Genomic DNA, 72,089 nt, shown 5'->3' with positions numbered 1-72,089 from the left:
TTTTGATATAGATCCTTCAATGTTTTTCACATTGAAAATGATGTCTCCTTCCCATGGAGGCTCGAGACAATGTGGTCTCGAACTCCCTCCAGGAGGATTCTCTTCGCTCTAGCCACACATTTCTTCCATTCTGCCAATTCTGTAGCATTAGCTACTGCTGGCTTGGGGACTTCTTGATCAATGAAGTCCTTCAAACTGTTGTCCTCTAATACTGCCTCCATGTGATCCTTCCAGGCTATATACTTCAAGCTGCCATCAAGGGTATACTCGAGTCTTAAACCGTTGAACGCCATTGGTGAAATTTGAGATGTGATAAGAATTCGAATTCTAGAATTAGGAACTTCAACCTTCGAACTTCTCCCTTCTTTGTATATTGTTCTTCGCTTTGATCACATTTGCTCTGATACCATGTAGAATTTCCCATTGTAGATCACCTGATAATGCAATATACTAAAGAAAAATACTAGATCTGCTTCTACAATCAAACTTTGCAGAAGCTTAATCAAATTGAGCTAGATCAATCAGAACACATATAACAAAGAAGAAGAAATCATACTTATGAAACATAGAAGAATACTCTGGGGAAAGCCTCAGCTAAAAACCCCAATCTTTGTATTATCATACAAGTGGAAATATCTCAGGATTACACAAAGCTTTAGCTCTCAAGCTATCTAGCTCTCAGTACAATCCCTCACTGCTGCTCATAGACAAAATAGACAACACCTATGCCTTCCTTCAGTCCTCCAAGCCTCCTATTTCCTTGTGCAATTTCTCTTAGGTCCTCTAGCTGCAACCTGTGTGATTCTCACCTCACACACAACACTAGCCTCTGAATTAACTGCGAAATCCTTAAGGAGATAATTCCTTCTACATGGATGAGTTTCCTATATAGGAAAAACCCTCCAACTGATAGTACATTGTCCCTTCCTCTGATCTCAACTGGGTCTCTGACTGAATTGACATGCATGAGTTATTTATGAGAGAATATTTAGTTATCTGAAGTGTAGTAGTTACATGCATGCATGCATTAACTAACTGAATTCACAATCAGTTCCACAAATTGTTGGAACTAATCTAACTAGACTTAACTCAGTGAACTGAGCTAACTAATTACAACACAAAGTACAACTCATCCTGATCTCCTTAATCAAGGGATAACTTCCTCAATCAAAGGGAAAGTTATTGAATGTCTTCACATAGACTTCATGTTTGATTTTCTCCAACTAATTAACTCAAGATGAATTAATTAATTATTTTACAAACAGCTGCTAAGATCAAATTCAAATTTTAATTCTCAATTTTAGTTCAGGGACTAACTAAAATTGGAATCTATCCCGAAATGCTATTTATAGCAATGCTATTTTTAGAATTTCTATTTTATCATTCCTTGTTTCTATCTCCAACACTGGCACCTGAAATGCTATTTATAACATTTCTTGTTGCTATTTTCAACACCCAACCTCACCACAATCAAAACATATTAATGGAAGTTTACCTTTAAATTTTCTTGTACATGTTCTCATTTTCTGCGTGAAGTACACAAATTTTTTATTTGAGAATTCTTCTTCATCTTCTTCCTTTCCTCATCCTTACAATTGCAATTTTTTGATTTCAGAGTCTGCTTGTCCTTACTATTCTTCTTGGATGTGGAAAATGTTGTTTCTAAGTGAGATGTGCCATCCTCTTCTTCAATCGTCATTTCAGATGCTGTAAGAACTCCATGCAATTCATCTATGCTAAGATTGGTTAGACTCGATCTATCTTCCAAGACAGATAACTTAGGGTTAAATATTGCTGGCAAGGTTCTGAGGATCTTTCAAACAACAATTTTCGTTTCAACAGGTTCTCGCAAACCTTCCAATGTATTCGTTGTTTCATCAACACGCTGAAAATATGCAACAATATCTTCATCTTCCCTAATATTGATTTGCTCAAATTTTGCCCTGAAAAATTGAAGCTTTGCTTCTTTCACCTTTGAGTCACCTGCATATATATTTTCAAGCTTGCCATATATGTCTTTAGCAGTTTTGCAACTCAGTACCTTAAGATAAACAGATTCGATAAGACCACTGACAATAAGATCTTTAGTCTTTGCATCATATACCATATTTTTCTTATCTTGTTCATCCTGGGTCAGTGTGAATCCTTTGTCGACGATTTCCCATACTTCATATCCTTGCGCCAACAAATGAACTTGCATTCTTCCACTCCAAAGTGCATAATTATTTACATTGAACAAAGGAACTCTATTCTTAGTATACTCCATGATCTCCTTCCAGTTGTTAGACTGTTATTGAAGGAACCAAGCTCTGATACCAATTGTTGGAAATATGGGGGGGGGTGAATCAATATTCCTTAGCAATTATCACTTTTAAATCTTTTCAAAGCATTAGTTAATCTTCAATTATTATTAATGTTTATCTAGTAATAATAGTAAATAAAATAATACAGTATGCACAAGAATTTTAGGTGGAGAACTCCCTCTGTTTCAAAAACCACTGGACGCTTTTCTAATAAATTCTTTAATCTTTAGCCCCAACTAAAATGAAAGCAACAATTCTCTAGAATTCTAGAAAAACAATCTTCTCCATCTCCCACTGAAAGGACACCCCAATGCCCTGGTTTCTTCAGTAATCAACTGAATGGATGCCCCAACACCCTAGCGAGCCACAACTCGCCCTAGCACCACCCTACCACCCTGAAGTGCTCACATGCTCCAACCTGTAGGTGACTTCATACACCTGCCCAACACCTCCCTGCCACCCTGTAATGACTTAAATAAGACAAGACTGTGGATTCCCAAACCAGGGACAAAGATCCATGATACATTAAGATGTACAATAATTTTTGTGTACTTGACCAAATACCCACTCACTCTATGACCTGCAACTAAACCATGACATCATCCCAACAGTGACTCCTATACCTCCAAACACTACCTCTTCGACTCTAGGTAGAATGAATATTTCACAAATGACTCTTTTACAATCTTTACAATGATGACTCTTTTACAATCATGACTCTATTACAAGTGACTCTTTTACAACTTTACAATGATGAATCTTGGCCTTGATACTTCTTCACAATATGCAGATGGTTGTCATGTCTCCAAAGGATGTCCCACTGAATCTTGGCCTTGATACTTCTTCACAATATGCAGATGGTTGTCATGTCTTCAAAGAATGTCCCGTTGCAATGCTTCCTTTTATTTGATACTTCAGCTCTTGAATGCTTGTTTGATTCTCTGCTTGAATCTTCTTCTACCTGCATGCAAAATTTTCCTGGCGAAACCAAATCTGAAAACAAAACAAAATACCCTTCAACTTACCTCTGCCTGCAAAACACATGTAAGTGCGTAATAATGAATAAATACAAATACAAATTACAATGTGTACCTGAAGTGTGCTTCTCACTTTTTTTCTTGACTTGTTGCAGCAGTAGACAAAGACTTCCACTTTTGATATAGACCTGGACTCTATGCAAGACTATATCCAAAACTAACCTAAAGATATATATATACAATAAAAATTGATGGCAGAACCTAGACTTGTGATGGACCAAGTTCTAAGTACAGCAACAAAGACCATTCTATCAACTATGACAAGATAAGTAACATGAAATTACAACATCATATAGATTTAGCAGACTTAGTGTAGCATCAAGAATATGTAGCATCAAATGTGTAGTATCAAGAATAGGACATCTGAAAAATTAACTGTGACATATAAAGACATAGATATATAACCGATACCCTGTATATACTTACGTTGTCCTGCGAAAACATATGTCAGAGATGATACTAAAAATTAAAATGTAAAAACTAATCATACATACCTTTTTATAGGAGACTTACCCTTGACTATTGATGTGTGGTCCTTATTGCAGTGATCCTTGAATGCATGCTTTCTTTTGCCTTCTAGGAGCTCGATATCGAATTTATTGTATTTATGTAATTTCGAATCTCCAGGGTTTGAAAGTTCGTCCTGTGGTAGCCCTCTGAGTCCTATTTCCAACCCCATAAGTCTTATCAAGATTGGATTCTTCAAGAAAGAGTTATGCTTAATCTACCACGATGACTTAATTATAGACTAATTTAGTGGAGCAACATTGTACGAAGAGCCATATGTCATTGTTGCGACCTTCGGCCCTGAAAATGATACCCAACAAACAAAATTCCGCCCTATTTCTATCACTATTTATGAAATTTGAATCCAATGCTCATGGAGAAAGCTATGACGATTTTCCAAACGTCACCTATTTGACATGGAATTCGGGAGCCTGCAAAACCCTAACTTCCGTAGATCATATATCCAAAAATATAATGAGCCAAGATTTGTAATTTGGTTAGGAGGTTCATCAAGATTTCGGCTCAAATGGGTTTTAATATCAGATTCTGAAACTTCGTAGAAAGACAGTTATAGTGAAAATTTCACGATGACCTGTTTGAAGCCACAAAATCCCTACTAGAGGAGAATATGAGGGTCACTATTTATATGAATGTCTTGAGTTGAGAGGGTCCTCAACAAGTTTGAGGGGTTTTAGGAGCAATTTTTATTATTATTAATTATTGACTATTCAATGTTGGAAATAATACTGAGGGGGGAGGGGGGGGTGAATCAGTATTAGCAAATCAATAACTTTTTCATTTCCATACTCAGATACATATACGCTACTTCAGTTAAGGGAACCCGCGTGTACACGCAATTGTGTCTAATGCAACTAGCGTATATCCAGTAAACTTATGATTCAGTTAATCCATTAAATGTTCATCTTTAATTAGTGCATCAGAACTTCATTAACCATATGAACAGTAAACAGGTGCAGTAAAACAGAACAGATCATCACACACAAGAAGCACACATGAACACCATGATGTAAGGTGGAAACCCGATGTGGGTGAAAACCACTTGCTGTAATTTGTCACTATCTTCCTTTAATAAGAAACTTCTTTTTACAATATTTTTGTATTGGTGCAGTCTTATACCAGTGCGCAGGCTTCTACCTACAGAAGGCTACAACCTTCTCTCGTTCTCCAGCTTCACCTGGAAGGGAGCTACAACCCCCTTAGCTCTTTTATCAGCTGAAGTAATAGTACGTAGGCACTGACCTACAGAAGGCTTCACTTCTCTTTTCTTCCTCCAAGTACCACGTTTCATAAATTTTCAAACTGGATACTCATGGAACACAACATCATAATATGAAAGCCACATTTCATCCAATTTTCATACTGGACCCATCAATATCATTGAAGCACAAAATCAATCACCACTTGCATCATCAATCTCTGAATCACCCAATGTTGAATCACTGAAACCTTGTCAACAAAATGCAGTCACCAGAACACAGAGCAGAACACAGAACTCTGCAACAATATTCAGAACCAACTGTATCATCAGAAATCATGAATCAGAGTGCATACGCTACTTGGAAGAGCCGAACCAGCATGTATATGCAACTTCATCAAAGTGAACCAGCGTATATGTCATCAATTATTTACTTATAACTTCACTGCACTTCCTAAACTTCAGACATACCCCGATCATTACATATACAAGGATAATACGTATGAACCAGATCTAGTCCATCAGATCACATAAAGATAAGTCATTATGATCCTGATCCATTATAGATCTCATCCATCAATACTGAAGCTAAAACATAATCAATCAATTTGAATATGCAGAATACTGACACCAGTAGATAGTCACCAGAATTCAGAGTTTGCATCAATATCCAGAATCACCTGTAACTTCAAACATCATAGTTTATATGGTATACACTATTCAGATGTATCTAACCTGCATATGTACGCGCTTTTATCAAAGTCAACCAGCATATACATCTGTAAATATTCATTCATGATTTGCAGCTATTCCAAACTTGAGTTATACCCAGATCATAATATTTATAGAACATTACATGCGTCAGTATACGGATCTAGAATAAGCATGATCAAACCGTATAGAGATGATTCATTCCAAGCCATTAGATCCTAATCTATCCTTAGATCTTGTTCTCCATCAACTGCTGAGATTCCTCCTTGGCTCAGATCAAGAAAAGCATCATGAACCCATAACCTGCATACTGGATCTCATCCTTCATTAGATATTCAATACTTTCTGAGTGCCTTTGCCTAATGATCTTCTCCTCCTTTTATAGTCTTAGGCCTTACTTAATACCATGGTCCAAAACCACTTAGAACCAATACCTTGGACCAAATACCTGGGGTCAACACATCGGACAAGATACCTTGGACCAATACCATGGATCACAATACCATGGTCCAAATACCATGGACCAAAACCAATTTTACGCGCCTTTCCTTGCATGAAAGTGCATGTATACGTATATGCACCTTTTGATTGGCTAACCCGCGTGTATATGCGACTTTATCAAGGGGAACCGACGTATATCTATTCTTCTTCATTCTGTGAGACTGAACTGTGATCTGTCATCTTAATAAGTTGCCATCAAGGACAACACCTGTATCATAATGCCAACAATCTCCCCCTTTGGACTTGATGGCAAAGCTAACTTGCCATACTGAGAACTGTCATCTTAATGAGTTGTCATTGTACATTACATTTGAACTGATTCCTTTGAGCTGCCCTGCATCCCATGTATTCTGTCACATCTGATATTTCTTCTGTAGATTCATCTAGTTATATACAAGTGAGATGTTCTGCTACAAGTGGGTTGCCATCAAGTACAACATATGCATCATAATGCCAACATTCAATTACCACAACCAATTATGAGTGCCATGCCACAACTCCATAGGGTTTTAGCCCACTAACTGGGGTTACTAACTTCAAACACGAATATCTCTCAAACTGTGAAGAATTACGTGGTGTGCCATATATAAATGGAAACATATCGACGACTAGAATCCATCTAGAAGATCCTTGACTCAAAATAGTGTAAGTTTTCAAGTGAAAATTCCTATGCAAGATCATAGTAGCCCCTGGTGTTGTTTGGGTTGACATCAATGACAACCACTGATCAACAATTTTCCTTAGGTATATTACATAAGTGACTCATCTAGCTAGTGGTAGTATTTCTTCCAATGTTATCAAATATGGATGAATGATCAAGTATGTGTTGGAAATACTAGGGGGGGTTAAATCATATTTTTTTCATCACTTATATTTATAACACAAAATGAACAATAATAGAATAAATACTTTTATTATTTTATTCTTTACAATAAATCAAGTACAATAATAGTATAGGGCTCCAACCTTAGATGAAGACTCCAATCTTCAATCTCCTAGGCTCCAACCTATATTTTTCCAAGCACCGACTTGGATTTCCAAGGCTCCAGCCTTGTCAAATTTTGAGGCACCAACCTCAAGGGCTCCAACCCTATATCTGGTTCAGGCTCCGACCTGGTTTCTTGAGGACTCTGATCTCCTAGGGCTTCAACCCTATCTTCCAAGGCACCAACCTTGTCTTTTCGAGACTCCAACCCTTGCTTTACTTTGTCAAGATATATTTGGTTATACTTCACTGCTCCCAATTTCTTCTTCAACAAGCCCTTTCAATTCTCATTTTAACTTTAGTCTCCACGTCACATCATCAATGACAACCTTGATCTCTTAGAAGGTTGTCACCACTGCTCTTCATCATACCCAATCAATTTCTCCGAGTCACATCATGAGGGGTTCAATCATGATCAAGGTCTTCAAGTTCTGCCTCTGCAAGTCTTCAAGAATGTCTCTAGTTTGTGTTTCCCTTATCAAATCTTCAATACTTCTTCAAGAGTTTAAGTGTTTCTTTACAATGATCATTTTCAAACAAAATACTATCAAGGTTCCTCCAAGCGATGCTCAATGAACTGTTTCAGCTGATGTCTCAAGAATGATCTAAAATATGCTTCAAGGGTCCTCCAAGAAGATGTCTTCAATGGTCTGCAACACAACTACTTCAAGGTGCTGCAACTAATGTATCACTTATCAAATCCAAAGGCCGCTTCTACAGTTTTGCAGAAATCTCCAGATAGGTAATTGGAAAAGCCGATATGCTTTTCACAACAAGTATTGTAATGTGTAGTTTTCCTGAAGTCTGCAATAAGATTTTGCCTTTGGTCCTTTCAAGAACTGCTTCTACAGGTGCATGTTGCAGAACAAAACTACTAAAAAATTACTACGTTACAGGTCCTTGTAGTCTCAATATTATTGCACACAAACCGCTTCTACAAATTTGATTTAAAAATAAAATAAGGTAATTTCCTTTTCTAGGTTCGAGTTCCAAGCTTCAGGAATTCCAAATCGGACTGCCTTTTAGTTCTTTGCTTAATAGACTTCAAATCAGAGGCAGACTTCAAATCAGACTGCCTCTTATCTCTTCGCTCAGTAGACTTTAAATCATATTGCCTCTTATTTCTTCACTTCACAGGTTAAATTATTTCAAAAAAATGCATAGAGAAATTCTTCAGTTTGGTTTGAAATTTATAGCGGTGACTCGGCTTCACGAGAACTTTATTAGAAGACTTGCTGCAACAAAGATGAACTCCTTGCCTATGAAATTTAACTCGATGTCTAAGAAATTTAATTCGCTTAAGTGGACTTGCTGCCTTGAGAAATGATATTCCTTTTACCGAAACCCTGTCTTACTTTCTCTACCGATTTTTCCTTCATCGAATGCTTTTGATTTTGGTTTTATATCCTTTGTCATGAACCGAATTTTCATGTATAAAGTGGAGTCGACCCGTATTTGGTGGAGCCGACCAATCTAGAGTTAAAAAAAATTAATATGTTCCTCCCTTTTTAATCATGTAGGCCATGGCGAAAAACTCATGATGTGATTAATTTGAAAGAATTTATCAAAATCAATATGGATCACAAAAGTCTAAAATCAAACTTTCATTATGTTTTTTGTTGGTATTCATGCATGGTTTCATATATACACTATCCAACATTATAAAATCTTTTAATATGTTGTTGCATGGTTTCATATATACGTTTGGTCATTAATTATCATGGGATAAGGGTTAAGTTTATATATAGTAATGTATTTATTCATATATAATAAAGGCATCATAAAATCTGGCTTTCCATTATATGCATATATTCCTTGGGTTTGGGTATTCACATATATGGATTTTAAAATTAGGATTTCATGCTAGGGTTTGCTAGCTAACATTTTATTCCTGAAATAATTAGGGTGTCACTTAGAGCTAGGGTTTAGGATTTCATCATGTCAACGTTGGGAATCTAGGGTTCTAAGATAAGGTCTAGGTTTCTAGAATTTATGTTCATAGACTTAGGATATGTTTTGGCATGCTTCATCATGGCTATACATACATTTAGGGAATCATTAGGAACAGGCATTCCTAGGGTTTAATATAGCAAGGGAATATGCATCATCTTCATGCCTAGGTTTTTCTCCTAGGGTTTGCATGAGGTTAGGGCAAAGGGTTATTCATGCATCATAAGAATATTTCCATAAAAAACAATTCCATATTGACATCAATTACAACCTTGACTAATAGTCTCCCCCTTTGTCATTGATGGCAATATTCTTGTCCTTCCAACATTATCTCCCCCTTTGACATCAATGGCAATGGGGTGCCCAAGTACCCACCCTATCAAGCTGCTTCTTGATATGATTCTCCCATCATATTTTAATTATCAACGATATTTCTTGATGATAGATATGTTGCTCCCCCTGTCAAGGTGCTCTTCCTTAAAACAATGTGGTCCATAATAGATGTGTTTGCATTTCTTTACGTGATAAACCAACTTCCCCTACCTACATAAAATCCTCTAGCTCTTCTTTTTTCTCAAGAAAGATTGTTGCTTTGTGATCAAGTGGAAGTCATCTTCAACAATGGTCCATCGAATGAGTAAGGGATTATGTTATTCAATGGAGTTTCTCCTGAGAGATGATTTATCATGTGTGACTCATCAAGGGTTTCGTAGGGCCCTTTCACGGATAACTTGTGTAAGAATTATCACGAATCACAAGCTCCCCCTAACTGTATGGTCTCTTTTTTGCAAAGTCTCATCATTAAAGACTTGGGATATCACATATTCCAAGGATGTCTTCATCAAATCAACATGTGTTGTTGGTTGGAGTGTCCAAGAGACTTTCAGATCCAATTTGCTTCTTTCTCCATATTTGTTTAACTTTCTTATCTGGCTTGGTTGTCATGGTTCTAGCTTGTGTAGGGACCCAAGTCAAGTTACAATCATGTGCCATATGTCCAATGTTATGGCTATTGAAGCACTCCATCTTGTTTATGAATGGGTAATCATTACTTCTTCTTACAAAATTGCTTCTAGGAGATTGACGGGGACCATTATATTTGTCTTTGTGATATGCCCTACAATATTTTGCCATCTGCCCAAAGTTTGTACACGAATAACAATAACCAAGAAATATACTTTGGTACCTGGGAGATGAATATTTCCTTGATGTACTTCTGAAGTCTTTTTTCCTTAGGATTCTGTGATGATCTTCATTTCGTTTTGTATTCTTGACACCATCTGCAAGTCTCCTTGGAGTAGGATTTCTTCGATTGTTTTCTTGACTCTTCTTCTTGCCTTTCCTAAAACTAGGAACATCAAAATTTATTCCAGGCTTCCTCATATCCTTGTTGTTTGAAGCATTAGGGTTTGCATCATTTTTACTCAAGGATTCACCTACATAGCCAAGACCTGATTTATTAAAGGGAGACCTTTGATGACTTAGGATGTCATCTAGGGTTTGAGAACTTTTCAAGTTCTTATTCAAAAAATCAACCTGCTTTTTAAGAAAGAAAACTTCTTCCTTCATTTCCTTGCTTCTTCACCTCCCTTTGATAGGAGTATCTCCATTTATTCCTTCATCTTGGTTGCTTCACATGATTTCTAATTCTAACTTGGTGATGTCATCATCCTTTTCTTCTAGTTGGCATGTCATGGTGTTTCTCTCCTTTTTTGCTTCATCAACTTGTCCTTTTATGAATTCCAAAGCTTCCATCACCTTCTCAGCTCCTTGTTCTTGTTTCCTTGCTTCTTCTAGTTGAGATCTAAGGGAGGATACCTCTTCCTTGTATTAACCAATCTCTGCTTCAAGTTTGTTTAAACTCTTGAGTCTTTGTTCAAGGTGGCTTGTCAAAGTTTCTTCCCTTTTCTTTGCCTTATCCAATTGATTTGTCATGGATATGACTTCTTCATGATGCTTTCTTTTGTTTTGATGAAGTTCCTCCTTAACCTTGGTGAGCTCCTCATCTCTTTCTTATACGTGAAGATCGAAAAGTTTAACTTCCTTCTTTGCCTTGTCTTGGTCACCATCTTGTGCTTTCTTCTTAAGTTCCTCATTTTTTTTTTTTTCAAACTGTTAATTTCTTCCATGGTAGCTATAATTTTAGTCAAGAGATCTTCTTCAAAGTCTTCTTTACTTTCTTCTTCTTCGAGGTCTTCTATGGCCTTTATGTCATCAATCTTATTTTCATCTTCTTGGATTTCCTTCTTTCTTTCCATCATCTTCTTCATTAGAAGTCATGACCAACGCTTCTTTTAAGTGAAGGTCATGAAGTTTGTCCCATATATCTTTTGGTGACAAACATTTCTCCAAATTGGCCTTTATAGAATCTAGTTGCCCATTCAAAATTGCCTTCATTTCTCTTGCATTGTACTCCCTAGATTCTTTGTTCATCATGTTATCAGTAATCACTGATTCCCATACTTCAACACCTTGAGCCATTAAGAAATTTCACATTCTTACCTTCCATACATCAAAGTTTCCATTGAACAATGGATCCTTCCCAATTTGATTGTCTTTAGTTTTCATAATTGAGGAAGAGACATCTGTAGGAGGATTGGAGGGTTTCTTCGTTGGCTTTGCCATTTGTGTTCTAAGGATCTACTTTCAAGCTGTTAGGCTTTGAGAGAAGGTATTGGCTTTGATACCAATTGTTGGAAATACTGAGAAGGGGGGTGAATCAATATTTCTTTTCAATTGTTATTTTTACTAGTTAGATCACTTATATTTAGAACATAAAATGAAAAATAATAGAATAATACTTTTATTAATTTCTTCTTTACAATAAATCAAGTACAATAATACTATAGGGCTCCAACCCTAGACAAAGACTCCAATTTTCAATCTCCTAGGCTCCAACTTGTATTTTGCCAAGAATCGGTTTGGACTTCCAATCTTGTCAAATTTTTGAGCACCAACCTAAAGGGCTCCAACCCTATATTTGGTTCAGGGTCCGACCTGGTTTCTTGAGGACTCTGATCCCCTAGGGCTCCAACCCTATCCTCCAAGGCACCAACCTTGTCTTTTTGAGGCTCCAAACTCTTGGGCTCCACCCTTGCTTTACTTTGTCAAGATATATTTGGTTATACTTCACCGCTTCCAATGTATTCTTCAACGAACCCTTTCAATCTTCACTTAGTTTTCAATTTAGTCTCCATGTCACATCATCAATGACAACCTTGATCTCTTAGAAGGTGTCACCATTTCTCTTCATCAGGCCCAAGTAATTTCTCCAAGTCACATCATGAGGGGTTCAATCATGATCAAGGTATTCAAGTTCTGCTTCTACAAGTCTTCAAGAATGTCTCTAGTTTGTTTTTCCCTGATCAAATCTTCAATACTTCTTCAAGGGTTCAAGGGTTTCTTTACAATGGTACTTTTCAAACAATATACTGTCAAGGTTCCTCCAAGCGATGCTCAATGAACTATTTCAGCTGATGTCTCAAAACTGATCTAAAATATTCTCCAAGGGTCCTCCAAGAAGATGTCTTCAATGGTCTTCAACATAACTACTTCAAGGTGCTGCAACTAATGTATCACTTATCAAATCCAAAGGCTACTTCTACAGGTCTGCAGAAATCTTCAGATAGGTAATTTGAAAAACCTAGATGCTTTTCACAAGAGGTATTGTAATGTGTACTTTTCCTGAAGTCTGCAAGAAGATTTTCCCTTTGGTCCTTTCAAAAACTGCTTCTACAGGTGCATGTTGCAGAACAAAACTACTCAAAAATTACTGTGTTACAGGTCCTTGTAACAAAATTACTACAGAACAAAACTACGTTACAGGTCCTTGTAGTCTCAAGATTACTGCACACAAAACACTTCCACAGATCTGAGTCAAAAATAAAATAAGGTAATTTCCTTTTCCAGGTTCGAATTCTAAGTTTCAGGAATTTCAAATCGGGTTGCCTTTTATTTCTTTGCTCAACAAACTTCAAATAAGAAGGCCTCTTATCTCTTCGCTCAACAAAATTTAAATCAGACTGCCTCTTATATCTTCGCTCCACATGTTAAACGATTTAAAAAAAAAAAAGTGCATAGATAAATTCTTCAATTTGGTCTGAAATTTATAGCAGTGACTTGACTTCACGAGAACTTTATCAAAAGACTTGTTGCAACAAAGATGAACTCGCCTTCTCCGAAATTTAACTCGTTGTCTCAGAAATTTAACTCGCTCAAGTGGACGCGCTGCCTTAAGAAATGATACTCCTCGTACCGAAACCCTGTCTTACTTTCTCTGCTAATTTTTCCTTCATCAAATGCTTTTGATTTTGTTTTTATATCCTTTGTCATGACCCGAATTTTCATGTATAAAGTGGAGCCAACTTTGGTGGAGTTGACCAGTATTTGGTGGAGTCCACCAATCTAGCGATATAAAATATTTAATATGTTTTTTCTTAATAATGTAGCAAAGAAGAAAATTATTTTAACGTCCATAAGGCTAAAGATAGCCTATGGGACAGATTGCTTCTTCATCTGCTTGATGTATTTGGTCTTTTTTTGTGAAGCTTCAAAATAAATGCTCTGAGCTTCTTGACAAACTCCTCACTAAATAGATTATCCCAAGAGCTAGCTACTAGCATATCTGTGTAACTTTCCATGTTGTCTTTGAAGGCCTCACATTCTAAAATGAAATGTTTTTTGGTTTCCACTTTTCCGGAAGAACAAAAAATGCATACTCTTTCCTCCCACACTTCCTTTGGCCTTTTCCAGTGCCCTGTTTCACAACGGAGTTGATGAGAATGAGTCCTTAACTGAGCAATAAGATTTTTGGCTCTCCAAGAGATATTGGCTTCTATGTATGCTTTTGGTTGATGACTATGAGTGGGATTAAACACTTCAATATAGTAATTTTTTTTTCTTCCTAGCTCCTTATCCCAAGTACACTTGTGGAACTTTTTCATAACAAAAACTTTTATCTCTTTGTTGTTTATGGGACACACGTTTAAGAAAATACTAAACCATTTGTTATTTTGTTGCATCCAAGTTTTTTTGCACTTGCACAATCTATCATTAAAGGTAACCTTAGGCCATCTACCCTCTTCCATTTGCTCAATTTTTTTTAAATATCTTATGACTCGCACCATAGCCGCTTCAATAGGAGCAGTCCCTGTTTCACTTAACAAGATATCATAAAGAACTGCACCTTTAATCTTAAATTTGTTTGTAATCAAATGCTTATGAATTTTCTCAATTTGTCTCCACTACATGTCGGATGTACCACTGACCCATAGTTCACAACCATAGAGAATCACCAGAATCACTAGAAGCCCAAAAAGAGTTTGAGTGGTTTTCCAGTCCCATAACTCCGCCTCTCTACACTTATTTTGAAAATCATAAAATGCTTTCCAACCCCCCAAAGTTCTTTTCTTTCTACAACCATTCTAGCTTATATTTTTGTTCAAGTCAATTTCGAGGTATTTGTAATCCGCAACTTCTTCCAGAATGTTGCCTTCAAAGTAGAACTTATGTTGGTTATTTTTTCTTTTCTTAGAGAAGGACATTACTTTCGTTTTGTTAATATTGACTTGCATCCCCACACTTCTACAAAAATTCTCAAGGGATAGTAAGTGCTCTTACAAACCAAGCGCTGATTTAGCAATCAGGATAAGGTCATCTGCATACAAAATAAGCCTTATAACAAACTTGCCCAAATAGATACCATCACCCCCTTGCGAATTTAACCACTCCTCAAGCTTGTCGATATATAAACCAAAAAGGGTAGGAGACAATGGGCAACCTTTATTGACCCTGATATCGCTTCTAAAACTTTTAGAAATGCTTGCTGAAGTTTAATTTTGACTTTCACCTCTTCATATAGCTTGTGCACAACTACTCTCAAATGTTTAGGAACCCCAAGTTCCTCCATTCTGTGCCAAAGCTTATCCCTAGGAACCGAGTCAAACGCTTTTCTGAAATCAACAAAGCAACAAAATACTTCTTCATTTTTCTCCCAAACTTTTTCAATGATGTGCCTTAAAATTATTCAATGATCAACTATGGAATGTTTAGGTCTAAAACCTGATTTCCCTTTAGCACGCTTATCTCTTTCTTCTGCCCACTTGCTAATTTTGTTTTCTAGCATGCTTCCCAATAGCTTTGCAAAAAAAGGGTTTATCATGATGGTCCTATAATTGGAGGGGTTATTGACGTCACCACTACTGAAAAGATGTATTGCCAGACTAGTTGTCCAATCTGTGGGAGCCCTTATTATATGATGTTGTTGAAGATTTTTGTAATGTGAGGTGCAAGAATCTTTGAGCACCACTTTAGATATTCCACTTGGAGTTCGGCTAAGTCTTTTTCTTTTCCCACACCCAAATTCTTGATACCCATCTCTACCTCTTGTACCATGAAGAGTTCAGTATCAGTGTTGACCAACGGGGGAGGGTCAACCTTGGGAACCTGCTCATAGAGTTGTCTTGCATAGTAAAACCATTTAGAAGCTGTAATATTATTTCCAATTTGTATCTTTTTCGGTTGGAGCTCCTTCCAAAATAATTTGGGATTATTTTTCCCAACGAATGTTAGTTCTTCCCTCCTTGAAACCATGAAATCGACCTTTTTCTTGCTTAATAACTGCTTGTAAGCTTTGAGATTTATGTTATCCTTGTTTGAATCTTTCCACATTCTCCTTGCCTTTTTGCATTCCCCGTCAAACCAAGCATTAACCGGAAAGCAATTTGTTTCAGACTTCTTAATTTTTGCTCTTTTGCACTTTGCAAGTGCACATTGAATTACATGTGTTAATTCATGACTATGAAGGTTGTGAACTGTGATTTTCTCCTTCTCGAAGAGCCTCTCTAGTGTCATTTTGAAGGTATTACAATTTTCTGGGGTCAAAAGAATTCTACCATGTGGGGGATTTTGTTGGGCATGCTGAATTTTTGAATCTATTTGTTTCTTTCCAATCCAAGATAAACATAAATGAATTGGTTTGTGATCTGATTTCAAGTCCCCCAGCTGATATCCAATCAAAACATCCTCCATTTTCTCACACAAACCATGCGAGCAAATTACATAATCTATCACACTTGCTCCATTGTAAGTATTGCAAGTGAAATTACCAGACTTTTCCCATCTATTCAAGCCATTACATATGACTAAATCAAACAACCCACATAGAGTAAGCAATTGTTCACGAAAGAGATTGCAGCCCTTGCCCTTTGAAATTCTTTCCCACTGATGATTACTTTCTTCTGTAAGCCAAATAGAGTCACAATCATCTTTACAACAAAGAATGCTAGCTTGCTCACTTACAGTCCTAGCATTTAAATCACCCACTATAAGGACTTCACCTAGCTGCAAATATGTTGCAATATCTGCTTTTAAGGTTGCAAATGAATCTTTGTGATCAAGCCCTATACCTTTGTAGATTTTTGAAACCTGCAATGCAAAATAGCATGCTGCGACTCTGATGTGGTTTCAATTTTATGATATTTTAAACCAAATGAATTGCTTATTTGAGTCTTCTTTTTCTGACTAAGTGAGACAACCTTCTTTCTCCCTTACTAAAACCATGATCCCCCCTGCCCTTTGCCATTCCATGCTACCTTTTTCCACACTGCCATCTTCCAGTATCCTTCAAACATAGGTGTCTTGCACCCTTCATGCTCATGTGTTTCTATGAGGCAAATTATGTCTCTATCTTCCGCAATAGGCCCTAACCCAGGTCATGGTTTCGGTATTCAACATTATGAAAAACTTTCAATATTTTTTTTGTTTGTATTCATGCATGGTTTCATCTATATGATATCAAACACTATAAAAGCTTTTAATATGTTTTTGCATGGTTTCATATATACATTTGGTCATTAATTCTCATGGGATAAGGGTTAAGTTTATATCTAGTAATGTATTTATTCATATATAATAAAGGCATCATAAAATCCAGCTTTCCATTATATGCATATATTGCTAGGGTTTGGGTATTCACGTATAAGGTTTTTAGAATTAGGATTTCATGCTAGGGTTTCCTAGCGAAAATTTTATTCATGCAACAATTAGGGTGTCATCTAGAGCTAGGGTTTAGGTTTCATCATGTTGTTATTGGGAATCTAGGGTTTTAAGATAACGTCTAGGCTTTTAGAATTTATGTTCATAGATTTAGGATATGTTTTGGAATGCTTCATCATTGCTAGATATATATTTAGGGCATCATTAAGTACAATAATTTCTAGGGTTTAATAAAGCAAGGAAATATGCATCATATTCATGCTTAGGGTTTTCTCCTAGGGTTTGCTTGAGGTTAGGGCAAAGGGTTATTCATGCATCACAAGAATATTTCCATCACAAACCATGCCATATTGACATCAGTGACAACCTTGACTAACAGTACGAACATACTCCATTCATAAGATCTAAATTTTTGCAAGCCCATGTTATCGTAGGTAGAGATGGAACTGGAAATGCGCCATTCACAATACCCATTATGTGTATTAAAAAAGCAATAATGATGCCTTACCTCTGCCATAGTATTGTTTCCCACAAAAACTAGGTGACCTTGAGAAGAATTTTTTCTCCTATTCATCTCTTCCAACCGATAACCAACAACAACTAATAGACATCGAGTAACTGATGTGACATGCCATTCATATCTCTGTCACTTGCATCAATCATATGTTTCCTCACCCATTTTCCAAGAGCACATTTTGGAAGGTGGGCTTATGATCAAAAGGTACCTTATTAATTTTGCAATCAGCTGCTTATGTTTGTTTGTATTTGGGCAAATTGACATGGATTGTGGGGTAACTCGAAGAAGGGCCTTGGCTCTAGTTTTGTTCCCTCACCTTAAAAGGGGGGTTAATTTTCGGTCCTAGTCTAGTGGTAATTCCCCTAATGACCCATAGCTTTAGGAAGGGACACTACTTGGGAAGCCATAATTGAGATAGCATAGCCTCTATCTCTCTCTATTCCATACTTTACCACTTTCCATATTACATTATGAGCCCCTATTCCACCTCCCTTTTTCGGGTTCAACTGACCATTGGTTCATTACGATTTTTCACCCACACATCCTCATACCTAGGTAGGTCCTAGAATGCATCTTGGGAGGTTGATGCAACTGAAATAAATGAAAAGAGCATATGATGGCCACAAGAAATAAAAGAAAAATAAAAATGCAAAAGATGGTCAAGACTTACAAATTAGCACACGAGCAAGAGTAAAGCATGAGCTCCACCCCTCTCATATGGCCATCACTGAGTTCTTGGGTCAATGTTGCCCTATGTCATAGAAGACAATGAAACCGTGCATGTCCCAAATGTGAAAATTTGGAAGACCCAAATTTCTACTACAATAACTGATTGAGATTCTTCTATTTGTTAAATTACTGAACAAATCATTTTCTACATCCTACAAAAAATACCGAAATTAATACATTGCAGTCTTCACCAATTAAATTAAAATGTGGAAACAAGGATCTAAGCAAGAAAGAAATACACAACACATGACACCATTATTTTTGGAAAAATGTCCCTGGAAAAACCTAATGTGGGAAAACCGGTGCAACTGCTGAGGGTTTGTATTATTAACCAATAGTTTCTGAATACAATATTTGGATGCATTATTGGCTATCCAATACAGAGAATCTGACTAGCAAAAGATTAGTGATACATACCTCACACTATCACTAGAAATCCGACACTAATCCAGGCCCTGGATGGCTGCCCTCAAGTTGGCTCTGTGCAGCTATTACATCAACCTACACAGTTCTGTGTCAACCTTCTAGGAATCTGCGTCACCTCTTCCCTGATATCCTACTATCTGGAGCTTCATTCCTCTAGCTCTCTGGTCTGACACCTCGGTTTCTAGATCTAGAACTCAACTTCCCAACTGAATTTCAAACTCCGTCTGAAGCTCTTCGCTACCTCTGCGTGGCCCTACACTGCCCAATGTAGCCTTTGTGCTACCTCTTCTGGATCTCTCTCTGCCTCCTCTCCGATGTATTCGTGGATTAAGAAAATCTCCAAACGAAACTGTTGGGTCCCTATAATACTAGTGATTACCACATTACTATTGTAGTTATACCCCTTATTTATATTGTTGTGCCCCTATTACCCCCATATTGTTATTTCTGTGACCCATAGAATCCCTCTATTGTTATTTTTGTGGCTTTATATTATTATTGTTAGGTCGGCTGGATTATATTGTGACTCCTTAGACTCCTATATATAGAAAGGAGGTTTTGTCATTTGTATCATCCAAGAATTGTTCATTTATGTAATGTAAAGGAGGTTGCCCCCTCGAAGAGGCTGAATTCTAAGGCGTTGATCTATCTTTTCTATCTTTTCTTGAGCTGGTTTCATAACATTTGGTATCAGAGCTTTGGATTCTAGGGTTTCGCTGCTCCAAACAGGTCATCGTGGAATTTTAGCTATAACTTTTTTCTGTGACGTTTCAGAAGTCGCAAAAAAAACCCATTTGAGAAGAATTGGCGTTGAACCTTGGGTCCGAATTTCAGAGCTTTTTGCGTGATATTTTCGGAGATATGATCTGAGGAAGTTGGCCTTTTTGCAGACTCCTGAATTACATTCAAAACAGGTGACCTGGGGAAAATCGTCATAACTCTCTCTCTGAGGATCGGATTGAAATTTCATAAGAAGTTACAGAAAGAGGACGGACTGTAGTTTCTTGTGTGTGTGTTTCAGATTCAAAGGTTGAAACAGTGACTCGTGGCACGTCGTACAAGTTCACTCTACTGAACCAGTCTAAAAGCAAGTCACTGTGGGAGATTTCACATAACTCTTCCTTGGAGAATCCAATTTGGCTCAGACTTGTGGCATTGGAAAGAGGACGCAGAAGGCTACTACAGGTAGCAATTTCAGAACTGGATGATCCAAAATTACAGAGATACATCAGATTCAATATCAGGCTTCTATAAAGTGAAAAAAGGTGTGTAGTTTTTTTTTTAATTTTTGTGTAAGCTTGGTTTAACGGAATTCAAAGGGCATAGTAAAGCATTATTATCGGTAACTGATGCCCCGAGGAAAGAAAATGCAAACACCTAGTAAGGAACCTGAAAGCTCTAGCATGACTCATGAAGAAGAGGAAGAAATGCTACATGATATATCAAAATTACAAGAACAAGTGCAACAAATGTCACGCTCACAAAAGCTAACAGAAGCTAAGATAAGTGGTGTGGAATCTAAGATAAAGGGCATGGAAGCTAAGATAGATGATTCGAAGACAGATTTGAAGAGAGACATGGCAGATTTGAAGATAGATTTGAAGATAGATATGGAAGAATTGAAGAAGTTGCTACAAGAAAGGGTCACTAATGGTGAAAAGGTAGTAAAGGAAACTCATGATGAGAACAAAAGAAATGTTAATCATGATTCCATAGACGCTAATGTTGGATCGAAGAATCACCATATTCCAAAAATCGATATGAGGAAGTTTGATGGCAAGGATCCCGCCACATGGATATTACAGATGGAGCAATTCTTCGATCTCAATAATGTGCAAAACACACAAAAGGTACGTATGGCAACTGTATATTTGGAACCAAATCAGTTTGTATGGTATCAATGGCTTTGCTCTCGTAAACAATTTATCACTTGGGCAATTTTTACGGAAGAATTGATAGCACATTATGAAGATACAAAAAGCAACACTTTTTTTAGCCAATTGATAAGTCTCAAACAAAAGGGTTCAGTAATGGAGCACATTGAGGAGTTCCAAAAATTGAACATAAGGGTAAAAGATATTCCAGAGGAGCATAGGATTGATGTGTTCATAGGGTCTTTAAAGGATAATATCCAACATGATGTTCGCCTTTGGGAACCTGATTCATTAGAGAAGGCATTCAGGTTAGCAAGAAAAATGGAAAGCAAAATTATGGCAACCAGGAAGCATACCACTCACAACTATAAAGACGGAAGTGTTGTTGCCCCTAGTCTTCCACAACCTATAAGGTTGACACCACAAAAATTGGAAGAAAAAAGAGCAAAAGGGCTTTGTTACAGTTGTGATAGCAAATACACTAAAGGTCATAAGTGTGCTGAGAAGAAATTATTCTACATAGATTGTGAAGAGGAAGAAGAAAAGGAGCAAGAAAGGTCAAAAGAAGAAGATATACTCCAGAACAAAGCCTAGATGAAGAACAAATAAATCCGACCATATCTTGTAATGCATTGGCGGGAATTACCACTCCTCAAACCATCAAGATAGAAGGACAAATCAAGAAGAAAAAGGTAATAGTGTTGATTGATTCAGGAAGCACCCACAATTTTATTCATTGTAGGGTAGCAAAAGAATTGAATTGCTTCCTATATCCAGCACCAGAGTGTCAAGTGATGATTGCAAATGGAGGAACAATAAATTGCTCTGGAAAGTGCCATAATATCAAGCTATCCATGGGAGAATATGTATTGACTAGCCCAATGCTTTCCATTCCAATGGGAGGTGCTGATGTTGTACTAGGAGTCCAATGGCTACAATCCTTGGGTACAATAGCTTTTAATTTTCAAGAACTTTTCATCAAATTTTCTACGGAAGGAAAGGAAGTTGAATTAAGGGGTATTGCAGGGAAACCAGGAAAGATAATCAGCTCTAATGGTATGACAAAGCTTCTAAAAAAGGAGCAAAGAGGTGTAATTGCACAATTATGTTCGCTAGATGTTTCCACATTGGAATCATCTATTTCTCCAGATCTCCAAAAAGTCTTGGACAATCATTCCAAGGTATTTGAGACTCCCAAAGGTCTCCCACCTATGCGTGATCATGATCATGCTATTCATCTGATTCCAGGAAGTGTTCCTCCAAACATCAGGCCGTACAGATATCCCTATGTCCAAAAAAGTGAAATTGAACGTATGGTTGCAGAAATGCTAGAGGCTGGTATAATTCAACCGAGTCAAAGTTCTTTCTCAGCTCCAGTAGTATTGGTGCACAAGAAGGATGGATCATGGCGCATGTGTCCAGATTATAGGGAGCTCAACAAGCTCACTATTAAAGATAAGTTCCCCATTCCTGTTATTGATGAATTACTGGATGAATTGCATGGATCAATTTACTTCACCAAGTTGGATCTTCGTTCGGGATATCATCAAATCAGAATGAAGATTGAAGACATTCCAAAAACGGCATTTAGAACTCATGAGGGTCATTATGAATTTTTGGTCATGCCTTTTGGCCTTACCAATGCACCTTCAACATTTCAAGGTTTGATGAATTCAATTTTCAAACCATTCCTTAGAAAATTTGTGTTAGTATTTTTTGATAATCTACAGCAAGTCTTGGAAGGATCATGTTGAACATGTTGACAGGGTGCTACAACTATTGGAGGAGAAACAATTATATGCAAAAAGATCCAAATGTTTCTTTGGAGTCCAGGAGGTGGAATATTTGGGTCATATTGTATCTCATGAAGGAGTTAAGGTAGACCCTAGCAAAATTAAAGCCATTAAGGAATGGAAAATCCCCACATCCATAAATCATCTGCGAGGATTTCTTGGGTTGACAGGGTATTATCGCAAGTTTGTTAAGAATTATGGGAGAATAGCAGCACCTCTAACAACATTATTGAAGAAAGATTCATTTTCATGGACTCTGGAAGCAACAAAGGCCTTTGAACATCTTAAAGAGGCAATGTGCCAAGCACCGGTCTTAGCTACACCGGACTTCACAAAAACCTTTATTGTGGAATGTGATGCTTCAGGAAATGGAATTGGTGTTGTTCTAATGCAAGATGAAAGACCCATTGCTTTTGAAAGTCGTCCAATCAAGGGAAAGTTTTTAAGCAAAGCTATTTATGAGAAGGAAATGTTGGCAATACTCCATGCACTTAAGAAATGGCGACCCTACCTAATGGGAAGACACTTCAAGGTAAAAACGGATCATGATAGCCTTAAATACTTTTTAGAACAAAGATTATCCTCTGAAGAGCAACAAAAGTGGGTCACAAAGATGTTGGGTTATGACTTTGAAATCATCTACAAAAAAGGGAAGCAAAATGTGGTGGCAGATGCACTCTCAAGAAAGGATGAGGATGTGGAAGCATTGTTGTGTGCCATTTCTATTATCCAACCAGATTGGATAAACGAAGCAAGGGAGGAATGGAAGAATGACGAAGAAGTGTGGGCACTTATTCGAAAGCTACAACAAGATTCCAGTACTTCTGATACATTTAGCTGGCAAAATGATTCGTTATGGTACAAAGATCGCTTATACCTCTGTAAGAATTCCCAGCTAAAACAAAAGATTCTTATGGAATTGCACACTTCTCCCTTAGGAGGGCACTCAGGATTTTTAAAAACTTACCACAGGGTTAAGAAGGAATTTTTTTGGGATGGCCTTAAATCAGATATTCAAAAGTTTGTGGCGGAATGTTTGGTTTGCCAACAAAATAAAGTTGAAACAATTAAGACACCGGGTCTATTACAACCTTTATCCATTCCAAGCCAACGTTGGGAGGAGGTTTCAATGGATTTTATCACAGGTTTACCCAAGTCTGAGGGAAAGAGTGTCATCATGGTGGTAGTTGACAGACTTACCAAGTATGCACACTTTTGTGCATTATCACATCCATTTAAAGCCAGTACAGTTTCTACTGCATTTATGGAAACAGTTCAAAAGCTACATGGAAACCCAAAGATTATTGTAAGTGACAGAGATCCCATTTTCACTGGAAATTTTTGGACAGAATTATTTTCTTGTCTTGGTACTCAGTTAGCTCATAGCTCATCTTATCATCCTCAATCTGATGGGCAAACTGAGATAGTAAACAAATGTTTGGAAGGATATCTTCGTTGCTTTGTATCTGATAAACAGACACAATGGGTCAAATGGTTGCCTCTGGCTGAATGGTGGTATAACACTTCCTTCCATACAGCAACAAAAATGACCCCATTTATGGCACTTTATGGGTATCAACCACCATCCATCACATCATATTTAAGAGAAAATTCTAAGGTTCAGGCAGTGGAACATCACATCGAACATCAACAACAAGTCCTCCAACTCTTAAAGGATAACCTCGTGTTGGCACAAAATAGAATGAAACAACAGGCAGATCAACATCGCAGTGAAAGAAGTTTTGATGTAGGTGATTGGGTATTCCTACGGCTACAACCATATAAGCAAATGTCCCTAAAGCAAGCTAAGAAGGATAATAAATTATCACCAAAGTATTATGGTCCGTACAAGGTGTTGCAAAAGATTGGTACTATGGCATACAAATTGGAGCTTCCTGCAGCTTCTCGATTGCACCCAGTTTTCCATGTTTCATGTTTAAAGAAGGTTATAGGTGACAAGCTCCCAATTCAAACAATATTGCCAGAACTTGACGAGGAAGGAAAAATTATATTGGAACCGGAAGCAGTCACAGAAACAAGAACTCGACAGCTACGAAATCGATCAATTTCAGAGTATCTTATCAAGTGGAAGAACTTATCCGCTGAAGATTCCACATGGGAGGATGAGAATTTTATGCAGAAGTATCCAGAACTACTCAAGCGTTGAGGACAACACTTTTTTGAAGGAGAGGGGCATGTTGGGTCCCTATAATACTAGTGATTACCCCATTACTATTGTAGTTATACCCCTTATTTATATTGTTGTGCCCCTATTACCCCCATATTGTTATTTCTGTGCCCCATAGAATCCCTCTATTGTTATTTTTGTGGCTTTATATTATTATTGTTAGGTCGGCTGGATTATTGTGACTCCTTAGACTCCTATATATAGAAAGGAGGTTTTGTCATTTGTATCATCCAAGAATTGTTCATTTATGTAATGTAAAGGAGGTTGCCCCCTCGAAGAGGCTGAATTCTAAGGCGTTGATCTATCTTTTCTATCTTTTCTTGAGCTGGTTTCATAACAGAAACTATCCCTACCCCTCACTACAAGAAATCACCTCGATCACTTCTCCGACAATTGTTGCATTACTCTCTTAAGAAATCGATATTTTGATCTCTTACTTGATGTGTTTCCAAATGCCCATCGAAGTCCTTCTTATAATCCTACAGTTGAGTAATCAATGACCCATATTAGATCCTAATCAATGGCTCAGACCATTTGGACTCGATCTCTGTCTTCTTCTAGAAGTTTCACCCTTAGTTTGATTAATACCCTTTAATTATTTTAATTTCTTAATTTTAGGCTTAGGCACTGTTGAGGGCCCCGAAATCGGGTCAACAACAAGGGGGATACCCACCCGGTCCGGAACCTGGTTGGCGGCTCCTTGCCCGTTTGGTGTAGCGGGTCCGACTGGGGATGATGGGACCAGCTTCCCAATTTAAAAGGATGTGTGTGTGTGTGTAGATTTTTGATGATGCTAATCTAAAGGTAATTTCAAGCTAATCTAATTCTAAACTCTAAACTGACTCTATTCTACTGTAATCTAACAAAAACAACACATCTAATCTATACTAACCCGGGGTAGGATTCTTTCTTCATGCGATCTAAAAAAATTTCATACAGTAACTGGTAATAAAGATCATTCAGCTATCATAAGAATATAAATCAATTAAGATAAATCATTCTGCATAAGAAGTTAGGCAAAACAGTTGTGAACAGCATATTGCATGATAAGTTATTCATATGTTAAGCACAAACAAATGATTCCACCGTACAAAAGTGCCAAATGGTAATCCAGACATTCATACATCAACATATAAACAAATCAGCTGTATATCACTCTAAGAATATGAGCAGAAATTAATCAAGAGATAAAAGTACCATTTATGACTGATTTTTACTCACAAACTTCAAGCAATAACGATTTATCTCTACTTACTTCTAACATCTACTAAGAGTACAGAAGTGCAACATCAGTAGCAGACATTAAAATGCAAACATAAATAAATCTCGATCCATCCATTCACCAAAAACCACCTCCGAGGGTGCAAAAGTGCATGTTCTGAGGACAAGTTTTTTGACAAATTTCCGGACCCTTCTCCAAATTCCATGAGAAGGGTTAAATACTACTAACTAACTAATCTTAATTACCCAAATTTAGGGAACGGCTTCAAATGACCGCCCTTTTACTAAAGCAAATTTATTTCTAAAAATTGAATCTAATTTCTAACCGTTTCCGTATCTACTCCTTAGTGCTGTAAGCAATGTGAGGTTCGCCTAGAAAGAGTCGGCTGGTTGTCTTTTCCTTTTGCTCGGGCGATAAAAGTAGAAATAACAAAAGCTGGCACCTCTTTCTGACAAACTAGAAGATATTTTTGAAAATCTTCCTCTGGCTGGGTGTTTTTTGTAGTGTGCATACTTAGTATAACCCAGATTTCTTTCAAACTGATTGTGCTGTTGCTATTTCAGTTTCCGGTCGTGCGAATGACTCAATGAGTTAGGGATTTCGTTGCCTGAACAATCTTACGTATTGAAAATTCCTTCCATTCTTTGTTCCAGGCTTTTCTGAAGCATCATCCCTTTTTAGCGTTTTTCTTTTTGCTTTATCCAATCTGAGCTTCAGGATCTTTTGCAAACATGTTGCTTTTGTGCGCCTTTGACTCTGAGTCTTGGATAGTCTATTTTTATCAGTGTTTGTGGAGAGATACTCTGGAATCCACGGCTCTGCTGCATGCGGCATTCATTTGCGAAGGCATCTCCTCTCTGTTCTTCAAGTATTGGCGCTTTCCCCTTTTCCTTAGATGTTTCCTGCATATAGATTTATATTAGTTACTGCCTTACAGTTTACGCAAAGGAAAAGAGACATGACGAAAAGATTGACATGAAAGCTTTAAACTCTAATGAATGCATAATCATGACACTCATAATGACTTGACTCTTCGAAAAACGCAACACGATCATCTTTGGGTACTCAGGCGTGCCATCATTAATTTCCCTTAAGGTGCGCGCTCGATTTTGGGTTTACAGATCATGCCGAAGAAACTTTGCGATGAGTGGTTTCTGCGATTCCTATCGCAGCAATTAATAGTCTCATTCGTCGCAGATCGCAAATCGCAGTTTATAAGATCGCAGATCGCAAATCGCAATATTGCAATTTTCATTTGCTCATTGTGTGCTGCTTATGCGACGTTTGCGATATGCGACGTCGCATATCGGCGATCGGCGATTCCTTAGGTTTTTCTTTTTAAGGGCGCTTTCAGAATATGCGATGCGATGAATGTCGCATCACTTCATCGCAGCTTACTTATGCGCATAGAAAAACGCTTCACTTTCTCTTTGCGATGCGATATAACTTTTAGGGAGTTAAATACAAAAAATTTGATAAAAATATTTTTTGAGATTTTTTGTTAAGGGTCCCCCTTTGCTTGATATTATTGCTAATACTAAACAAAGAGGGGGGTTGTTGGTGACCACAACAATGGCGATTCACTGTGAAGAACCAGTTATCTTTGCTTTTCTATTGACATTTCCACTTCCGAAACAGAAAAAATTTCATATGTCTAAATTTTGTTATGGATAGATAGAGTAGATTACCCCTCATCCTGTCAATGATACTTTGTTTCAACCTTTCTTTTTGTCCAATTGTCTGCTTCCCTAGGCTTAGTTCTTGCATTCATACCAGACATTACTCGGTCCTTTTTTTAAAAGATAAAATAAGGTCTTCTCTGCGTACTGGCTTTAAAATATGCTCATTTGTCGTAGGTAGAGCCTCTGCTGCCCGCAAGCGTCCATAGCCTCGACAGGGTTACCATGTTATCCAGCAATGATCCTTTTTCCTGCTTGAGGTTATTTACAACACTTCAGAGAAAAATCCTTTTTGACACTTTTTCCTTTTTTATTCTCTAAAGAACAATGTCTTGGTTTGGTGGCCAAATTATGACACAGTCATTCACTTGATTTACACTTTTGCTGAACAAGCTGGCTCGTGATGAGACCCCTTGTCTTTTGATTGCAACAATCTTGAGTCGTTGCCCTGTTTTGATAGACAGTTTTGGCAAAGTCAGCAAGTTATAATATCTGTGATCATGATAAGCCGGCTCGTGATGAGACCTCTTATTCTTTGAGATATAGTGTTTTCTCGGATTGTTTCTCTGAATGCTGCAGTTTCCTTTTGCAGGGAGGAAGTCATTGTTTTTCCTTAAGAAAGCTCTGGACGACAATAATAGAGTTTGAAAACAACAGCTTTACAGAGAATATTTATTTTATTATTGATGATACCTTTCATTGTGCTGACATAAAACAATTTTTTACCAAAGGTTGCTTTCATCAAAGTCTTTTTGAAAGGTTGAACTAATATCATTATTCAGGCTGAAGTTAACTCTATTTGTCAATAATAAAAATCAGATTTTTCGAAAAGCTTTGCTATTTGTACAAGTGAAATCAAAATCTGATAGAGAGTTAGTGTGCTCTTTCATGAATCCTTTTCAATGATCATTTACAACCGATTTTATTTATAAGAAAGAGAAAAACAAAACAAAAGAAACTAAAACTATCCTACAAAAATAGAAGAATGATCTTCTTATGGAAAATACATTTTAAGAATCTGTCCATTCACAGGCAAAGAATCTCTTCTACCTGCCAAATCCTGCAACACAAACGTCGATGGGCCTATGACTTCTACAATCTGAAAAGGACCGAGCCATAGCTTCTGAAATTTCGTATGCTTGCCCTTTTCTTCATGAGCCGTATCCCATTTCAAAACTAAATCTCCCATCTGAAAGTTCTTTCTGGTTATGATGGCTGAGTCAAAAGAGGATTTTATTAGCGCTTGGTGGCGAGCATGGGTTTTCTTAGCTTGTTCTCGGCGTTCTTCTAGTTTGATTATCTCCATTTGTCTTAATTGCAAAGAGGAAGTAGATACTTCATCAATGTGTTGTACTAAAGACAAAGAGGGAATGACTAAGTGAGTTGGAAGAACCACTTCTTTCCCATAAACTAAATTAAAGGGAGAAGTGCCGATTGAAGCTTTCTTCATGATTCTATCTGCCCATAAAGCATTTACTAGCACTTTGTGCCAATTCTTTTGGTTTTGGTCGACTGTTCTTTTGATAATCCTGATTAGGTTTTTGTTTGTTGATTCAGCCAACCCATTATCTTGCGGATAGTAATTAGCAGAATATTTCAATTTGAACCCTCTTTTTAATGCAAACTCAGTCATTGCATTTCCAGAAAAGTATGATGCATTATCAAACATTAAGGCCATTGGCAATCCAAACCTAGTGATGATAAATTGATCTATGAATTCAATAATGTTTTCAGAATTAACTGTCTTGAGAGGAACTGCTTCTACCCATTTAGTAAAATAATCTATTGTCGTGAGGATATACCTATGCTGCTTAGAAGAGTGAGGAACGATCTCACCTATTATGTCCAAGCCCCATTGGCTGAATGGTTGCTCGATGTTGACCGGCTGTAGTGGCATGGATGATTTCTTTTGTTTCCCCGCAGCAGTCTGGCAGATTTGGCATTTTCTTACGTAATCGTATGAGTCTTTGAACAACGTGGGCCAATAATATCCTGCACGTAAGATCTTATGCGCAGTAGTCTCTCCATCATAGTGTCCACCTGCTGGTCCATCGTGGAGTTCCTCATATGTATGTACCTCTTCAGATGATTTCTCAGGAATTTGCGATGCTCCAGCTAACATCTTGCAGAAGCCTTGACCCCTTACGATGTTTGCTGGTTTGATCTCAAGATCGTATTCTTGTAAAGCGGTAATCCAATTTGCCCTCTTTTCGCCCACATCCTTCTGTACCAACAAGTTTCTTACCGCTGAAAACGGAACGACGACTTTGGTATGGGCTTTAAGTAAGAAAGGTCTGAAATATTTGATCGCTTTGAAAACAGCATACGCTTGTTTCTCCACGTTTGAATAATTGAGCTCAGCACCTTGTAAGTTCGAGCTAAAGAACGCGATTGGAGCTTCCGCCTTTTCTTGATTTGCTTGAGTTAAAATCGCGGCATAAGATTTCTCTGAGGCAAAAGTATATAAGATAAAGGATTCTGAAAAATTTGGGGTAGCTAAAGATGGAGCGTTGATGATAGCTTGTTTGATCAAGTTGAATGCTTCGTGCTCATCTATGCCCCATTTAAAATTTGAATTATTTTTTATCATATTTTGTAAAGGAGAAATAATACGTGAAAAATCGGGGACAAACCTTTTTACAAAATTGATTTGTCCAAGGAAAGATTGCATGGCCTTTTTGTTATGGGGTATGGATATTTCGGAAATTTCTTTGATTCTGTCAGGTTCAATGTGAATACCAGATTTCGACACTATGAATCCGAGCAATTTCCCTTCACTTAATGTGAAAAAAGATTTCTTTGGGTTAAGTGAAATTCCATACCTTAAACATCTTTGAAAGATCTGTTTCAAGTCTTTGAGATGGTCGCTTCGCTTCTTGGAGTACACTGTTATATCATCCAGGTAAATCACTACCGATTTATTGACTAAACCTTTAAATGCGATGTCCATGGCTCTCTGAAAGGTAGCGCCGGCATTGATCAGACCAAATGGCATCTTCCGATATGCGTATGTGCCCCATTTGGTTCGGAATGTGGTTTTCAACTGATCATCAGGATGTACCAGCACTTGATTGTATCCTGAAAATCCATCCAGGAAAGACATTAATTCTGAGCCCGCTACTGCCTGTAGTATTTGCTCCATAGGTGGGAGGGGAAAATTATCTTTCTGACAGGCTTTGTTGAGATTCCGGAAATCAATACAGATTCTAATATCTCCGTTTTTCTTCCTAACAGGCACCATATTGGATACCCATTTGGAGTGTCTGACGGGGAAAATTATTCTGGCTCTCAACAATTTATTTAGCTCAGTCTTTATCTGATTTTCTAAGTTGGGGTGGATTTTTCTGAGCTTCTGTTGGACAGGTTTTTCATTGCCAATCATAGGGATAGTGTGTTGAATGATAGAAGTGTTGTATGTTTTCAGCGCATCGTAATTCCACGCAAAAACGTTTTTGTATTGTCTCAGAAGATGGATATATGCTGATTTTTCTTCAGGGGCTAGGCCGTGGCCCAGATTAACGTTTTGCGGCTTCTGATCGGTTCCTAGGTTCACTAATTCATAATTCAGAGTTGAACTATAGAGTTTAGAATTGGCAGACCTTTTAAACCGACTTTTCAAATCATATAAATCTTCTGACTTAACCACCGACTTAGGTATAGCATTATCAGTGCTATTTTGTTGAATTTGGAGATCATGATGGTCTTCGTCAATTATTTGATTTGAGTAGGATCCTTCAGAAGTGAGGAAATTTACAATGTCTGGATCGTCATTGAATACTCTCCAGTTGGTGATGTTGTCAGGGATGGATGGTTTAAAGATTAATTCTATTGAAAACCTATCGGGACTAAAATCTTCGGAGGGAATCAGTCTAGAGGCTACGTTAGCTAACAGGTCTGCGCTCGCATTTTGGAGTCTTGAGATTGACGAAATATTGAATGTTATGAAATGTGAAGTCAGATCTTGTACTAAAGATTGATAGTGCTTTAAATGACTTGACAGGCAATGTATGGTGTTACGTACCTGTTTGACGACAATTTCAGAATCTCCAAAGACTTGAAGATACTTAACATTCATCCCGATTGCTTTGTATAGGCCTTGCAGCAAGGCTTCGTATTCCGCTGTATTGTTTATGCAATCGAACTCAAGTCTGCATGTAAGCATGGTCTTGTTTCCATCTGGGCTAATCAGAACGCATCCTGCTCCTGCTCCCTCGTTAGATTTAGAGCCATCAAAATATAATTTCCAAAACAAAGATGTATTTACAGAGTTATCTAAAAATTTAAAACACTTTGAATCATCAGTTTGGGAAAAATTTTCAACTTGGGACAAAACTGAATCTTCTAAGTAAGGTGAGGTGTGAGCATTGAAATTGCCGAGGAAAGAATCTACTGAGTAATTGCCTATGATACTGTTGTTATATGCTATTGGTTCGTTCTCTCCTTCCAATTCTGTCACTATGTACTTTTGGTGCAACTCTCGTTCAACCTTTATTTGATTGGGTTTACCGTTGTAGGGTAACCACATGTGCGACCAGTCGGTTGAGAAATATCCGTGGAGTTTTTCGGACCAATCCCTGCTAAGAATTAAACCATAGAATTCAGGGATATCAGCTACTAGAATGTTGATAACCTGACATACTTTCGGGTTAGACGACAGTCTTATGGTCACCTGGTTAAGTTCACCAATCACTTCGACTTGAGATCGATCAAGTTGAACTATGCGCACTACGGATTTCTGAGGCTGAACATTCAATTTGGCACATATTGATCTGGGTAAAATATTCGTTGAAGCACCAGAATCAACCAAGCAATTGTGCACGTTTTTATTGAAGATTTCATAAGTGAGAAGAAAAGGAGGAGTATGAGATCTTGATCTTCCTCCAATCAAGGCAATGTCATTTGGATCAATCTTATTGATCATGTTGGTTGGAGGTCTTCCCATGTTGTGGGAAGCTACAGCTGTAGGTAAAGATGTAGTAGGCACGGCATGTAATTCTTTCATCATTATTTTCTGTTGATGTTTCAATTTGCTCAATTCGTAAAGAGTGATATTAGCCCTAGTCTTTTTCATGTCATCGATAATGTTATACTCCATTTCATCCGACACTATCAGTGTTCTTGATGGAGGTGCTTGATATGATTGGGCTGGGCTAAATTGGGTCGCTCTAGCAGTTGTTTTCTTTGTTGCGACCTTATCTTTTGTTGCAGGGCTTGCGCCCTTCTGTTTAAGGGTAGTTTGGGGAGGATCAAGTTGATTTTTGCTTCGTGTGCTAACCGGAAATGCTTCTTGATCCTCTTCTTGTGGGAGGATGAAATCCCACATTCCTTGTAGTTCCACAACTTCTTCATCATCGGTCTGCCCTTCAGTGGTATTCTCTTCTTCTTCTTCTTCTTCTTCAGATTCGACATTTGAGATAGCATTGGGTGGTTTCATCTCCATGGGAAGATTTCTTTTAAAAGATCTGTAGGGTTTTTTTGAAGAAGTTTCTGCTACTTGCTTTCTTATGTCAATCATCTCATTGGACATGGCCTTTAACACTTTTTGTAATCCTTCCATATCGAAAGGATCTTTCGTTTGCTTCTTCTTGGTGTCTTCTTTGAAAGAGATTTTCTTAGATTTGCGTTCTTCTATTGCAGATCTCTTTTCTAGGGCAACTACGCGTTTTTCTACTGCTAATGCCTCAGTCAAGTTTTCAACTAAGGTCGTCTTGTTTACCCTATCTACGAAGATGGCCAAGTTTGATGGTAAGGTCGTGATGTACCATTCACATCTTACTTCCTCGCTGGGTTGAGAAGCAGCGGGAATTTTGTTGAGGATCTTATTGAACCGTAAATTGAAATCTTTAATGGGTTCTCTAGCCTCAGCTTTAAGATTAGATAGGTCATTGATCAATGTCGTTGTTGATCTGTCATCGCCAAACTTGGTGAGGAATTGACTTTGAAAAATGTCCCAACTTGTGATGGACCCGGAAGGTAACGAAAAGTACCATGACCCGGTTGTTCCTTGCATTGTGTAAGGAAAAAGTCGGACGACAGCATCTTTGTTGGTAACTCCGTTGAGATTAACAGAAAGCATGAAATTATTGATATGCTCTTCAGCTAGCATGCCTGTTTCTGGATTGAATTTAGGTAGCCACTTCTCAGGATGGGTCGGTATTGGGCTCAGGGGTGGAGGCATTAAAACCGCCCCAGGATTGTTCCATGGAGACTGGGCCATCGTTGAGCCGCTAGTTAATGAGAGTGCAGAAGACGGTCCCTGATGCTGAGAAGATGAAGGTATTATGATCTTTGATGATTGAAGAGGAAGTGTTGTGGAAGATGGATGAGTGATTTGGGATGAGGATGTGGGTGGTTGACTTCGCGGTGAGGGTGTTGAAATGGACGAAGTGGATGAAAGAGTCTCACGGTCAGACTCTGGTGGTGCTTTCCTTGCTCTTTTCCTAGTAGGGAGAGGGAGTTCACTTGGTTGAATACCAAATTTTTCACTCTTCAATCTGGTCAGAGGATGAGCAGGATTGTACTGCGAAGTCACGCTGCTGTTAGATTTATCAGACCTATGAGAAAAAATAGAGAATCCCTGGAGTTTACGAATCAAAGTTTGAATTTCAGGGGGTTCAATAATGAGTTGGTCTGATATATTGGAGTAGGTAGCAGCGGTGGATACTCGAGCGACTTCTAACTCCGGGTTTAACCATAGTGGAGAAGTCGGGGGAGTTGATGAGGGTGATTTACTCTCAGAATGGCATTTAGATTTTGACTTAGTTGCCATTCATAGTTCGTGCCTTCCTTCTAGCGCCAAATATGTTGAGGGCCCTGAAATCGGGTCAACAACAAGGGGGATACCCACCCGGTCCAGAACTTGGTTGGCGGCTCCTTGCCCGTTTGGTGTAGCGGGTCCGACTGGGGATGATGGGACCAGCTTCCCAATTTAAAAGGATGTGTGTGTGTGTGTAGATTTTTGATGATGCTAATCTAAAGGTAATTTCAAGCTAATCTAATTCTAAACTCTAAACTGACTCTATGCTACTGTAATCTAACAAAAACAACACATCTAATCTATACTAACCCGGGGTAGGATTCTTTCTTCATGCAATCTAAAAATATTTCATACAATAACTGGTAATAAAGATCATTCAGCTATCATAAGAATATAAATCAATTAAGATAAACCATTCTGCATAAGAAGTTAGGCAAAACAGTTGTGAACAGCATATCGCATGATAAGTTATTCATATGTTAAGCACAAACAAATGATTCCACCGTACAAAAGTGCCAAATGGTAATCCAGACATTCATACATCAACATATAAACAAATCAGTTGTATATCACTCTAAGAATATGAGCAGAAATTAATCAAGAGATAAAAGTACCATTTATGACTGATTTTTACTCACAAACTTCAAGCAATAACGATTTATCTCTACTTACTTCTAACATCTACTAAGAATACAGAAGTGCAACATCAGTAGCAGACATTAAAATGCAAACATAAATAAATCTCGATCCATCCATTCACCAAAAACCACCTCTGAGGGTGCAAAAGTGCATGTTCTGAGGACAAGTTTTTTGACAAATTTCCGGACCCTTCTCCAAATGCCATGAGAAGGGTTAAATACTACTAAATAACTAATCTTAACTACCCAAATTTAGGGAACGGCTTCAAATGACCGCCCTTTTACTAAAGCAAATTTATTTCTAAAAATTGAATCTAATTTCTAACTGTTTCTGTATCTGCTTCTTAGTGCTGTAAGCAATGTGAGGTTCGCCTGGAAAGAGTCGGCTGGTTGTCTTTTCCTTTTGCTCGGGCGATAAAAGTAGAAATAACAAAAGCTGGCACCTCTTTCTGACAAACTAGAAGATATTTTTGAAAATCTTCCTCTCGCTGGGTGTTTTTTGCTGTATGCATACTTAGTATAACCCAGATTTCTTTCAAACTGATTGTGTTGTTGCTATTTCAGTTTCCGGTCGTGCGAATGACTCAATGAGTTAGGGATTTCGTTGCCTGAACAATCTTACGTATTGAAAATTCCTTCCATTCTTTGTTCCAGGCTTTTCTGAAGCATCATCCCTTTTTAGCGTTTTTCTTTTTTCTTTATCCAATCTGAGCTTCAGGATCTTTTGCAAACATGTTGCTTTTGTGCGCCTTTAACTCTGAGTCTTGGATAGTCTATTTTCATCAGTGTCTGTGGAGTGATACTCTGGAATCCACGGCTCTGCTGCATGCGGCATTCATTTGCGAAGGCATCTCCTCTCTGTTCTTCAAGTATTGGCGCTTTCCCCTTTTCCTTAGATGTTTCCTGCATATAGATTTATATTAGTTACTGCCTTACAGTTTACGCAAAGGAAAAGAGACATGACGAAAAGATTGACATGAAAGCTTTAAACTCTAATGAATGCATAATCATGACACTCATAATGACTTGACTCTTCGAAAAATGCAACACGATCATCTTTGGGTACTCAGGCGTGCCATCATTAATTTCCCTTAAGGTGCGCGCTCGATTTTGGGTTTACAGATCATGCCGAAGAAACTTTGCGATGAGTGGTTTCTGCAATTCCTATCGCGGCAATTAATAGTCTCATTCGTCGCAGATCGCAAATCGCAAAATCGCAGTTTATAAGATCGCAGATCGCAAATCGCAATATTGCAATTTTCATTTGCTCATTGTGTGCTGCTTATGCGACATTTGCGATATGCGACGTCGCATATCGGCCATCGGCGATTCCTTAGGTTTTTCTTTTTAAGGGCGCTTTCAGAATATGCGATGCGATGAATGTCACATCGCTTCATCGCAGCTTACTTATGCGCATAGAAAAACGCTTCACTTTCTCTTTGCGATGCGATATAGCTTTTAGGGAGTTAAATACAAAAATTTTGATAAAAATATTTTTTGAGATTTTTTGTTAAGGGTCCCCCTTTGCTTGATATTATTGCTAATACTAAACAAAGAGGGGGGTTGTTGGTGACCACAACAGGCACCCACTAAAAATAATTAATTATTTTAATAAAACTGTCTCTAGGTGGAATTTACCAAAACTATTTTTGGGTATTATGGAATACATGTGTCCTAGCCTCCCTAAAATTTTTTAGGCTTAGAGCACATCCAATGCTACCAGAAATCAACACCCCCTCTTAGCAAGGAATGTGCTCTAGTAATGCAACTTTTTGAAGCATCACCCTACTCTATCACATCTCCTTCTCCGTTGTTGATATCTGACATCAATACCCACCAACAACTGTGAAAATGTTGCATATGTACTGCTACTAACCCTACCACTGCCAACACTGCATCTGTACTATTGCATCTGTGTTGTTGTTGGCCCTACCACTGCCAACCTTGCATCTGCACTACAACCTTCTCCAATGTTTGTTACTACTACATCAGCAACAAAAAAGCATCCAAAATGACTGAATAGGTTGTTATCTCAAAATCAGGCCCTGGAAGGCTGCAGACCAGGAAGACTTCAAGTAACTATTTCAAACCGACTTTAGGCTGAGGCTTAGCCTCCTCAACCTGATAGGGCTCTCTCTTGATGGATTAATGATTTTGATTAAAGATAAGATGGCTAACTCTTATAGAACAACTGTGAAAAATATGAATGGTGGAAACACATTAAACAAAACTATCCATTGGGCTTATGGAGTCAACAACACCTCAATATAACAATGAACTCAACCCTACATGGAAGTCAGGGCATTCAGCATTTAAACATTCAGAACATAAACTCATATGGGACCACACAGTTTATAAATGTATACAGGAAGTCAGAGCACATTCAGTGAATTCTGAGTGATTATACATCCATACCACTGTAAGAATTAAGAAAAGGACAGCATCACATATTCTGAACATAAAAAATCCTTCATGAATCCTGAGAAGTAAAGTCAAGCATGTATTACTGAAAATGAGTCTTACATAGGCCAAATACAAGCTTTCCCATAAAATTTCCCAACCCCTTGTACATCAGATGTTCTGCTATATATAGAGCTCTTTACATGCTTAGATTCCTCTTCTAGGAAGAGGAAAATTCGAATTCTACCTGACCTGACACCTAATGACACTCAAAACTAACTATTAAATTCAAATGACACCTAACTAGCAGTCCTAGAGACCTAATACAACTAGGAGTGTAACTCCTTATCATGAATACAACAACCTTATCTAAGCATTAAACACTCCTTTTGACACATAAAACTCCATGAAGTCGAATTTGATGAATCCCATAACCTTCCAGCTAGCCCTTGATGACTCATCCTTTTGTTGTTCCTAGAAACTAGGAAACTGTCCCTTGCTCTGTTCTGGCTGAAAAATAGGTCTTGGGACAGAGATCATAACTTCTCATAAACAATTTATTTGGAAAAACTGAAGGAGGATTTTGTGAACCAATCCATGCTTAACAAAAAGCTCTCTTGGTTTTTTGAAACACCTTTCCTACCGTCCAGAATATTTCTTTGAAAAACAGGTGTCAAACAGAGAAATATGCCTGTGGAAAACTTGCACCTACAATAGTTTCGTAGCGCAAGTTTGATCATTCATTTCTCTCAAATCATAATGGATTTGAAGAAAGTGGAAGAGGTTTTTGTATTTCATTATCTTATGAACGAAAACCTCTTTCACGTTTTAGAGATAAGCTTTCAAATGCTTAGAAACGCTTCTAGAAGTTGACTAGTAAAAACAGGGAAACAAAACTCCTTTTTAGAGTTTCATTCTTATGCTCATCTTCGAATCCTTCTGCTGACCATGCTGTCTCTTTAATTATATGAAATGCATTAAATCAACCATGAAATCTGATCTCACACTTGAATTAAGACAAATAGCTCCTTTAATGCTGCCTGAAGCATCATCTAGCTATGAAACAATTTCCACTTTTATAACATGTAGCTTAGAATTCAACAAAAATGTCCTCCTTCTACTTGTTTTGCCCCTGCTGAATGTTGACACTTTGTAATTGATCTTTTGCAGAGATTCCCCTTTGAAAATATTTCCCTTTGTCTCTCAAAATTGGTCCACTAATTCATAATATGCTCCTACAGCAGTTTCGTAGCGCGCTACGAAACTGCTGTGTAATTACAAAAACACAGCTTTGAACCAAATTTTTTTCATTTTGAGCCTTTTGCTATCTTCAAATGTCTCTTTTCATGTGCCTTGAAGCTTTTCAAACTGAATATATATATATATATATATATATATATATATATATATATATATATATATATATATATATAGACCCCATTCTTCAAGGTATGTATGCAATATGTAACCTTGGCATTTGTGAAAGAATCTTCAAGTAACAAGGAAGAAGATATGTATGCCAATCATTGGAAATGAAGACAACATCCTCCTCATAAGGTCTACTAAATGTTCACTATTTTTCTCTGATTTAAAGATTGTTCAGCTGTTGCCACATCTACACAAGGCAGAATGTGGTCAAGGGCGGTATTTTCTATTGAAGGTGCTTCAATGTGAACATTTTTCCCATTCTTTCCATATGCCTCCGCATAACACCAATCAGGAATATCTGTTGCGCCAATCAGGAACCATCCATTTCTTTGATATGCTCCCAAGAGTAATTACTTTTAGCTGTCTCTGCAATCTTAGCCAAATGATCATGGGTAAAAGTAGTGCTGCATGAGCCACTTGGGATAGTGTGCTCCTGTAGTACACTAAGAACTCGTAGGTCCAGTGCTTTGTCCATTTTATGAAAAACATAGATTTGCTTGACGAGTTCCAACTTCTTGGGCCTTCACCTCGGGCTTAAACTTGATGATCATTGTGAGATAAAGAAATCTACCACTACTAAAAAAAAAATGCTCAGTCAACCTTGAGCTTATTTGCATTTACCTACCTACCTACCCTATCAGCTGCAAGCTCCACTTGTAGCTCAAGCAACATGATATTTCCAATAAAGCCAATCAATTGTCCTCTCTGATATTGGAGGCTCTTGACTGCATTCAACCTCAAAATAACCATGGTAGTGAGATGACCAAATCAACCTATAATGTATATGATCTTCATAATGCAAATGAAATTGAAATACTGATGTGCAAAACTTTGCCATGTATCCATTTATAGGGTCAAAGAAAACATGGTTATTTTGATAATCATCATAACATTCTATCTCTTTAGACAACTGATCCTTAGCCACACAAAATTCCTTTGATGTGCTATCCAACTGCCTTTCTGCATGATTCCCATAGACAATGTAATTTTCCTCACTATTGTGATCATTCTTTGATGTAAGCTGCTACAAGGAATCACAAAAATGAACAACCTTTTCTTCTGCCTGAGGATTATAAAAAATTTCTTCCAGTATTTCTTCTTGGTGTTTGCAATCAATTTCATATTCTTTATGATCAAAAGAATGACAAATCTGCTGCATCTTTTCATTCATATCAAAGGATGAAACATGGTTTTCACAAGTAAACCCCTGCTGATCTTCATGCTGCGTTTCATGAGATGTTATACTTTCTTCTTGGTGTTGAAATGCATTGTTATGAAGAGCCTCTAAAATTTCTTCATCCATAAATTCATCATCATCATAACAATCCTCCAAATATTGAATAAAACTCGTAGAATGTTTACAACAATCTTTGACCAACAATAAGGAGGGATAACATTCTTTATACATCTCATAGAATTCATCATGAAAACTAGCGAGCGAATATATTGAACCATTTTCCAAACTTTTATACCAAGACCATGCTTTTCCTTCTAAAGTGGTCATAAACATCCTCATGAGACAATCTTCAGGGAAATGAACCTTAAGACTGCGTACATGCATATGAAACCTAACCAAATGAAGAGCAGCATTGTCTTTCTTTTCATCTTTGAATATCGGAAGATCCTCTAACCAATCAACCTTTGGCATAGGATTTGGAAAACCAGGGATATGAGACCGATTCATAGGAGCATACCTGGTATTCATTCTTGCAATGGAATTCATCTTGAAACTTCATCAAGCTACTGATCTACTAGCAGTGGAGTCACCTTCCAATTTCTTATTCGATGTGTGGAGTCGCCAAGGTAGTTTTGCAGCCTCAAATAGATGTCTTGAGCTCCTGCTACCTTCAGAAGTTCAACCTCTTAATTTCGAGAATGAATAGACTTCAGGCTCCTGGCAGACGCACCAAAATGTTATCTCAAAATCAAGCCCTGGAAGGCTGCAGACCAGGAAGACTTCAAGTAACTATTTCAAACCGACTTTAGGCTGAGGCTTAGCCTCCTCAACCTGAGAGGGCTCTCTCTTGATGGATTAATGATTTTGATTAAAGATAAGATGGCTAACTCTTATAGAACAACTGTGAAAAATATGAATGGTGGAAACACATTAAACAAAACTATCCATTGGGCTTATGGAGTCAACAACACCTAAATATAACAATGAACTCAACCCTACATGGAAGTCAGGGCATTCAGCATTTAAACATTCAGAACATAAACTCATATGGGACCACACAGTTTATAAATGTATACAGGAAGTCAGAGAACATTCAGTGAATTCTGAGTGATTATACATCCATACCACTGTAAGAATTAAGAAAAGGACAACATCACATATTCTGAACATAAAAAATCCTTCATGAATCCTGAGAAGTAAAGTCAAGCATGTATTACTGAAAATGAGTCTTACATAGGCCAAATACAAGCTTTTCCATAAAATTTCCCAACCCCTTGTACATCAGATGTTCTGCTATATATAGAGCTCTTTACATGCTTAGATTCCTCTTCTAGGAAGAGGAAAATTCGAATTCTACCTGACCTGACACCTAATGACACTCAAAACTAACTATTAAATTCAAATGACACCTAACTAGCAGTCCTAGAGACCTAATACAACTAGGAGTATAACTCCTTATCATGAATACAACAACCTTATCTAAGCATTAAACACTCCTTTTGACACATAAAACTCCATGAAGTCGAATTTGATGAAGCCCATAACCTTCCAGCTGGCCCTTGATGACTCATCCTTTTGTTGTTCCTAGAAACTAGGAAACTGTCCCTTGCTCTGTTCTGGCTGAAAAATAGGTCTTCGGACAGAGCTCATAACTTCTCATAAAAAATGTATTTGGAAAAAATGAAGGAGGCTTTTGTGAACCAATCCATGCTTAACAAAAATCTCTCTTGGTTTTTTGAAACACATTTCCTACCGTCCCGGATATTTCTTTGAAAAACAGGTGTCAAACAGAGAAATATGCCTGTGGAAAACTTGCACCTACAACAGTTTCGTAGCGCAAGTTTGATCATTCATTTCTCTCAAATCATAATGGATTTGAAGAAAGTGGAAGAGGTTTTTGTATTTCAGTATCTTATGAACGAAAACCTCTTTCACGTTTTAGAGATAAGCTTTCAAATGCTCAAAAACGCTTCTAGAAGTTGACTAGTAAAAACAGGGAAACAAAACTCATTTTTAGAGTTTCATTCTTATGCTCATCTTCGAATCCTTCTGCTGACCATGTTGTCTCTTTAATCATATGAAATGCATTAAATCAACCATGAAATCTGATCCCACACTTGAATTAAGACAAATAGCTCCTTTAATGCTGCCTGAAGCATCATCTAGCTATGAAACAATTTCCACTTTTATAACATGTAGCTTAGAATTCAACAAAAATGTCCTCCTTCTACTTGTTTTGCCCCTGCTGAATGTTGACACTTTGTAATTGATATTTTGCAGAGATTCCCCTTTGAAAATATTTCCCTTTGTCTCTCAAAATTGGTCCACTAATTCATAATATGCTCCTACAGCAGTTTCGTAGCGCGCTACGAAACTGCTGTGTAATTACAAAAACACAGCTTTGAACCAATTTTTTTTCATTTTGAGCCTTTTGCTATCTTCAAATGTCTCTTTTCATGTGCCTTGAAGCTTTTCAAACTGAATATATATATCTATATATATATATATATATATATATATATATATATATATATATATATATATATATATATATATATATATATATATATATATATATATATATATATATATATATATATATAGACCCCATTCTTCAAGGTATGTATGCAATATGTAACCTTGGCATTTGTGAAAGAATCTTCAAGTAACAAGGAAGAAGAGATGTATGCCAATCATTGGCAATGAAGACAACATCCTCCTCATAAGGTCTACTAAATGTTCACTATTTTGCTCTGATTTAAAGATTGTTCAGCTATTGCCACATCTACACAAGGCAGAATGCGGTCAAGGGCGGTATTTTCTATTGAAGGTGCTTCAGTGTGAACATTTTTCCCATTCTTTCCATATGCCTCCGCATAACACCAATCAGGAATATCTGTTGCGCCAATCAGGAACCATCCATTTCTTTGATATGCTCCCAAGAGTAATTACTTTTAGCTGTCTCTGCAATCTTAGCCAAATGATCATGGGTAAAAGTAGTGCTGCATGGGTTGCTTGGATTGATAATAACCATTGCCACTGTGTTGTTGTCTGCAATTGTATGAATCCCTGTGTAATGCATCAAACTAAATTGAGAAATTTTGGCATTAGTATTCTTAAGTGATAACATAGGTGTTCAGCATGATGCATCTGTTTTTGGAGTTTTGATTGATGCTAGTATCTGTGCTGACCCTTTGAAGCCTCTACACTGTTGCTCACTCTGCATTGTGCCCACTGCATCGCTGCCAATTCTTCTCTACGTTGTTTATTCTTTGGCACTCCTAGCCACTACAATTATCACTTCGGCACTTCTCTGCACCAACTGGCACTGTTCCATCCCGCTACTTCTGATCTGGTCTCCCGTAGCAAGGTTTTGATCCAAGGGGTGGACTCCTCAAGGATCTTTCCCATCTTTAGTTCTTTCGAACTTACAGTTCTATATCACCCCACCTCTCCCTTGGAAGTATCTTGACAATCATGGAAAACTCCTCCTGATCCAGGTGGATGTTGGTTGCCACCCACCTATCCCACTTGGACCCCCACAACTATCTCTTTCAGTTTTTCAGTTTCCATAATTGTAGCACAATTTACTATTTTTAGCAGTTTTTCGGGTCCTGAACTTCCGAAGCCGTTTTGAGGCCCTAAACGACGTTTTTGGGGAAATCTGGGAGTAACATGGGTCCATGGACCGATGTTTATCCTTCCAAAGTTGTAGTGCTCAGATATATCTTTATAACGAGCTATTGTACGCATCAAATGAAGATTGGGTGCCAAAGTTACGACCCCGGGAAGTTGATGTACCAACTTACCCAAAACGGGGCCCACAATTTGGTGTTTCATCTTCTAGAGTTAGGTTTTGGGATGTTAAGGGTTTTCCATTGTTTCTCAACAATAAATAAGCCTTCGAACCTCATTGTAACACAGTTTAAAGGCATGTAGCCGCCACATCTATTCTTAGAGATAAGCTACCATCGCCCTAGCTGGTTTATTTTTGTTTCTATTTGTAAGCATATTTCAGTATTTTACATTTATTTCCACTGCATCTCTGTCTTTATGGTTATCTATGTATTTTATTTCGTTCCTTCTTAAATCTGGATCACCTCCTCGATCTTTGCGGATGTAGCCTTTGGATCATGCTTCTTGTTTTTGTCCTTCTTCTTGAGAGGACACTGTGTAGTGTAGTGACCAAATTTACCACACCGAAAGTACTTGATCTTCGAGACGTCCTTCTTCTTTCTTCGCTACTCCTGCTGCCCCTTTGATGCAAGGGCTGCATTCTCTTCCTCCTCCTTGGGCTTCATCCCACTGCTACTGCTACTATCAAGTTTTCACTTTACTAAGTCTCTCCTCATCTCTTCCTGTTGAAGAGGGGCCCACATTCCTTCTCAATCTGAAAATCTCTCTATACCATCATACTCTGGAAAAACACTTTCCATTCTTCTGTGACTGAATTCAGGGCCAGCCTCACCATCTCGGTAGGCTGAGGTGTTGACCCCATAGCTTCCAACAAGTCTCGAATTTCCTGAAGCTTCATTAGGAACGGATCAATGCATTCCCCCTTCTACATCTACATGGATATCATCTTATGCTCCACGTACATCTTCCACTGCTCAAAATATCCTTTGTATAGCATGGCCAATGCTTCCCACATCTATCGAGTAGTATCCTTGCCAGCAATGTGACATACTACGTGATATCTCACTCTGTCGAGGATCTATCGTTTGGCCTTCACCATTTCAACATTGTACTTTTTTAGTGGATCAGGATCCACGGGTACAACTACCACATTGTCGACATAGGTTTTGAGATCGTGCTCATCCAGAAGGCATGATATCCTTGCCTTCTAGATCACATATTTGGATGCACCTTCCAACTGATCATGATCTCTTAATCCACTAACTGCCATCTCTGCCAATGAAATGTTGAACTGCCTTCTCTCTCCTCTGCGAAGCACTAGGCTAGCCTACACACTCCCTGCTAGAGTTAGTAGATTTGTTGTTGCTCAACAATAGAGAAATCGAATTCCCTGGCTAGGAATTCTCTGAGGAAGAAATTCCCTCAATAGTGTCTCCTTCTTCCTTTTGATGCTTTTCTACCTCAGCAATTGCTGCGGAAAACTGCATCTCACCAGAAAATTACTCTATGTTGATGCTTATGCGCTTCTCCCTTTGACACTGGAAAACTTCAATATGGAAATCTTACTCTTTGTCAACTCACTCTGAGAGAGATTTTCCCATGAAAATGTTTCCCTCTCGGCCTAAACTATGCAATCCGTTTGGGGATTTGATTTGCTCCCTATGCAGCACTTCGACTTCCCTCCTTCTCTTTAGCGTTGGGCTCTTCTGGCGCTGCTCTCTTACTTCACCTCCACCTCTCATACCATGTGAAAATTTGGAAGACTCAAATTTCTACTACAATAATTGATTAAGATTCTTCTATTTTTTAAATTACTAAACAAATTATTAACTGCATCCTACAACAAATACTGAAACTAATACACTGCAGTCTTCACCAATTAAATTGAAATGTAGAAACAAGGATCTGAGCAAGAATGAAATACACAACACATGACATCGTTATTTTTGGATAGATGTCCCCAAAAAAACTCAATGCGGGAAAACGTTCCAGCAGCCGAGGGTTTGTATTATTAAGCAGTAGTTTTCTGAATACAATATTTGGATGCCTTACTAGCTATCCAATATAGAGAATATGAATGGTAGAAGATATGTGAGAAATAATTCACACTATCACTGGTGATACAACACTGGTCCAGGCCCTAGATGGCTAGCCCCACATTGGCTCTACACAGCTACTGCATCAGCCTATGCAGTTCTGCGTCAAACTCTCTGGGGATCTGCGTCACCTCTTCCCAGATCTCCCGCTATCTGGAGCTTTGTATCTCTGGCTCTCAAGTCTCACACCCGAATTCTGGCCCTGGAACTCAACTTCCCAGCTGAATTTTCGACTCCTTCTAAAGTTTTGCGCTGCCTCTGTGTGGCCCTACGCTACCCTGCGTAGCCTTTGCATTTCCTCTTTTGGATTTCTCTCTTCCTCCTCTGCAATTTATTCCTGGAGAAACTCTCCAACTGGAACTATCCCTGCCCCTCATTGCAAGAAATCACCTCGATCACTTCTCCAATAAATGATGTGCTGCTCTCTTCATAAATCGATCTCGTGATCTCTTACTCAATGTGTTTCCAAATGCCCATCGAAGTCCTTCTTATAATCCTCCAGTTGAGTAATCAACGACCCAAATTAGATCCCAATCAATGGCTCAGATCATTTGGACTTGATCTCCGTTTTATTCTAGAAGTTTCACCCTCAGTTTGACTAACACTCTTTAATTATTTTAATTTCCTAAGTTTAGACTTAGGTACCCCTTAAAAATAATTAATTATTTTAATAAAACTGTCTACAGGTGGAATTTCCCAAAATAATTTCTGGGTATTGTGGAATACATGTGTCCTAGCCTCCCTGCAAATTTTGAGGCTTAGAGCACATTCGATGCTACCAGAAATCAACACCAACCCGTGATGGGTGATGAACTGGCCCATCCTAAAGGGGGGTAATAATTGTTATACATCATACGTAGCAAGCTCCTATTCCTCGAGCTACAAGAAATAATACAAAGAAGAATCAAGAAAAAGTAAAAGGAATTTAGAGGGGTGGAAAAACAAAGGCCGAGGTAACTCATGCATCCACGATTTCTCCCTCCTCACATCTATACAACTAGGATGAGTTGCTTTATCATAGTCGGTCCCTTTCACCATGGCACTTGGCCATGAAGTCCTCCCCCCCATTCCATCATTATTCTTATGGAACCTATTGATTGAAGGGTTGACCAAGGGCATGTTACTTCCCTTTGGGGGTGTGAACACTTAATCAGATAGTCTAGTAACCACTCCTACCTAGGGAGGTAACACCATTACATGACTAAGATCCTAATTTTGGAAGAGAAGCCTCATTTGAAGTGTTATTTTTCCCATTTCTTTCAAGCTTGGTTAACTTATATGTAACAATAATTAATGTACATGGTAGTGAAAGTTGCAACACTGAATATTATGTGTAATTGATAGGTGGTTCCATCTATAGTTTTGGGCAACCTAACCGGGGTCTAGGTACTCAAAAGGGACATATTGACACTCACAGGTGATTTGTTGAGAGTCACGAGACTCCAGACATTTGTTGAGCATTATTCACAACCATGGGAACCTTCAACACCCAAAACGTTCTTGCATTTTTCTTGATTATATCCTAGGATGATTCACCTACTAGAAACACTGAGAGGGGGTTGAATCAATATTTCACTTCAATTAGTTAATTTTAATCTCCAGGGAATTAAATAACATTAGCATCATATCAAAACATATATTGACATCGCATCACAGGAACAATTAACAACACCATTAACAAAGCACAACATCAAAGATAGTACACAAGAGATTTTTTAGGTGGAAACCTTCCAGGAAAAAAATCGACTGAACGTTCTCAATATAGGTCGTTAAATATTACATCATCAATAAGATTCAACTTCCAAGATTCTCCAGCAACAACATGAAGGAGGCTCCAACCCTCAAATTTTATCAAGTCTAACTGAAAGGATGCTTTGACACACTGATTTAATAACTCTAATTGGAAGGATGCTCCATTTCCTTGGTTTTATAACTGAAAGGATGCTCCAACACCTTGTGAGCTCCAACTTTCCCTAGCACCACCCTGCCACCCTGAAGTGTTCTCATGCTCCAACTCAAAGGGGACTTCACTCTCTGCCTTACACCACCCTGATACCCTACTCAGCAAGCCACTAGTTTCCATGAAGGCTCTGACCTTCAATTCACCACAATGGACCATGTTTCATATATTTTTAGACTGGATCCACCTCTGCTCAAAATCAAGATAAACAACATCAAATCAGTCCACCGACTCTGTCAATCTGCAATATTGGCACAATGTCATCAATAATAATACCAAATTTCTCTACACACTAAAGGGATCAAACTCTAGCTATACAATCCAGTAGCACTCAACACACTCTTCTCAACAAACATATCTACTGATGCTGATCCGGATTTAAGCAGGAACGCAATAGATTACAGAGATAACCATAAATATAGAGATGCGATAACCATAAAAACAGAGATGCAGTGGAAATAATACTTCTTTTCATTAATGGAGAATACTGGAATATGCTTACAAATAGAAATAACCCAGCTAGGGCGATGGTAGCTTATCTCTGAGAAGAGATGTGTCGGCTACATGCCTCTGAACTGTTTCGAACTGTGTTTACAATGAGGCTCGAAGGCCTATTTATTATTGAGAAACAATGGAAAACCCTTCACATTCCAAAACCTAACCCTAGAAGATGAAACGCCAAATTGTGGGCCTCGTTTTGGGGTGAGTTGGACAGCCAACTTCCCGGGGTCTCAAATTGGTCGTATTATCTCCGTTTGACGCGCATGATAGCCTGTTGGAAAGATCTCTTCGAGGACTATGACGGAAAAGATGATTTTTATCAATAAATCGCTGGCGGTAGATTTCCCAAAAAAAGTCGTTTAGGGCCTCAAAATGGCTCCGGAAGTTTAGGACCCGAAAAACTACTAAAAATAGTAAACTTCGCTATAATTAAGGAAACCGAAAAACTGAAAGAGACAGTTGTGGGGGTCCAAGTGGGATAGGTGGGTGGCCACGAACATCCACCTAGATCATTCCTCCCCCCTTAGGAAGCAATGGTCCCCATTGCGTTGAGTTCCTCCTTGAGATGAGGAAGCTTCTGCTGAGCTGGGTCTCTGGTGAGTTGTTCTGCAATCTCTTATGTGTCCAAAATGGTGGGGAGCATGGTCGGCGATGGTCCACATTGAACAATTGGTGCAAGCGAAGGAATGGAGGAATGTTGTGCTTCAAAGCATTGTTGCCCACGGCCTTGTTACTGGTGTAAGGACCATGCCGAAGTGGTCTGAGTTTCTGATGGGTTCTGGTAAGGCATTCTCTCTGCAGATGTAACCAAACTTTGTCGCCCACCTGAAACTTGTGTGGTACCCCTTTGGGCAAGGAGAATTTGTTCCTTTGTTCTGTCATGACTGTATCCCTATGTTGTTGCTGCTGCGTGGAGGAACCCTTTGCGGAGGTCATGGATGTAGCAACGATCTTCCCCTTAATTCGGGAGCGAACCAGATAGAAAATAAATTTCCTAGTCTGTGAGATGAGATTGCTGCCTTTCTTAGTAGTGATCAAAGAGGTGGCGGTAGGTGGAGCTACCTCTGGTATCCTGTATAATGAATTATCCAAAGAAATAATGACAGCGCGAGGCCTTGACTCATACACAGCATGTCGCCTCCACAAGTATGACTGGCCTAATAGTACATCACAAACATACAGAGGTGTAACATCACATAATACCTCATCTGTGAAGGGCTTGATGCTGTAGGGAAGGTGACACTACTGGCGAACTTTGAGATCTCATCCTTCGTGAAGCCACCTGATACTGTACGGTTGTGGGTGTGGCGTAGTTGGTAGGCCCAACTGCTTCACGACCTCTGCTGAAACGAGGTTCTTTTGGCTGCCACTGTCGACAATGAATTGCAGCGGCGAACCCTTCACCCACATCTGTGAGTGGAAAAGACGTTCCCCCTCCTCTGGCTCTTCGGGCTCATTTTTCTGGATCTTGGCAGTAGCAACAGTGGCACTGGGATCTGCATCAATGATCTGCTTCCCTTTGTCATTCCCCTTGTCGGGTTCTGACTCAGAGTCGGAACATGCATCTGATTCGGAAGCCTTCAACTCGGCCACCAGTGACTGCTTGGTCCAACACTCACTTGTGTTATGAGTGGGACTCTTGTGGAACTCACACCACTTTCCTGTGTCCTTCTTCGGCTTCGTGGTGTTGTTCTTTTCTTGCGGCTTCAATGGGTTGTCTTGGGTCACCTCGCCTTGGCTTTGTCCTTTGGGCTTTGGATTTGCAGATCCAAAGTCTCGCTTCTTCTGTTTGAACTTTTGCTCGATTTTGACAGCGTATCGGTATGCTATGCTGAGTGAGGAGATGTTCAAGAATTCCATCTCTTCCTGGATGTATCTGTGTAGGAAGTCACGGTATTTGAGTACCAGATGCAGCTCAGAATCTTTGATACCCAATTGTGTGCGAAGGGTATGAAAAATATTTGTGAACTCTGGCACATCTTGGTCTCGTCCCTGCCGCAGTGTGGTCCATTTGATGTATTTGTCCTCATAGCTTTTCACAGGGTAGTACTGCTTCTTGATGGTATCCCTGAAGTCATTCCAAGTGGGGGCGGCTGAAAACATTGAGCCTGTACTTTCATCCTTCTGCTCGCAGTATGTTTCCCACCAGTCCTTGACGTGGGGGGCTGCTTTGAGAAGAGCGAAAACAATCTTTTCCCGACTTGAAAATTCATGAACAGAAAAATACCCGTCTAGCAGATTTAACCATTTATCTACGGCATCTGTGTCTATTTTACCCTCGAATATGGCGATTTCAAAATTAACTTGTACCTTAAACAGTGTGGCGTTTCCAAAGTAGCTGTTGGAAGCCGATGCATCACCTCTGGGTAGCCGCTGAAGGATCTGCGCAAAGCTATCCATCATCGCGTTCCTTTGCCGCTCGAGCGCTTCTTCAAGCAAGATTTTGATAGGATCTCCTGCCCCCTTGTCTTTCTTCTCATCCGCCATTGGAGGTCGTCGAGATTTGCGAGGCTGGTCTTGCAAAGGTTCGACCAGTTCAAGCCCTAACTCCTTATATCCCGACCTTGTTGGGGACATGCAAAGAAAAACAGAGAAAAAGCAGACCGCTCTGATACCACTGATCCGGATTTAAGCAGGAACGCAATAGATTACAGAGATAACCATAAATACAGAGATGCGATAACCATAAAAACAGAGATGCAGCGGAAATAATACTTCATTTCATTAATGGAGAATACTGGAATATGCTTACAAATAGAAATAACCCAGCTAGGGCGATGGTAGCTTATCTCTGAGAAGAGATGTGTCGGCTACATGCCTCTGAACTGTTTCAAACTGTGTTTACAATGAGGCTCGAAGGCCTATTTATTATTGAGAAACAATGGAAAACCCTTCACATTCCAAAACCTAACCCTAGAAGATGAAACACCAAATTGTGGGCCCCGTTTTGGGGTGAGTTGGACAGCCAACTTCCCGGGGTCGCGAATTGGTCGTATTATCTCCGTTTGACGCGCATGATAGCCCGTTGGAAAGATCTCTCCGAGGACTACGACGGAAAAGACAATTTTTATCAAAAAAATCGCTGGCGGTAGATTTCCCAAAAAAACGTCGTTTAGGGCCTCAAAACGGCTCCGGAAGTTTAGGACCCGAAAAACTGCTAAAAATAGTAAACTTCGCTATAATTAAGGAAACTGAAAAACTGAAAGAGACAGTTGTGGGGGTCCAAGTGGGATAAGTGGGTGGCCACCAACATCCACTTGGATCAGATGCTCAACATGTATATCCAATGACAAACCCTAACAACATAGAGATATATCCACAATGGATCTATGAGATGAAATCATTGTTGTAAAAAATATTGTTATCAATACCACTATTGTCTCTATTGTTGTCCAATTTTCATTGCTATCACTACAACCACTATAAATACTCTTCAACAAGGTCTGTCTATGAGCCTTGATTTCTCAACGTCTTCCGGATTTCAAATTGGATAGAAATTACTCTAAAAAAAAAAAAATTGGAATAATCATGTGGAAATTAATTGTTCTACGAATTGTGCACTTTTAGGCACTTTTAGACAAAGCACTGGATTTTGCAAATTATTCTACAAAATGGTAATTATAACATCAAAAATTGAATTTGTCAACATCGAACGTTCAATCTTTGGCTTACATTTATGCACCAATTTCCAGCCTTGCTTATTATCATGAATTTTTATATTTCTAGGCTTATTTTTGTTGTGGCACAAAGTCAAGTGGACAGACAGGTTTTGACTTCAACTTACGTCGGCGTATACTTCTCAATGTTCATCTGCGTGACCAATGGAACTTGCCAGGATAGACAATCAAATTTATTTTATTATGAATTTCAAGGAGTTGAGTGTGGGATCTAGAGACATGCAATATTTCCCTATTAGACTAGAAATGTTAGCATCAATCCCCTCATCTTCATGACACAACCAGACTTCATTGTACATGTAACCAAGATTTTTTCCTTCGTGACATGGTCTGACTTCACTAAAATAGGATTACCAAACTACACTTTCGCCAAGGTTCTACTTGTAACTACATACTAGACAAAGTACCAGGAATAGTATCGTCACTCCTCATAACATCAATCCGCCTTTGAAACATCCAAAAAACCAATCTCAACGAGATGACTCAACTCAAAATCTAATCGAGAGTCAATTTAATCTTAGTCAAGAACCATATTACAATACGAGGCAGAACAATGAACTAGAGTTTCAATTACACTGTAATTGAGTTCAAAACATAATTTCGTAGTGAGAATCAGATTCTAATAAGACTCCACCATTGCCAAATATAACTTATCGACAACAAAATGGAGAAGGAGAATTCTGCGATGTGTAGATTCAGATTCTTTTGTTATGACAAAGCAACTCATCATCGATTGTAGAAATTCCTCAACCATGCATTAGATCAGAGCATGATCACACTTAAGAAGATTGTAACACATTTATACACTCCTTGTCCAAGACTTTTAGCACTAATCGCACCTTGCAATAGAGACTATGTCCAATGCTTTACAGTACATTACCAACCGTAGCATTTAGACAATATTCAGTCAATGCCCTAGTAGGATTTTCATTTGGACCCAAACGTATTGTTTATTCAAATGATGCTAATCACACAACCATCCATCCTCTTGATTTTTCCAATGCATATTAATCTTGTACCATAACATAAATATGCTCAAGCGATTGTTCCAGAACAGAGACAGAAAAACAATGCGATTAAGTCATTGATTAAGAAATTGATCACACTAGAATAAGACATGATAATTAATCTGATTACCCTCTGCCTCAAAAGAAACAAAACGTAGAAATTCGTCCTATGATACAGGTGGATATTGGTGGCCACTTTCTTATTCCACTTGGACCCCACCATTGTTTCTTTCAGTTTTTCATTTTCCTTAATTGCATCACAGTTTATTATTTTTGGCAGTTTTTCAGGTCCTGACCTTTCGAAGTCGTTTTGAGGCCCTAAACTATATTCTTTTGGGAAAACCACTATTGGTGAATATGAGGTTTCAACTCCATATTCACTATCAACAGTTGTAATCCTTGGATAGATATTTGTAACGATGTACCGTGTGTGTCAAACGAAAATCGTATGCCAAAGTTATGACCCTGGGAAGTTGATGTACCAACTTATCCCAACGGGGCCATAGTTTGGTGTTTCATCTCCTAGGGTTAGGTTTTTGGATGTTTTTGGTTTTCCATTGTTTCTCAATAACAAATAGGCCTTCAAGCCTCATTGTAACACAGTTCAGAGGCATGTAGCTGCCACATCTCTTCTAAGAGATAAGCTACCATCGCTCGAGCTAGTCTTATTTCCATTCTATTTGTAAGCATATTTCAATATTTGATATTAATGAAATGAAGTGTTATTTCTTTTGTATCCCCGTATTTATGCTTATATGTGTAATTTGTTGCATTCCTGTTTAAATCCAGATCAATGTTTTAGCATTATGGTACATGTGTTGTCCTTGATGGCAACCCACATACATGTCAGTTCAGAAATGATAGAGGGTAACTCACATTGTAATAGGTCTATTCAGAGGTAGGAGAGTAATGGCTCAGCAGAACAGGGTGATGGGACAAAGGGTTACAAATCAGAATTAAGAAATTAAGGAAGGAGGATGTTTTAAGTTGTATATGTTGGTTAACCTAGTCCAAGTCGCGTATACACGCTATAGTTTTTAACCCTGTACAGAAATTACCTGCATACAAATTCTAAGAACAGAAAATAAACAGTCCGAGAGCATAACACATAAAACACATATACACAGAGATTTTCCCTTGGATCCCAAAATCGGGACTACCAGATTGAATTTTTTATTATGTTCCTTTTATATGTTACAATCATATATACATGCCAAAGCATCCAATACCATGGACCGAAAACCATCGCGTTCAAAACCATGTGCGAAAACCATGCACAAAACCATAGGTAGGTTCGCCCACCTAATATAGGATCCAAAAAAAAAAATTCCCCAGGGCGCTACCCCAGACCCTGTAGAGGGGGGCTACTTGGCCCCCTCAAACCCCCTGGATAGGGGGGGCTGCCGCCCCCCATGACCCCCCCGCTGCGCAATCGATGCAACGAAGGGGGGGCTCCGCGCCCCCCTAACCCCTCGATTAACTAGGGGGGCTAGTCATGGAAAGAATATAACACAACCCAACATTCTCCCACTTGTTGTTTTCTTTCGACCGGGGACCATGATCCAAATGGATCCAAGAAACACTCTATGTCTTCAAAAACTCAAAAATCATGCCAAAAACCAAGGAAAAATCGCATAAGGCAGCCTCTGAATACACTATCGGGAGGCAAAACCCATGAAACTAATGAAAAAAATAGAGTAATGGAGGTGGAACCAATAATACACAGTATTCGTCCGATCTGGCCCATCAACAGTCCAGTTCAGATCGGAAATCGCAATCGGCAGTAACCTTTGGCAGAGATCGACGGGATCCACTTAAGAATTACGATGGCGAACCACAATATCGACACTTAACACATATATATGGAAACGATGATTGGCGGAGTTAATATGGACTGTTGATCAAGTGCGCAGATCGACGGCCCATATTACATCGTAGGATCACTATCGAAGGATGCAGTGGAGTGCTTTACAACGGCCCGAGGGTTATTGCGATGAGCGATTGTGATATATTGCATCGCTACATCACAATCAGAACTGTGCAAAGGAGAGGGGCCGATGACAGTGATGGCAGCGATATTACAGACCCAATAATAAAATAGGCGGCATTGCATATATTTTGAAGTCCGAAAAATTGAGTTTTCCTTTGTAAATCGCATTTTCGTTGAATAAACGAAATGCTAAGGAAAAAGCTTCGATGCAATGTCACAGACCCGAAAGGGTTTATTAACAATATTGAACAATATTTCAGGTCCAGAATGTGGGATTTTACAGTGTTTTAGTGCATTTTCGTAGTTTGACATATTTTTCCAAAATACAAAGGAATGGGCCCTCCCGATATGCAATAGCAACTTGTGGGCGGACCCGATAGGGGAATGAAGTGTATTAAAGGACTTTTGAAGTCCGACATATCATTTTTTTGGCGGAATTTCCCTGTTTTATGCATATTTCTATGTGTTGATAAAAAAAAATGGTTGCGTTTGGGAATCTGACAGATTTCAAAGGACCCAAGCACTCTTACGTTGCGGAATCGGTGGCCATCTCCCCTTCAGGCATTATGCCATACTTGGGAAACGCTATAAGAGGGATTCGAGTGGATAGAGGCCTGGGAGACTGAAGGACAAGGAGATGAAATGAATAGGTAGCCCATAATGGCTTTAAAAGCCACAGACAGAGAGAAAACAGACAGGCAGTGTTGCAAGCAAGTGCGAGACAGAGTTAGGACAAAGATTGAGAGCTGGGAGGGATTTTGTGTACTTAGAGGAAGATTGAGGGATTCAAGTGAAGCTCTTGTAATTGCATATGTTGTGTGTGAGGCTCAAACTGAGCTCACTATTGTAAAAACTATGTTTGAAGACTTAATAGAGAGGCCACCACTGAAGGCTGGACCAGGAGATGTAGCCTAGGAGTATTGGGTGAACTCCTTATTAAATCTGCTGTGTTTTTATGTGTTTATCTATTATAGTCTTTAACTGCTTCAAAGTCTATGTATTTCACAATCTGATCGATCCATTGCACAAAATAACATAGGCACATCCATGCACATGAGTCTGTAATACCTTATTAATTGTCTTAGATCTCATTATCAGATCAAGTGGTATCAGAGCTTTAGGTTGCTAAGGTTAGACAAGCTTGTGTTGGACTGTTAGTGAATGATAACTAGGTCAAAGCTTAAATTAGGAGAAGGAGAATTGGTTGAAACTAACCTAGAAATTGGTAGAGCCTATCCTAGGAGGAAAATGGCAGAAGAAATTCTCTTGGAATCAGACTCTTAGTTCATGGACAGTTTCGTGACCATGAGAGCCATGGTAGAAGAAATGTATAGAGAATTTAAGAAAGGTCGAAGTGAAGATTCTTCAACTTCCAAACAAGACAAAGGAACAGAAGAATCTCTTCGAGATGACCATTCTGAAGGCAAAAGGAAAGGAAAAGAGGCTCCTCTATCCACACCTCCTGATAGCCCTGAAAATAAGAAGAAGAAAATGTCTGTGATTAAATTAGATGTTAAATTTGATTTGCCAATATATGATGGAGAGTTAAATGCGGAGAAGCTAGATAACTGGATTAGACAGATTGATGTGTGTTCCAGGGTGTAGAGCATTGATTCAGGCAGAAGTAAAATTTAGTTGGCTAGCCTACGCCTTGGAGGAACTGCCTTGGTATGGTGGGAAGGTAGGATACAAGCTGACTGGAAGAAGCATGGTAAAACTCTTTCTGTCTAGAGTGAATTTGTTTCTGCAATTAAAAAACAATTCTATCCACTAGCTTATATGCAGTAAGCTATGATGAGTTGGAAAACTCTTCGCCAATTAAAAGGGCAAAGTGTACAAAGCTACACCCAAGAGTTTAGAAAAAGAGCTTTGATTCTAGGCATTTCTTTATACTCACCTGAAACTTTGTTGAATTATATAGGTGGTCTACATAGTTATTTGAGGCACACCATTCTCATGTTTAACCCTACTAGCATAGATGAGGTATCTGTTCAAGCTACCCATCTAGAGGCTAGAGGCAATAATGTGAACCCAGAGATTGGGGGATCATCAAAACCCATTGCAAGCAAAAACAAGGAAAAGAGGAAACAAAAATGGAAAGAGAGGAAGGAAAATATTGTACAAAAGGCCAAACCTTCATGCACTCACTGCAAGAAGGATGGACAAGATGATGAACATTGTTGGTCTTTGCATCTGGAGTTGAAACCCAAGAAGTTCGATGGAAAGAAGAAGAAGACTGCTACCGCCATACAAAAAGATTTGGGGTCAGACTCAGGTGATGAAACAACAATCACAGCCACAGGTATAAAAAGTAAAAATTCTGAAGCATCTACTAGTAACTCTGCACAAACTATTGATAGTGAAGAAAATGAGAGAAGAAGACATGAGCTTTTTCATATTAGAGTTATTTCCAAGCATCAAAAGATTGATACTTTATTCGATAGTGGCTCATAAGTAAACTTAATTTCTGAAGCAATTGTAAAGAAATTGGGACTGCTAACCACACCTCATAAGAAGCCATATCCATTAGGTTGGGAATGTGATAAAGAAAAACTACAAGTGACTAGACAATGTAAACTTATGTTTTCTTTTGGGTCAGCATTTGTGGATGAGGTTGAGTTAGATATTGTTCCATTGGATATATGTGGAATTGTTTTAGGAAGTCCTTACTTGTATGATAGAAAAGCCATATTCTATAGAGCTGAAAATAAGTATCAACTCGTTAAAGATGGAATCGAATATATTGTAAGAGCTCATAAACTCAAGAATAATTATACTCTCATAAACTCAGGGCAGATGAAAAGAATTGTAAATTCATGCAAGCAATTTTTACTGATGGTTGTAAAGGAAAAGAAACCTGATAAAACCAATGTATTTGAAGGCTATGATGCTAAACAGTAAGATGATTTAGAAAAATTTGTTTCAGAATATGATATCTTATTTCAAGAACCAAAAGGGCTGCCACCCAAAAGGGAAATTGTACATGATATTAATTTGCAGCAAGATGCTCCATTGCCTAACATCAGAATGTACAGGTTATCCGCTTTAGAGAATGCAGAAATCAAGAAGCAGGTACAGGAGATGCTCGAGAAAGGGTTCATAAGACCAAGCACATCGCCATGCGGATCCCCAATAGTGTTGGTGAGAAAGAAGGATGGTTCGTGGAGGATGTGCATTGATTACCGAGCACTGAATAAAATAACGATCAAGAATTTTTATCCCCTTCCTCGCATTGATGATCTATTGGATCAGCTGAAAAAGGTTGTTTAATTTTCCAAGTTGGACCTACGTAGTGGTTACCATCAGGTCATAGTAGCAGAGCAAGATGCATGGAAGACTGCTTTCAAAACAAAGCAAGGGTTGTATGAATGGCTGGTTATGCCTTTTGGTTTAACTAATGCTATTGCCACTTTCATGAGAGCATTGAATGATGTACTCAGGCCTTTTATTGATGATTTTGTAATTGTATATCTAGATGATATTCTTGTATTCAGTAAAACATGGGAAGAACATTTGAAGCATGTAAAGCAGACTCTAGATGTTTTGAAAAGAGAAAATATTTATGTTAAATTATCAAAGTGTGAATTTGGTAAAATATCTTTGAATTATTTGGGTCACATTGTAGGGGGTGGTGAACTGAAGATAGATCCCTCTAAGGTTGCAGTCATTATAAACTGGCCTAAACCCAAGTCTGCTACAGAAGTTAGAAGCTTCCTAGGGGTAGCACAATATTGGAGAAATTTTATTGCTAACTTTTCCTTAATTGCAGCTCCCTTACATGCTTTGACAGGATTGAACAAGGTGTTGCAGTGGGGAGGCAAACAGCAGAAAGCATTCGACAACTTGAAAGAAAAAATTAGTAGAACACTAGTACTAGCATTGCCAAATCTTCAACAACCATTTCAGATCGAAACAAATGCCAATGATTATGCCATGGGAGCATTGTTGATACAACACGGTAAACCCATATGCTATCATTCTGAGACTTTTAATTCTGCAGTAGTTAATTATCCTACATACAATAAAGAACTGTATGCATTAGTTCAAAGTGTGAAGAAGTTGAAACATTACTTAATGGGCAAAGAAACAATAATACATACTGATCATCAGCCACTTCAGTACTTACACTCAAAAACTAAATTGCAGCAATCAAGACACTATAGGTGGATGGGTTTCCTACAACAGTTTCATTTAGTCATCATATATAAAAATGGCATACACAATAAAGTTGCAGATATGTTGTCCAGACCAATCATAAATGCATCTACTATACTTAAGCATAACGCAGTGATGCATGAAAGCTACATTAAACAATATGCTCAAGATATAGACTTTAAATATGTATATGCAGCTTTAAGTAATGGTAAAAAGGTAGAAGAATTGGATTACTATGTTAAGGACCGACTCTTGTACCATTTGCGATAGCTATGCATTCCACAAACAGAGAGAATTAACATAATTAGGGAGGCACATACTTCTCTGATATCCGAACATTTTGGGGTAAGTAAAACAGCTGCACAGCTACAAAGATACTGCTATTGGCCAAAAATGCATGAAACAATTTCTAGATATGTAAGAGGGTGTACCATGTGTGCTAAAAGCAAGCCCAACAATAGAAAACTAGGCTCGTACACTCCACTGCCATTTCCTTCCCGTCCTTGGGAAAGTGTTTCCATGGGCTTTGTTGGAGGATTGCCAAAATCTAGAAAGGGACATGACTATTTATATGTTATTGTGGACAGGTTCAACAAAATGTGTATTTTAATACCTTGTAATAAGCAAATTACAATTGAACAAACAGTGAAATTGTTCTTTCAGCATGTCTGGGTGCATTTTGGGTTACCCACTTCCATAGTATCTGATCGAGACTCCTGATTCGTTGGGAAGTTTTGGTCAAGTCTATGGGAATTAATGGACACTAGACTAAAGAAAAGCACAGCCTTTCATCCATAGACAGATGGCCAAACCGAGGTAGTCAACAGGACAGAGATCCAGTTACTCGGGGGTTATTGCAGCAAGCATCCCAAGATTTGGGATGAACACTTATGTTATGTGCAACATGCTTACAACCGTGCTAAACATTCTTATACACAGAGATCTCCTTTTGAGACCTGTTTTGGTTTCATACCAAGGTCTCCCTTGGATTTTGTCTTGGAGAAAGACATAGCAGTTGTTGGACACAGTGATGTGGACAAAGCAACTAGATTCATTGAACAAATCCAAGAAATTCACCAGGAAGTGCAAGAACAGTTGGAAAAGAGCCAAGCCAAATACAAGGCAAGGCATGATAAAACACTGGGTGGAGCACAACTTCCAAGTTGGCGATCAAGTCTGGTTGTACATCAACAAGGAAAAAATGCAAGCTGAAGGAAAGAAGCTGAAGCCAATAAGGTATGGGCCTTTTAAGGTACTTGAGAAAATTGGTGAGAATGCTTTCCGCCTTGATCTTCCAGCATACATGCACATCTATTCAGTAGTAAATGCAGAAAATTTAAGACTGTTTGAACCTTCATTAATTGAAGATCCCGAAGAGTAAATTCAATTGCCTTCCATTGATGATCTGTTGCCTGAATACCTCAATGAGCTACAGGAAGATACAGTTTTGGACAGGAAGGTGAGGACTACTCGCAGAGGGGACGTGGAGTACCTTAGAATTGGACTCAAAGGTTCAAAACCCAGCAGTGCAAAATGGATAGAGATTGGGAAAGTGAGGCAGTTGTATCCTCACTTAAACAATGTTTGAAAACCAACTTTTGGTGGTCCAAAAGCCTTTTCAGTGGGAAGGCATGATCCAAATGGATCCAAGAAACACTCTCTATGTCTTCAAAAAATCAAAAATCATGCCAAAAACCAAGGAAAAATCGCATAAGGCAGCCTTTGAATACACTATCGGGCGGAAAAACTCGTGAAATTAATGAAAAAAATAGAGTAACGGAGGCAGAACCAATAATACACAGTAGTCGTCCGACAATCACAATCGGCGGTAACCTTCGGTGGGATCCACTTAAGAATTATGATGGCGAACAATGATATCGACGCTTAACACATATATATGGCGATGACAATTAGCGGAGTTAATATGGACTGTTGATCAAGCGTGCAGATCAACGGCCCATATTACATCGCCAGATCACTATCGGAGGATGAAGTGGAGTGCTTTACAACGGCCCGAGGGTTATTGCGATGAGCGATTACGATATATCGCATCGCAATCAGAATTGTGCAGAGGAGTAGGGTCGATGACAGTGATGGCAACGATATTATGGACTCGATAATAAAAAAGGTGGCATTGCATATATTTTGAAGTCTAGAAAATTGAGTTTTCATTTATAAATCGCATTTTCGTTGAATAAATGAAAAGCTAAGGAAAAAGCGTTGATGTGATGTCACAGACTCGAATGGGTTTATTAACAATATTGAACAATATTTTAGGTCCGAAATGCGGGATTTTACAGTGTTTTAGTGCATTTTCGCAGTTTGACATATTTTTCCAAAATACAAAGGAATGGGCCTTCCCGATATGCGATAGCAACCTATGGGTGGACCCGATAGGGGAATGAAGTGTATTAAAGGACTTTTGAAGTCTGACATATCATGTTTTTGGCAGAATTTCCCCGTTTTATGCATATTTCTCTGTGTTGATAAAAAGAACGGTCGCGTTTGGGAATCCGATGGATTTCAAAGGACCCAGGCACTCTTACGTTGTGGAATCGGTGGCCACCTCCCCTTCAGGCATTATGCCATACTTGGGAAACACTGTAAGAGGGATTCGAGCGGACAGAGGCCCGGGAGACTGAAGGACGAGGAGATGAAACGAACAGGTAGCCCAGAATGGCTTTAAAAGCCACAGACAGAGAGCAAACAGACAGGCAGTGTTGCAAGCAAGTGCGAGACAGAGTTAGGATAGAGATTGAGAGTTGTGAGGGAGTCTGTGTACTCAGAGGAAGCTTGAGGGATTCAAGTGAAGCTCTTGTAATTGCATCTGTTGTGTGTGAGGCTCAAACTGAGCTCACTATTGTAAAAAATATGTTTGAAGACTTAATAGAGAGGCCACCACTAAAGGTTGGACCAGGAGATGTAGCTCAGGAGTATTGGGTGAACTCCTTATTAAATCTGTTGTGTTTTTATGTGTTTTTCTATTATAGTCTTTAACTGCTTCAAAGTCTATGTATTTCGCAATCTGATTGATCCATTGCACAAAATAACATAGGTACATCCATGCAAATGAGTATGTAATACCTTATTAATTGCCTTAGATCTCATTATCAGATCAGGCCACATGAGAGCTTAGTCATTTATCCAGCCCTGCAATGCCCATTGTTTCTCTACACTAAGGGAACTTCTCAGAGCTCACATATTTTGTCAATGCATCTGCAGTATTCTTCAAAGTGCCCACCTTTACTAACAACACCTTTTTGTTTCTATCATATCCCTCACAAAGTGATACTGAACATCAATGTGCTTTGTCTTTGAATGGTAAGCAGGGTTCTTTACCAAGAAAATTGTACTTTGGCTGTCACAGTCTATCCTTATAGCTCCCTGTACTAACCCCATACTTGAACACAATATCTACAATCAAATTGCTTCCGTGCTTGCATGAGTGGCTGCCATGTATTCTACCTCTGTAGTTGATAGTGCCACTACATATTGTTTCTTACTCATCCAACTGACTGCACCTCCAAATAGGTTAAACACATACCCACTTGTAGATCTTCTTTGATCTAGATCTCCAGCCCAGTCTGCATCAACAAAGCCATGAATATCCGAAACTCTGTTCAATCATGGTCTTCCTTGGTAGCACAAACCATAATCACTAGTGCCATGCAAATACCTGAAAACTCGCTTCACTGCTGTCTAATGCTCCTTCCTTGGTTTTGACATAAACCTGCTCAATACTCCCACTGCATGTGAAATGTCTGGTCTAGTACAGACCATCACATACATCAGGCTACCGACTACACTTGCATATGGAACATGGGACATGTCCTATTCCTCTTCTTGTGTCTTGGGACATGTTAGGATATTCCAACACATAGGAAATAGTTAAGTACAACTTGGTCTAGTATAGAGTTAGGTATAGAGTTAGGTAAAGTGTGTTTCTTTACTGTGTACATTTTGTAACTTACAATCCGATGGTCACGATATGTAGTTATCCGACGGTTCATTCTCTCCTCGGTATTACCAACACTTGATCCGTGGCTTAACACCCGATTGGTCCATGATCTCTATTTAAAGAGCATGGAGGGTCATTTGTAGGGTAATCCGTCTATGAGAGAAGCATATGTAAATTTTCATTCTTTTATTAATAAATTGCCTGAAGTGGCCGCGTTGGCTCAGGCTGTGGACTGTTTCCCTCTTTGAGGGTTTTAACCACGTCAAAATACTGGTGTATTGATTTTTGATCTATTTGTGAGCGGTGTCCTTTGGTGTTCTGTCTTAGGAACTTACCTTGTAAATTCCTACATGGTATCAGAGCTATTTGAGGGCCGCGTCCGTTGGTGATCCAAATCTGAAGCCGGTAGAACTACATCCGACTACTGTTTCCTAGATCTACTGTTTCTGACTACTTTCAAGCCGAGAGGACTGCTCTGTTGTGTTGGGAGCATCTGTTCCAGTGAGGAACCCCTTTCGTTTCACGCGAAAAGGTTTCCGGTAGCCCTAGTTGCATAATTTTTAAGATCTGGAGGTATACAGTGTTTATTTGCAGTTTACAGTCATTTTCTCTCTGTTTATTTCGGTTTCGGTTTATTTAGCTTTTTTTATTAACGGATCTATACCTTTCATTTTTGCGTATGCTCTTTACCCTGCGACTCTGTGCGATCTGGGCAAAACAGAAACAGAAAGGAAGGATTTTTCTCATGCGTATGCTCTTTTCCGCTGCGCCTTAGTGTGATCTCAGAAAATCAGAAACATTGAGGAAAATATTTAGTTTCCGGCTAAAGCTAACTTCGAGCCGCAAGGTTCGTTTTTGAAAATATTTAGTTTTCGGCTAAAGCTAACTTCGAGCCGCAAGGTTCGTTTTTTTTGTATGTCCGTGTTGGGTTTTGTGTTTTTTTTTTGTAGGGAAAAAGAGCTTTCTCAAAGCAAGCACGCAACCCAAAGCATCAACCCCCCCCCCCTCTCTCTCTCTCTCTCTCTCTCTCTCTCTCAAACTTTTTGTATAGCTCACTTGGTGCAAAGCTAATTTATGAGAGTAGAGGTCTTGGGTTCAAGTCTCCATTTTGTGGGGGCGGATTTTTCATTTCCGCACATTCCCACACTTCGTCGGCGACTTCATCAAATTTTCTTCAAAAAACCATAACTTCTTCATTTGGAAGCCGTTTTCAGAACCTATTTTTTTTAAACAGCCTAATTTTTCGAGATCTTTCCATTGAAACACTTAGTTTCAGCATCTATAGCTTCAGTTTTTTTTTAAATGGAAAGTCCATGCCAAGTTATTCTTGACAGCACCAACTACTTCCAATGGTGGTCCTACATTGTGGATTTACTTAGAAGTAAAGGTCTTTACAGAATAGCCACAGGCCAAGAGACCAAACCAAAAGATGAAGACAAGGCAACTAAATGGGAAAATAGAAAAGACCAAGCACGTGGGTTGATAGGGATGTTTATTTCTCCAGATCTTAGATTCCATATTGCAGAACTTGATACTCCTGATGAAGCAATCAAACAGATTACTAAAGTCTTTGGAATTAAAAATGAACTTAAAGCCCATCAACTTGAAAATGAATTGCTTACATTGGACCCCAATAATTTTTCTTGCATTGAAGATTTTTTGTCCAAGTTCAAGACCCTTAGACTTCTCTTGGAAGGTGTTAAGGTTAAGAAAGAAGATAGTAGCCTTATCTACTCCATTCTTACTAAGTTGGGACCAGCCTATTCTGTGTTTGTTTCCACCTTCCATTCTACAAGAGAAGCCTTCATTTCTCAAGGACAAACCTACAAGTCCCCTTCCTTTGATTCCTTTTGTGATTCTTTAATAAGAGAACAAGAAAAACTCTTACACCTTGGTCTTCTTCATCTTGGAAACTCTTCTAAGAAAGCGTTAGCTGCCCAGCAGCAACCAAATCCAAAGAATCCTAAGAAGTTGTATCCTAAAAAGAATGGTCCTAAACCAAACAAGGGTCCTAAGAAATTTCAGCCTCAAAATGAAAAATCATTTCAACAAAACGATAAGACAAATAAAAACAAAGGGAAGAAGATTGATAGACATTGCAACTTTTGTAATCGAGATGGCCACTTAGAATCCAAATGCTTTAAGAAGATGGAAGCCTTGGAAGCAGCAATGAAGAAGCATAACATCCATTTGGAGCACTCTTCAACTTCAACTTCATCTTTAGGAATGGCACTTTCTGCATGTGGTTGTCAAGCATCTCGGTCTGGCTATGCACTAAATGTATCTTCTTCTTCTCATTCTCATGAGTAGCTCATTGATTCTGGAGCTTCTTATCACATGGCCAAAAACAAAGCCATGTTTTCTTCTTTAAATGATTGTAACACCAAAAATATATATGTTGGATGATAGATCTCTTAGTGTTGTAGGGACTGGAACTGTTCATATAGACAATGGTCAGTTTAATGATGTATTATGTGTTCCAACCTTATCCTGCAACCTTCTATCTGTATATCAGATAACTCATTCAGGTGAAGGTAAAATCGTTGAATTTTCACCTCACGATGTTGTAATTAAGGACCTAAGAGATCCTAGACAGATTTTAGCTACTAGCATTGCTGATGATTCTACAAGGTTGTATAAGTTTCACAACTTTGGGTCATCAAATCTTCCCTCAGTATTTGTTGCTCATAATGATGAAGTGAGCAAACTTTGGCATGAGCGATTTTGTCACTTAAACTATCGCTCTCTTCAGAATCTATGTAAAGAAAATATGGTGACAGGTCTTCCAATGGTATCTTGCAGAGATGGTGTTTGTTCCGGATGTGTACTCGGAAAACATCATCGGGACAGTTTTGAAAAACGTGCCTCTTGGCACGCCTCAGCCCCTTTACAGCTCGTGCATAGTGATTTATGTGGTCCACTTCCAGTTGCTTCATTCTCTGGCTACAAGTATTTCTTAACTTTCATTGATGATTTCTCCAGACGCACTTGGGTATACTTCTTAAAACTCAAGAGTGAAGTATTTAACATGTTCTTGGCCTTTAAGGCCTTTGTTGAAAAACAATCTGGACATCAAATTCTTAATCTAAGATCTGATAATGGCAGAGAATATGTTAAAAACACATTCATCAACTTTTGCACTGAGAATGGAATTCAAATGCAACATATTGTTCCATATACTCCACAACAAAATGGTGTAGCTGAAAGAAAGAATCGCACCTTAAAGGAAATGGCTAATTGTATGCTTCAATCTAAAGGACTTAGTCTTAATTATTGGGCAGAAGCAATTAACTGTGCAAATTACATAATAAATCGCACTCCTACTAAGGTTTTAAAGAATATCACTCCAGAAGAAGCATGGAGCTCAATCAAACCAGATGTAAGTCACTTTCGTGTTTTTGGAAGTGAAGCATGGGCCCATATTCCAGATGAGAAACATAAAGCTTTAGAACCTAAGAGTGAAAAATGTATTTTTGTTGGATATTCTGAAGATGTCAAAGGATATAGACTTATTCCACTTAAGTCCAAAAATGTTATCATTAGAAGAGATGTAAAGTTTGCTGAAAATATATCGGTCTGCGAGCCTAGTTCGGCGGATGTGCCACCTCTCCCTATCTCTTCTACTTTTGAAAATATTTCTTCTTTAGATGATGAAAGCGAGGATGAAAATCCCCCCCACCTTCTCAGGATCCTCCTTCAACTCCTCAGCTTCCAAAATGGGTCCGTGCTACTCGGGATGCAACAAGTGATCTTGCCAGTGATCCTACAGATCAGCGACGTACACGTTCTCAGTTCGAGAGAGCCTCTTCTTTACTGGCTCAAGCTTCAGTGAATTATGATCCTGACACCTTTGCAGAAGCTTCAGGTCATCCAGATTGGGAAGCAGCTATGAATGAAGAATATCATTCATTATTGGCAAATGATACATGGAATCTTGTTCCTCTACCAAAGGGACGAAAACTTGTTAGATGCAAATGGGTTTATAGAACCAAGTATGGACCAGATGGGAAAGTTGATAAACATAAAGCTCGTCTTGTTGCTAAGGGTATTTCACAAGTTGAAGGCATTGACTACACTGAAACCTTCTCCCCTGTTGCCAAAATGAACTCTATCCACCTTGTTCTTTCCCTTGCTTCTTCTTTCAAATGGGAAGTCCATCAGATGGATGTTAAATCCGCCTTCTTGCATGGGGACTTGCATGAAGAAATCTATATGGAACAACCTATTGGCTTTATACAAACAGACTCCAGCCTTGTATGTCGGCTTAAGAAATCCCTTTATGGTCTCAAGCAAGCTCCTCGAGCTTGGTATGCCAAAATGGATAACTTTCTTTTAGAATCTGGCTTCTCTAGGTGTCATTCTGACAATACTCTCTACGCCAAGAAAGTGGGCAAGTCTCTTATCATTCTTGTTCTTTATGTTGATGATCTTATCCTGACTGGTAGTGATCCCAACCTTATAAATCATGTGAAGTCTAGCCTTAAAAGGAAGTTTTAAATGACAGACTTAGGACACTTACATTATTTTCTCTGTCTTCAACTATTGCAATCCAAGGAAGGTATTTCCCTTTCTTAGTCCAAGTATGCCTGTGATATTCTACGCCATTTTCACATGGAAGACTGTAAGCCAGCCCCTTCTCCCTTTCAGTCTGGAGTCAAACTCTCAGTCACTTGTACTTCTCCTGAAGTTGATGCTACCTGATATCGTCAAATTGTAGGAAAACTTTTGTATCTAACCCATACTCGTCCTGACCTTTCCTTTGTCGTTGGCCTTGTTGCTCGGTTTATGCAAAACCCACGTGAAAGTCATTGGAAAGCAGCTAAAAGAATACTTCGTTATGTTCGAGGTACAGTTCAGTTTGGGATTCATTACAGTGCCGAAGCATCTCCTCTATTGGTTGGTTTCACTGATTCCGATTGGGCTGGTGACCCTGATGATCGGAAGTCTACTGCAGGTTATGTGTTCACTCTTGGTTCAGGACCTATTACATGGGCTTGCAAGAAACAAGGTGCCATTTCTCTTTCTTCAGAAGAAGCAGAGTATCGTGGTGCCGTAGAAGCTAGTAAGGAAGCCTTGTGGCTTCGTCAGATCCTGTCAGAGTTTGGCTTTCAGCAGCAGCATCCAACTACACTTTGGTGTGATAATCAAAGTGCCATTCAACTATGCAAAGATCCAGTCCAACATCAGCGCAACAAACACATTGAACTGCACATGCACTTCATCAGAAAGCTCATTCATGACCATGTTCTTGAAGTGCAATATTGTTCAACAGATGATCAAGTTGCAGACATCTTTACAAAGGCTCTCACAGAGGCCAAGTTCACTAAACATCGATTTATGGTTGGAGTTCAGGAAGTTGTCACTAAGGGGGGATAGGCTCTAGTGCCTCCTTCCTTCTCCTATTGTGTCATATTTGTAAATCCTTCAATCCTATCCCAAGTTGTTCTTAAGGGGGGATGTTAGGATATTCCGACACATAGGAAATAGTTAAGTACAACTTGGTCTAGTATAGAGTTAGGTATAGAGTTAGGTAAAGTGTGTTTCTTTACTATGTACATTTTGTAACTTACAATCCGACGGTCACGATATGTAGTGATCTGACGGTTCATTCTCTCCTCGGTATTACCGACACTTGATCCATGGCTTAACACCCGATTGGTCCATGATCTCTATTTAAAGAGCATGGAGGGTCATTTGTAGGGTAATCCGTCTATGAGAGAAGCATATGTAAATTTTCATTCTTTTATTAATAAATTGCCTGAAGTGGCCGCGTTGGCTCAGGCCGTGGACTGTTTCCCTCTTTGAGGGTTTTAACCATGTCAAAATACTGGTGTATTGATCTATGATCTGTTTGTGAGCGGTGTCCTTTGGTGTTCTGTCTGAGGAACTTACCTTGTAAATTCCTACAGGACACTGTTCAACAGATAAATTTACACCTACAGGAATAGGAACCTTCACCGATTTACGATCCTGCATATTAGACCTCTGCAATATTGTCTCGAAATACTTCCTCTGGTTTAACCAGAGCTTCTTGTTTTCCCGATCTCTTTTAATTTCCATGCCCAAAATATAGTTTGCAGCACCAAAATATTTCATGCCGAATTTGGAGGACAATTGGGTCTTCAAATCTTGGATAATTTCCTTGTCATTTCCAACCAGCAACATGTCATCCACATACAAGACCAGATAAATAACATGGTCACCAATTAATTTAAAATACACACAATGATCTGCTTTGCTTCTAGTGAAGCCAAGTCCCCGTATAAATGTATCAAATTTCTGATACCACATCCTTGGTGACTGTTTTAGCCCATACAAAGACTTTTTTAACTTGCATACCAGTTCTTTCTTACCCTTCATCGTAAAGCCTTCAGGGTACTTCATGTAGATCTCCTCTTCCAGATCCCTGTGAAGAAATGTTGTTTTCACATCCATCTTTTCTACCTCAAAATCAAAAGCAACAACAACAGATAAAAGTAATCTAATAGAAGCTACCTTGGAAACAGGAGAAAAAATATCACCAAAATCAATTCCCGGCACCTAGGAATAACCTTTTTCTACCAACCGAGCTTTGTATTTCTCTACCTTTCGTTCTGCATTTGTCTTCTTCTTGAACAACCATTTACTACCAATGGGTTTCCTTCCAACCGACAACTCCACTAGATCCCAAGCCTCATTTTTGTGCAAAGATGCCATTTCATCAACCATGGCCTCTTTCCAGAGTTTTCCATTCTCTGAATCTATGCTTCCTTCACAGTTCTTGGATCATCATCAACAATAGATAAAGAAAATTTTTAAAAGAAAGCAGATGGACTATACCTTTCTGGTTGACTTCTTTCTCGAACTGATCTTCCCACAACCGGAGTTTGTGGCTCTTCATCTTCTAATTCCTCTTCTGTTGTAGAGTCTAATTCTTCCTCCTTTAGCTCAAACTCTATTTTCTTAGGTTCCTTCGATGAGACTTCATGTTTAATAACATTTTTCACCTCTTTGAACACCATCTCGATTGTGCACAACCTTCCTTGTTACTGGGTTCAAAAGCTTATAACCCTTTAAACCATCCTTGTACCCAATAAAGATGCACTTTTAAGATTTACTATCCAACTTTGTTCTTTTCTTCTTTGGAACATGTACATATGCATCACATCCAAATACCCTCAGATGTGAAAGAGAGGGTTTCTTACCAGTCCATACCTCTTGTGGAGTCTTATCCTCCAACGCTGATGAAGGTGATCTGTTGACCAGGTAACATGATGTCTCCACCGCCTCTGCCTAGAATTCCTATCCTAACCCAACACCACTGAGCATGCTTCTTGCCCTTTCCATCAATGTCTTGTTCATTCTTTCTGCAACTCCATTTTTCTCAGGTGTGTATGGAGTAGTCTTCTATCATGCTATACCACACTTCTTAAAGAATTCTTCAAATTCCTTGCTGCAAAACTCTCTATCGTTATCTGTCCTCAACACCTTTATCTTCTTCTCTGTTTGGTTTTCCACCAGAGCCTTAAATTCTTTAGACCTGTCAAAGACTTCAGACTTATTCTTGAGGAAATATATCCATGTATTCCTTGAGAAGTATCTATAAATGATACATAGTACATAGAATTACCCAATGATGGAACCTTCACAGGTCTAAACACATCACTGTGCACAAGCTCTAATATCTATTTTTCCCTCTTACCACCAGAGGGGAAACTCACCAGATTCTGCTTCCCATATACACATTTTTCACAGAAATCAAACTCTAGATAGCTATTAGTCATACCTTCTACCATACCTTTACCATGAAGTATTCGAAGGCCCTTCTCTCCAATATGTCCAAGCCTTTGATGCCATAGCATGGTCTTTTCTCCAGAGACCACTAGATTTTCTGCTCCACTTTCAGGAACCACAAAATTGTTGCACTCATCAATAACAGTGCTACCTTGTAGCTTGTACAGAGTTCCAATTCGAACTCCACGCATCAAGACCAGTGATCCCCGAACCATCTTGCAGGTATCTTTTTAGAACACTGTTTTTACACATGCATTATCCAGCTTGCTTACAGAAATCATATTTTTGGCTAATGCAGGAATATGCAGAACACCCAGAAGCGTTCTAATCCTTCTACCTTGCAACTTCAACTTAACTTTTCTGTGACCAACGATTCTAGCCTTCCTATCATGCCCCAAGAAGACATCACCACCATCATATTTATCATACTCGCAAAACCACTCTCTATGGGGACTGAAGTGAAAGGATGCACTTGAGTCAATCAACCATGCCTCATGATCTACATGTGTACTTGAAGAAGCTAAGCACACATCCCCACCTTCATTTGAGGTGGTTTTTGCCTCTACAGAAGGAGCATCATCAGATCCATTTTCTTTGTCAGGAGCTTTAGATTTACAGTCGCTTTTATAATGCCCTTCCTTTCCGCATTTCCAGCACACCTTTACAGGTTTTCCTGGAGATTTAAATCTCCCTCTAGATTTATATCTCCCACTTGATGACTTATTTTTGTTTCTGTTCTAGGAACGTCCTCATACAGACAAGGCATCACCATTATGGCTCTCCATATTTTTCTGTCTCATCTCCTCCGTCAGCAAGGATAAGACTATTTCATCAAACTGCAAGGCAGTTGCATTGCTACCTGTTGCAATAACCAGACTATCCCACGAATCTCGTAGAGAACACAACAAATTGATGCACTTATCTTCATCCGAAATTTTAATATCAACAGATAATAACTGACTTACCACAGTATTAAATGCGTTTAGATGCTCTGTCATTGAGTCCCCATCTTTCATCCTCAGGTTATACAAATTTTTATGTAGGAACAGTTTATTCACCAGAGACTTAGATTGGTACAAAGTCCCTAACTTGTCCCACAAAGCCTTCGTTGTAGCTTCCCCTGATACATTCAACAATACTGAATCTGAGACACACAATCGTATTATGCTCTTTGCCTTCCGATCCAACTTCTTCCATTCTTCATCGGACACTCCCATTGGTTTAGTACCCGGATCTACCATGATCCACTGATCTTTGTCCACCAACAGATCCTCCATCTTGAGTTTCCACAACTCAAAACTCT

Source organism: Pinus tabuliformis, chromosome X (genome assembly GCF_031772625.1).
Source record: "Pinus tabuliformis cultivar Carrire ecotype Pingquan chromosome X, CPIR1, whole genome shotgun sequence".
NCBI classification, from domain to species: Eukaryota; Viridiplantae; Streptophyta; class Pinopsida; order Pinales; family Pinaceae; genus Pinus; species Pinus tabuliformis.
Note: the sequence above shows the minus strand (reverse complement) of the source record.